The sequence below is a fragment of the Cyprinus carpio genome, unplaced genomic scaffold, assembly GCF_018340385.1.
Source record: "Cyprinus carpio isolate SPL01 unplaced genomic scaffold, ASM1834038v1 S000006809, whole genome shotgun sequence".
Classification (NCBI taxonomy): Eukaryota; Metazoa; Chordata; class Actinopteri; order Cypriniformes; family Cyprinidae; genus Cyprinus; species Cyprinus carpio.
In genome coordinates, this window is record NW_024879395.1 from 578,450 (window position 1) to 650,538 (window position 72,089).

Consider the following 72,089-nt stretch of genomic DNA (forward strand, 5'->3'; position numbering starts at 1 on the left):
CAGGAGTGGCTTGGTTCTAGGAATGTGACAGCTGTAGCTCTTTTCCTGAAGACGTCTGAGCGTGGTGACTCTTGATGCACTGACTCTGGCTTCAGTCCACTCCTTGTGAAGCTCTCCCAAGGCTTTTCCTGACAGTTTACCCAAGACTGTGGTCATCCCTGTTGCTTGTGCACCTTTTCTTACAACACTTTTTCCTTCCAGTCAACTTTCTATGAATATATTTTGATACAGCACTCTGTGAACAGCCACCCTTGTGGAGGGTGTCAAGTCTGTAGTCTTTCCCATAATTGTGGTTGCATGTTCTAAACTAGCCCAGGAGGTACCCAGTATTTATACTGAAAATTAATCAAACTAATCAAGCTCAAAATGGAATATTATTTTTTTTTTTTTTGAGATACTGAATTATTTATTTTTTTCCTAAGCTGTAAGTCCATCAGAATTACAACAAAAAAACTCTTGAAATATTTCAGTTTGTGTGCAATGAATCTAGAATATAAGAAAACTTACTTTTTAAAATAAATTACAAAAAATAAAGACCTTTTCTATCATATTCTAATTTTTTTTAAATGTACCTGTATATGTACAAACATGGTAAATGAGGGAGCTAAACAGGGACAGCTGGACAAGAATTAACTAATCATAAACCATGGAAACAAATGAGAGCTATAACAGACATGACAGGAACTGAACTAAACTGAACATAATCATGACAAATAGTCTGCCTGTATTACAAGAAATATAAAGGTTTTTATTGTCATTTTGTATTCAGAGTTTTATTTATTTATTTTTTTTTTTTTTTTTTGAGCTGTTCATGTCAGCTGAGCAATAATGTATTGCAGCAACTGTCTGATCTCACCAGTCTCCAGAGTTTTTTTTTACTGTCCTTTGAGGGCCTGGGAATAGTTTTTAATGTGATGTCAGCAGTGGGTGGATTGATTTCTGAGTGCTGTGGACATGGATTGACTGCAGTGCGACAGGCTTGACTGCAGTGCGACAGGCTTGACTGCAGTCTATAATAAGCTTAATGGATCATTGATCACACAAGACTTACAGTAAGTTGCTAACGAAGTTGGTCTCTTCTTACTTGAAAACCCGGGGATTTCCAGATGCAGTTTATAAAAGCAGCTAAGACTCCATCCCACACAGACTTCTTCCCCATGAATGAAGAAGCATACATTTAGAAAGAAAGATACTGCAAGATAAACCTGCATCACCTTCAGGTATGTTTTCAAAAGGTTAAATTTTCTTTCGGCAGTCCAATGCAATTGTTTAATGCAACTGTCAAGTCTTGTCATATTACATCTGTATGTTTGTGGTTAACTTGCAACAAATTTATTCATGCTATTTACTTAATTTTATATATATAACACACACACATATATATATATATATAATTTCTAATCTTCCTAAGCTGTAAGTCGTAACCATCAGAATTAAAACAAAAAAACTCTTGAAATATTTCAGTTTGTGTGCAATGAATCTAGAATATAAGAAAACTTACTTTTTTAAATAAATTACAAAAAATAAAGACCTTTTCTATCATATTCTATTTTTTTTAAATGTACCTGTATATGTACAAACATGGTAAATGAGGGAGCTAAACAGGAACAGCTGGACAAGAATTAACTAATCAAACCATGGAAACAAATGAGAGTTATAACAGACATGACAGGAACTGAACTAAACTGAACATAATCATGACAAATAGTCTGCCTGTATTACAAGAAATATAAAGGTTTTTATATTGTCATTTTTGTATTCAGAATTGGTTTTTTTTTTTTTTTTTTTTTTTTTTTTTACTGCAGTCTATAATAAGCTTAATGGATCATTGATCACACAAGACTTACAGTAAGTTGCTAACGAAGTTGGTCCCTTCTTGAAAACCTGGGGATTTCCAGATGCAGTTTATAAAAGCAGCTAAGACTCCATCCCACACAGACTTCTTCCCCATGAATGAAGAAGCATACCTTTAGAAAGAAAGATACTGCAAGATAAACCTGCATTACCTTCAGGTATGTTTTCAAAAGGTTACATTTTCTTTCGGCAGTCCAATATTTAATGCAACTGTCAAGTATTGTCATATTACATCTGTATGTTTGTGGTTAACTTGCAACAAATTTATTCGTGCTATTTACTTATTTGTGCTATTTATATATATATATATATATATATATATATATATATAACACACACACTATATATATATATATATATATATATATATATATATATATATATATATATATATATTTGTGCGGGGTGAAGTAGGTCACAACACGAGGATGAGGGTAAGTTCCCCGAAGGGTGGATTTTATTAACTGAAAAGGCAGTGCGGTGAGGTGGTTTGGGTGTTCGGTGCTCGGCGTCTTGTCTAGGAAGTGCTTCTAGTGCAGTGTGGGTCCATGCTCTCCCATGGCGTTGGGGCTGGCGGTCACACGCTGCTTTCTAGGGGCAGAGGAAAAGACAATGTTAGCCGGCTCTCGTGGAGACATTTCTCCCCTCTGTGCCTGCTTGCAGGGTTTAAATAAGCAGCGGCTGAAGGCACGCAGGTGTGGCCGCTCAGCCCGTGATGAGTAGGCGCAGGTGTGCCTGCGCTGTTGCCAGGGCAACGCTGATGAGTGCTCGGGACACGCGTCACACCCCCCCCCCCCAAGCGTCGTCCTAGTCCTCTGGAGCAGTGGGGAGATCGGGGGAGGACGGGGAGTGGTGCCTGACAGACCTGCAAAAGCTGACCACAGACGGGAGAGTCCATCGGCGTTGGCCGTCCCCGCCCGATGTCGTAGGGTGAAGTGGAAGTCCTGGAGCGCCAGGAACACCATGACGATGGGGCCGTTGGGAAACGGCGGTGCTCTCTCCCCTAACTCCTGGTGTTGGGTGGCCTCCGCCAGCTCGATGGCCTCGACCAGCTCGTCTACGTTGGCCGGGTTCCGCATCCCGGCGGCCTGCCGTAGTGGCGAGGAAGGGCACGTAGGAGGCGGTCGACCACAACGCGCTCCGCTACCTGGTGTGTGTGTGGGGACCCCCCTGGCCAGCAACCAGTGTTGAGCCAGACGGGAGAGGGTAGCGGCTTTGGCCTGGGCTGGCTGCCGCGGGTCGAAGGTCCACTCGTCGTTGAACAACTGGGCCGCGCTGATTGGTGACAACCCCCATTCGTCCCAGGATCTCCTTTCGTAGGTCCTCGTAGGAGGTGTTTAGCTCCGGGGGAAGCGCAAAGTAGGCACACTGAGCCTCTCCCGTGAGCAAGGGTGCAATGAAGCGTGCCCAATCTTCTTTGGGCCACGCTTCCCTCACAGCTACGGTCTCGAACATCTGGAGGTACATCGTTATATCGTCATGGCCAGTCATCCTGGGCAGCAGCTGGGTTGCTTGGACACGGGGGTCCGGTAGCGTATTCCATGTGCCCCATAATATGCTCATCGCGGACCATCACCTCGGTGAGATGTTTTAGCAGCTCTTCCATGTGCTCCATAATCTGTTGCTGGCGGATGCTCACCTCGGTGAGATGTTTTAGCAGCTCTTCCATCGTTGGGGGCAGAGTATGTGAGCGGAGCGGAGTGGAAGTGGAGCGCGGAGTGGATCGGTGTGATTTTGACTGGAGCGAGGAGCGGATTTTTTAAAAGTCGGAGCGTCGTGGTTTTCACTCGCTCCAAGAGCGCTCCACCACCGCTCTATCACAAGTACAATTCATGCCAGCGGCCCGTAATATTAGTGTATATTTAGCACAAATTCACATGTTGAACATATTTAGCTATAGCTTGATACATGGATCTCTCAAATCAGAAGGTTGGAATAGTTGAGCGGGGGAAGTTATAGGCCATATCTCAAGGAGTTTGTCTGCTCCTTTTACTGAATATTTTCATGTTAAAGCATGATTTAAACAGGTACAGTGCATTCACATGCAAACGCTTACGCAATAATGCATTCAAACAAATGTAATCTTGGCTACGTTATGAACATAACAGTGCGAAACATACTGAAATATTTTAGCCATGGAGCGAAGGCGGAGCGGTGTTTCTGATCTCAGTGAGCGCGGAGTGGAGCGGGAGCGGGAAATTGTGAACCTGGAGCGGAGCTGGAGCGGAGTGATTATTAAATGCTTGGAGCGCAGAGGGGAAATTGTTGCCACTCTACTCCACTCACATACTCTGGTTGGGGGGGGAAAGCCACCTGGGGAACCAGAGAAGACGTGTGAGGCAAAGACCGTGAGGGAAAAAAATCAAAACAAAGAAATCCAAACCAGTCCACTCGTAGCCGCGGTGAGGGGTGGGGTCGTCGGTGTCCACTTCAGTTGTTATGCCCGCATTCTCCACCAGTGTGGCGGGGTGAAGTAAGACATGACACGAGGATGAGGGAAGTTCCCCGAAGGGTGGATTTTATTAACTGAAAAAAGGCAGTGCAGTGAGGTGGTTTGGGTGTTCGGTGCTCGGCGTCTTGTCTAGGAAGTGCGTCTAGTGCAGTGTGGGTCCGTGCTCTCCCGTGGCGTTGGGGCTGGCGGTCACACGCTGCTTTCTAGGGGCAGAGGAAAAGACAATGTTAGCCGGCTCTCGTGGAGACATTTCTCCCCTCTGTGCCCGCTTGCGGGGTTTAAATAAGAAGCTGATGGCACGCAGGTGTGGCCGCTCAGCCCGTGATGAGTAGGCGCAGGTGTGCCTGCGCTGTTGCCAGGGCGACGCTGATGAGTGCTCGGGACACGCGTCACAATATGTATATACACACACACACACCACACACACACACACACAAATATATATATATATACATATACAATATATATATATATATAATATATATATATATATATATTTAACTGATATAATATTAATATACCAACTTATTGAAGTACTGAAATCTGTTTTGGTCATCTCCCTAATTTATAACTGAGCTATTTTGAATGATTGATCAACTGATTTATCTGGTGCACTCTGAGATTGTATGCCAATTACAATTACAACATTATGTTCCACACTTGCATCTTGTATGAAAGGCTTTCTTGTGAAAAAATAAATAAATAACGTTTGAATAAGTGTTCAGATTAATTATATTCCATTGTATCAGTAAGAAGGTAAACAGATTAATCAAATAGAATATTAGCTCAAATGTATTGTTGCTCTATATGGAAACAGTAATAGCCTATGCCCTGAGTTTGGACGTCAGCACGGACAGATTACACTAATTTGCATAGGAAAAATTAAGCTGCAAAAACTCTGACATAAGACAAAAACAAAGGAACAATTGTAAGATGAATACAAAAATAATAGAACATTAACTGAAGTGAGAGAATCATTTTACTATGCTGCAGTTTAGCAAGAAATTTGTCCCTTTTTGCTTTCCTTAAATACAGTTGTGTTTGGTTAATTTGCATGCTGCAGTGTTACCAAATCCACATATTTTTTTCCCCGCGGAATTAGGCTACTTTGGGGCAATGTTTGATTAACTATTTGGTCGGGTTTATTCCACAGACCTGGTAACCCGAGGGGAAACAGGAATTCCAGAGGGGACCAGAATCGACTGCTACACCAGTCTGACTCGCGGAGAAATCAAAACTATAAGCGCAACAGTACACACAAAGAAACAAATGTGAACAAACATAGGCTAGAAAAAATATAAATATTCTATATAATATATGCAACATCACACGACCAGGAGGGATGATTTCTCGACCTTCAGCTTGATTGCAAATGTGATATTGATTTTAGACAATTTTAGTCAAATAAACAAATAATATGACTTACATTTTAGACAGATTAGTATCGTTTTTGCTCCATTTCGCTAATGAAAATAGTTCTAAACAAAGCCACAGCAGAACAGTCACGCATCTTCGAGCAACACACAACAACTATCTCGTTACTAAATGATTCATTTTTGAACGAGTCAATGATTCAGTGAGCCATTTATACTTACTTGTTTCATTTATTGAATGAATCAGCCGTTTGAACTAATCGATAGAACTAATTGAATATGATTCACTCATTAAGACACTGACTTGCCACCACCTACTGGTGGTTTATTTTCATATTTAAAAGTATCATTGCATTTTTCCAACATTTCAAATATGTATGTCAAAAATGTAAAACATTATTTATGCATTTGGACACTTAATGTACTGATCACATGTAAGAATTCGACGTAAATGGAGACATGTACATTTAATCAGGTTAGGAAAATATTGTCCTTCATAAATGTAAAAAGTGTAACAGCAATCAATTTAAGGCAAATATCACAAATATGCTGATTAAGGTTATACCTGATAGAGCACTGACGGGACTGCTTCAGAATAAATTACATTTGTGCCAAAAAAAAAAAAAATAAATAAATACTTTTTTAACTTTTTTACTCGGACAAGTGAATGATTGATTTACTTGTCCGAAGGACAAGCTCATGTCAAAGCTTAATGTCGAGCCCTGTTTTACTTCTTTTAGAAATGATTGTACTGTGAGAGAAAATAAATGTATAAATTACCTGGCTGGTACCTCTTTATGAAGGGTCTTTCTATAATTCCATTAGCAAAGGGAAGGGTACATGTGGTGGTCTCTGAACTAATTTTATCTTTTATGGTCATGTGACCAAGGGTGTCAATTCATTTTAGATCTAGATGGTGTGAGAGTTCGAGTTTGCATATTTTGAATCATGTTGCCTTTATTCAAATAGTACACTTGAAGAGAGTATAGGAAGAAAAATGGAAGAGAGAAGGGGGCAGGACCAGGAAACGACCACAAGGTGAGACTCATACTCAGCTCACACAAAATGTAATTGTGCTACATGTCAGAGCCCCACCCACAGCTACTGGCTCTGACTTTCGTGTTGCATTTAATATGAAGTTTAAATAAGTTCAATAGGTAAGAAATGGATTTAATTGGGGCTCTGCCCCCTCGGAGTGAGTAGGGCATAGGGATGGAGTTTGCCCACAGTAAATACACAAAGAATAATAAGTGTAACAAGAAACAGGTGAGAGCAATCAGACAGGGGAAACAGAAAACAGGAGCACTAGACAGAACTTATTGGAATTTATTGTTTTTGTTGTAATTTTGTTACACAAGTCAACAACAAAACACAATATTATTAACACACAATATCAATCATATATATATATATATATATATATATATATATATATATATACATGTTGTTGTTGTTGTTGTTTTGTTTCCGTACGACAGATGAAATTAGGCAGTGCAACTTATTTGAGTACGTTTTTTTTTAACCTGTGTATATTTACAAAGTATTGCTGTTATTCAATGTGAGTGTTGATTTAGTATTATTATGACTGTGTGAAATACAAATGAAATATTTTTCTCTTTCCTTTTCTTTTAAATTTGCAGTGTTATGGATTTGCCGTCTATGGAGACAATTGTTTCGCATCTAAATAAGGGAATTGTCTCCATCTGTAACACCTGCAAGTCTATCTTGGATGCACAAGTTCATCCAACAGCTAGGCCCAATTATGAACAAATGAAGAGGCATATTAAGCATGCTGAGCAGTGCCTGGAAAAATCAAAGAAAATGATTGAAGAAAAACGAAAATATTTAGAACAATGCATAGAGCAGCAGAACGAAGAAAAAGGCAACGCCTCGGATAAATCTAAAGAAATAGAAAGTTATAGAGCTAGACAGAACACGGGTACAGGTGTAACAATTGGAGGGGCGGTACTGGCTGCAATACCAATCCTCGGATGGATTCCTGGTGAGAAATCCTCCCTGATCCACTACTACTTTTCTTTTTATCATCAGCTTAACAAGTACAACTGACCAATATTTTTGGCTGATATGATTCTTGCTTTCCACTAGGTATAATAATGCTGGCTGTGGGAACCAGCGAAATTGTTAAAGCTTCAAATGCAATAAGTAATGCTGAAAGTGAGAGAAAAAAGGAGATTGTAGAATTGCAGCAGAATCTACAGTTCACAGCTGATATTCAGGAAATGGTCAGGAGAGCTGTGTACCTTCTGACTGTTCTTAGTGGAAGAGTCACTGAAATGGAGAGACAAGCTCAAAGCTTCATCCACTGGGCACCTGTGATAGAGGCCATGGAAGATGTGATGAAGGCAGCAGAAAAAGTTGCAGAGAATCGACTCGTCTACAGTCAGAATGTATCAGGTCTCATAACAACTTTGAGGGAGAATGTTGGGGAAATACTGGCTTTATTGCGCTATCAAAATAATTCTGACCATGACTGCCATCACTGATCATCATCTAATTAATGCCTAGAACAACCTAACATAACCAAGAGGGGCAGGAAACAATTAATGACAATGAGACATTGAAAATACAAAACATAAGATATTTCATATAAAAGCATGACATTACAAAAGTGTCATAGTCAATCAACAGTGCATGTTTAATATTAAAATGTAATCAGTAAAGAGTAAGTAAGTAAGTAATCAGAACTTTTAATAAATAACAAAGTAAGGGCTTGACAACATCATTGCAAAGCTGTGCAATTTTTCCATGATTACAAATATGTGAATTACAGTTTAAGTTTTCTTTGATTAATCTACTTTTATGATGTTTTCTTGTTCGTATTTACAAAAATAGTGTTACTAGTAAATAACACAAATGTATAACAATAATAATTCATTACCTCTACTACTACTAATAAATAGCATCACCACCACCAGATTTAACAAGAACAATGAATGAATAAGTTGATGAATATTTCAAGTAAATATTCATTTTCAACATGCATTCAAAGGTGATGCTTTAACATGCAATCACTCTACAAGTTTGTCAATTACTACAAATTTACCTCCCTATATTTATTCTTTAGAGTTTAGAACATTAAAGTGTTTTTTTTGTTTTTTGTTTAAATGCTGTTCACCCATGCCATTGTTACAATTAATTAATTTCAAAACTGTACAAGGTATAAAATAAAGCTATTGGTAGTAAGAATAACAATGCTGTCACTTAACAACAGACTTGGAAAAGACAATGCCACTTTAGGTTTGGATCATCATATAGAAACTTTGAAAAACTCTGATAAATGGCCTAGATAACATTCAGTATGTTTGCAAAGCAATGTACACATATAGAAATGCAGTGAGTTTGCTTAATAACACAATATTTGAACAGTTGTATATACCATATACTTGTATACCTATAATATATTTGCTAAACTATACAGAAACATTTTGAAAAAAAGGGGGGAAAAAATGCTAAAATTCATCAGTGTAAACAGTTCTCCAAGCGCAAGTTTTCTGTCAAGCAAAACCAACAACACCACCATATTGTATTTGTTGCATGTTCAGTGTGCAGAAAGGTGAACGGGAGTTTGTCATAGCACTCTGTCAAATAAACAGTAATAAACAGTGTTAATGTTAAACAACTTCAATTTCTACTTCAATAGTGTCATTATTCAGCACATTTTAGTTCAATGTGGATTCAATTCAACGATAAAGCATGTGCACAGATGCTGATATAAAGTTTGTACAGTATGCATATTAAGTACATATTTATTCTATTAACAAAAATGCTAGGAGGGATTATTTCTTTCTCTGAGTTTTATTTCACATACACTACTGACTCCACATACACTATTGTTAATATCAAGGACAGGTTTTACAGGATGTTGATTGTGATGTAAGTGAGATATGGGGAAGAGCATTACACATGGAAAAGTTTAACATCATAACCTATTTGATTGATTGATTTACTTTATTATCCCCTTGTCACTTGCGTTTCACATGCACACGTACAGCACCAACAATACACATAATACAAACATAATAGAGAATAAAATAAAAAATAAAAAAATAAAACTAAGAATAAAATACAATCAACCCTGAGACCAGCTCAGTAAGCACCTACAACATGACCTTCAACAGTTTAACTGCCTGTGGCAGGAAGGAGTTTTTCCCCCTGTTTTTAAAAATCGCTGGCATCCTGAATCTTCGCCCCGAAGGTAATTTCTCAAAGTTAACAAACAGGGGATGCCTGCTGTCTGCTGTGATTTTTGTTGCTTTACCAAGGCATCTGTTTTGGTAAATTTGTTCAAGACCTCTCAAAGGGATACCAATTATTTTGCTCGCTGTACTCAAAACTTTCCTAATCGAACTCTTTTGTTTCATTGTGGCATTTCCAAACCAACAGGTGATACAAAATGTAAAAACACTTTCAATAAAAGAGTTATAAAAAACTCTAAGGATTGAGATGCTTGCATTAAATGACATCATCTTCCTAAGGAAGTAGAGTCTTTGCTGTCCTTTTTTGTTCACAGTCTCAGTCCATTTATCCCACATCTGTTTATGATCAAAGACAACCCCAAGATACTCATCAACACTCTGGATTGACTCCCCTTTGATATTGGTTACACTCACTGAAGAAATCAATACACATCCCCTTTTTTAAAAAAAATATTTAACTTAAGATTTGACATGTCACACCAAGAGATAAAATCATCTAAAACAGGTCCGTGACTGTCCTCGTCCCCCTTTAGTAGACTAACTAGTGCAGTATCATCTGCAAATTTGATAAGAAATCTACCGGAGTGGGCACTTATACACTTATGTGTGTATAATATAAACAGTAGGGGTGAGAGGACACAGCCTTGTGGGGATCCGACATTAGTAATTTGTTTCTCCGATATTGATCCACCCACACTCACTTGCTGTACTCTGTTCCTTAAAAAGTCCCGCAACCACATAATCAGTCCCCCATCCAGGTTAAACTCTGTGGTTAATCTTTCGACAAACACAGTTGGCAATATAATATTAAAAGCCGATGAAAAATCAGCAAATAAGGTTTTCACATGGTTTTTAGAATCTTCAAGATGCGAATATACAATGTGCAACAATGTTAAAATTGCATCATCCACTCCCTTATTTGGCTGGTAGGCAAACTGCAAAGGGTCCAGTATATGTTGGGGTTTTGACACTGCATATCTTTTAACAAGCCTTTCAATGCTTTTAAACACCAAAGAGGTCAGTGCAATTGGTCGAAAGTCACTAAGCTCTAATGGTTTATTGATTTTAGGAAAAGGTATGATAGTTGAAGTTTTCCAGATAGTTGGTACTATGCATTGATCTAAAGATCTTTGGAATAGTGAAGTAAAAACCATGGATAATTGCTCAGCACAGTTTTTTAATACTCGTCCACAGATGCTGTCAATACTGCTAATCACATTCATTCAGCAACTCTGAAATATTTTCTTTAAATCTTTACTGTTTATTCTTTACATCTTTACATTTTCAGTGCTTGTTTTACAACGAACATTCACCCTTTTTCTAGGTAGATTAGCAATTAAGGACAATCAGCTGAATTCAGTTATAACAAGCAGACCTCAATTATCACAAGTAGAACTCCAAGATATTCTGGTCATTGACATATAAAGCATAGAATATTAAAAGTATGTAACTACAACAGATGAAGTTGCTGCCGTGTCAGCAGGGGTGCTGTAACCGGGTGGAAGGTTGACCCTGTTACAGGTTAATGAAATTTATTCATGAATAGATTGTGCAATCAGTTAATCACTCAAATAAAAACACACTTAAATTTTAACATATTTTTCTTGACATGTTGAATCAAACAGAACTGATCTAATATATGCATAAAAATTTTATAATTTATTTTTTATATATATATTTAACATATCTATCTATACATTTCTTTTTCTTAACATGTGCATAAAGAAATATAATTTTGTTATTTGTTTATAAATTTTACTTGGAGAATAAACCACATATTGTACACTGAGCTAAGAGAGCAAGTCCAAAAGCAATTAAAAACGTATTCATGATGTTAAGGTTACAATGTAAAATTTTCGCACATGTAATGCTCTTACAAATAAATTCACATTCTGTGAAACCATAGGCTTTAGCTTCAAGCATACTGTCAATAATGTGACAGACAAACAACAGAATCCAATCTTATGACTGAAAACAACATCTGATCCTGGGATTCAGAAAAACAGAATTAAAAATGTGCATCAGTTTTCCATGAATACGTCAGGGCTTTACTGTGGCATAAAGAGACAAAAAATAATCAGTGCAGAGAAAATGTTTAATAATGCTTGTTCAGTTATACACAAGTCACTTCAACAGCCCTTCAAACATTCAAATAAAAAAACCTACAAGAAAAAAAAAAAACAACAAGCATCAATAAAAAATAAAAAACATTCAATGAAATTAAATTAAATAAAAATTCCATGAATAATCAGTCACATTAAATCACATGAACTGTGTTTGTCAGGTTAGATTGACTCTAAAACTGGAGATATTCATTCAGATGTTACTGATATTATATGTTAGCTTCATTCAGTGTCCATAAATGAAGCACATTACACAGACATAGTTAATACTGATAACTACTGCAGAACATTTTGTTAAATAGCACATTATTTACTGTGTTTTGCATTACGACACCTTTCTTCAGAAAATAAAATGTCATATGAGTAAATGCATCACATGTAGGTTAGGTACCTGGACTGAAGCATTCACTACCTACCGAATGCACATAGAAAATGATTGCTTGCTGATTACATCAAATTAAAATATTTAACAAACAAAACAAAAAACACACCACACCACAATGACATAAATAATTAAAAGAACCTGAGATTATATTCTTGAACTGATATTTTAGAAATATCGGAAGGCAGCAATAAATTAAAAATGTTTAAAAATAATTTTTTTTTAAATTAAAATTTTGAAAATTCATTTTCCATCATTTTGAAAATTTAGCTTTTTGACCCACATATGGTTATCTACCAGCAGAGAGTCAAACCCATTTAAGCATCCTGTAAGTCTCACAGAGAGTCTGCAGAGGGAGCCATGAGCACAGCAATTATACAAGCATCCTACAGTACTGAACAGATTTGACCTGTTTGTATTTGTGTATATGAAAATCCCTGAAATGTGACATGTGGTCTTTCTTAATAAAGATAAATATATATATTTTTTAGAAATTACTTAAAAATATATCCTGAAATTCAGTCATTTGTAGCTACAACCACTGCATTTGCAGTTTAACTGGGGTTTTGAACTTTGCTACACACTGACATACACCTCAACACGCTCTGTCCTGTAATAAACAGAGCTGTATGATAATACAGTCTACATGATCATCTTCTTAAAACAACTTCTGAATACACCGTCCGATCGTGTCCATTAGCCCCCTGTAAGAAACACACATGGAGAAGTCAAGAGAGAGATGAGAGCACAATAATGATTCTACACATGCTTAAAGCACAGTCAGAAAATGAAAATGACAATTAATACACAAATAATAACAATCAATTAAAAAAAAAAAAAAAAACACTATGTGAGATGGGGTTATTTTTATTCCTACAAAGACAGTTTAAATAGGAAAAGAAGTGTCCCATTGGATTCAGAATCTATTCATAGGAGACATGCAAAGAAAAAACAAAAATAACAGAAAAAACAAAAAAAAATCAACAGTCAATTCCAAGGATTCCAATAGATTCATTACTCGATCCACAAAAGAAAACAAGCAAGCATAAGCACATTAAGAACCATTAAATAGGCCTACAGATTTTTTAAAACTGTGTATGATGTCTGAGTGTTAAGGGATATAACTACAGCAGCTTAGCAAGATCTCTATAAGCAAAGAGATTTAGAGCAGAGAATAGCAAACAAATCTTACCATATCCTGATCTCTATGTTTAATGAATGTTGCTTCAGTATAATCAACCTCCTCCTCATTACTCTGAGCTGTTTGATAATAATTTATAAAATAATAAAACAAGTTTAAGAAACTGAAATGTTGTTTCCAATATTTTTTGACACTTTTATATATTTGGTTGTAAGTAATACTGTACTTGCCCTCTTGTTTTGCTTGTGTGTAATTTCTGCGTCGACGGATCATCAACACAACTACAGCTGTGACCACTAACAGCAGCAAGACCAAGAGCAACACAACTAGAAGAAGTGAAGTTTGGTTGGATTCTGAAATAGATAAAACACAAACAGTCATTCGACTACTGTAAGTGACAGAGATGAACAAGATAAAAATAAAAAAAAAACATATAATTCCACATCTTTCTCAGTGTACTCCTCTAAATTGAATAAAGCAATTTCCCTGCTAAGAAATGTATGTTTTAAAAATGTTTTTCATTTAAGAGTATCTATAATAGCATATATAACTTCATATATTTCTTTATATACCAATTTAAACTAATAGGTTATTGATAACATTCATCAAGAATAAAATGGATGTTCCCAAAATGTATTTCTTAGAATGTGTTCACTCAACCATAACCTTCAGTAAAGACATCATGAAGACATTCAAAGAACATTGTTCTAAGAATATTTCTCTCAAGTTCAACATCATAAGAACACTTATCAGATAGTACTAATGTTATATCAATGTTCTAAAAATTTTATTTAAAGAACATTAATCGTAACATTTATCTTAACCTTTACAGAACATTAGTGAAAGTTGTAGGAATGTTCCGTGTTAGCTGGGATGCTTATCATCATACACATTCTGTCTGTGAAGTTTAATTTCTATCATTTATATAGCTAAGAATATAACCTTCACATAATGTGCTGGGAGTGTTTTTGTGAAAAGTGGGGACATACCATCACACACACACACACACACACACACACACTCCTAAAAAGGTGTGATTAGTCAAAATGCTTAATTTGTGTGAGCCGGTGTAAATTCAACAAAAACAAAAATCTCAATAAAACATTTAACTGATAAACCAGCATGACATTATTAAATGCATCAAACAGTCCAATTATGGACTCTAGGGGAGTTTTAACACGGCCAGTAATTAGGTGAAAGTGAAAGCAACTCGGACACAGTAAATGTATCCAGTGTAAAAGTCCAAAATACTGACATACCTGAATTTGACTGACAAAGTTGACTGATGTCCAGATGTGTGGTCTGCTTGCTGATAGGATTATTGATCACACAGCTGTAGGTGTTTTTCTCCTGATATTCCACCTCCAGAGGTAGAGAGAGACTGATGCTGAGATCAGACACACTGATGCTGGACAATAAACTGTTTCCTTTGTACCAGGAGAGAGTCACAGCACCCACATTCAACACTGAACACAGCAGTGAACATCTGGACACTGATGATCCTGATGATGATGAAAACTGTTGTGAAGAGTCTCTGATAATGTCAGGAACAGGCAGAATACCTAAAAAAAACATGAAAGACAAACAGGAACAGTCCATTATTGATAATGATGTCTTTAAAGATTGTCAATCATCACAGATTAATAACAATGTGCTTCCAGATTTTCAGTTTTGCATTTAATTTAAAATGAAAAACTCTTTTGACCATTTTTACATGATTTATTAGTTTACTCACCATATACAGCGATACTGAAACTGATGTGTTTGATCACTCCACTGATGATCTGTAGTTTATAAAGTCCAGAGTGTAATTTGTTGATTTATGTTAAGATAACATATCCTCTCATCTAACCTAACTCTATCCCTTAACCCCTAATTCCAACATTCTCTTTATTATCATATATAGAGACGATCTGTTTATAGATTTCAGCGATACGAGTCTCTGAGCTGTCAAGTCTAAATGACCACAGTATATGATCATCTCTCTGTAGTTCAGTAACATCAGTGTTTAAAGTGACAGAATCTCCCTCCATCACTGATATCACTGTTTCATCTGAATAAACATCACACACACCTGGAAGAAAAGAGTCGGCAAAACAGTCACAGATTATCACCTCAGATATCTTTCAGAGTTTACTTGAAAACAAAAATAAAACTCCATTACAATTTCTTTAACATAAGAATTTATAAGTATGAAAAAAAAGAACAAAAGTATCAAGCTTCATTTTTACACAACTTATACAATAAACAGCATGATAATGAAATGTAGGGATAGGGACAGTTCTCCTAAAATTAAGTTTCTGTCATGATTTACTCACCCTCATGTTATTCCAAACCTGTATGACTGATTTCCATCTGTGGAGCACAAGAGAAGATATTCTGTGTTTTCTTTGTCAAACAGTGAAAGTCAATTGTTGTTTGGATTCCACTGTTCTTCAGAATATCTTCTCTGTGTTCCGCAGATAAAGAACATGAAAGACATACAGGTGAAGAAATTATGACTCTTTTCACTAGTCGTCAAATATGGGTTTATTCTCTTTGGTGCTATACTGTATTTCCCACTTTTGTGAATGTTTAAAAAAGAGAAATCAGCAAAATACCTTGTTTTGCAGGCTATTCCACATACAGGTCTTACAGGTTTGGAAACACATGATGGAGAGCAAATGACAATTTTGGGCTAAATCTAAAGTGATTAAATGGCATGTAGGCTGTAGATTAAGTTAAATATATTTTGGCAAACTGTACATCTTTTAAAATTCTGTAAACTGCACATTCGATTTATTATTTTAACATTCCTGGGTCTAAGTTTTCAATCACTATAGGCGAAAATTCATCGAAGATGATGTTTTAGTTTAACAAGCATTTCTGTTTCTATTCAAACTGTTAGAACATACTGGAATTTGATTGTATAGCCTATAGGAAATAACTGAAGCAATTAAAACATTACTTACCTCCCAAAAGCCACAGACATAAACAGAAAAATGCACGAAACACCATATTCGTTAAAAGCCAAAACAGTCTGAAAGCATAAACCGAGACATTTCTGAGAATAATATTCAGAGGTCTGTTCAACTATAGACGCACCTATGCTACTGGAAAAAGGCGGCGTCATTGCTGATGCAGCTCTGTTGATTGAGGGATGGCAGTTTTAGTCCGATAAATAATTAAATAGGTACCACATAGCCAGACTACTTGCGTCTGTTTTTTTATTTAATACGTTTAATGGAAGCCCGGAAAATTTGCTTATAGCCTACACAATCATCATATCATAGCGTTTGCTGTGATTGTTTGTTTGTTTTTCGAAGTCCTGCGTTTTATTCCAAGGTTTTTGAGGAAATTAAGGCGCGCTGACACATCTTGTAAACGCAAAAGCCGTTTTTATTACGCGATTAAAGCGAACAAGCGTTTTTGCGCATGTGTTTGAAGAAACTATAGTTAGAAAACAACATTGCTGCTAGGGTTTTTGGTGTGCATGTAAATGTTAAGATGAAACATTAGACAGTGTGGTGTGCAAAAAAAACGTAATATCACTATTTTAATAAAATGATGAGTAGAATATCAAAATGAACAGAATAGCCTATTTAATGACGTTGTGTGCCCAATTTTGCACAATTAAAAATAAGAATAAAATGTGTGTGTGTGTGTGTGTGTGTGTGTGTGTGTGTGTGTGTGTGTGTGTGTGTGTGTGTGTGTCTGTGTACGATGCATGCTACTATAGTTGTGAATACCAGCCACCACAAATGCTATTAAACACAATAAATAATTTTAGATATAAATGACACAGTGTTGGATATGGAGTGAAAAGTTGCTTAACGAGTTTATTTTCCAAGGGAAAGGGTTTATATGCAAAACATTCTCTGTGAACTAAGCTCCTTGTCTTTGCATAAAGGAACATAGTCTATGCAGATATGTTGGATATTGTGAATCGCACGTTTAGCCACAAACACACTTCACACTTTCAGGCATTTTTTCACATACGAGTGGTAATTGATTTACCACTGAGATATTTTCGGCAGCTTTACTCCTCTTTGCTATAATCATGACGTCTTGAAATCTATAGTGACTCTATTGTTTAAATTCATGAGACTCAGATTAAAGTTAGTCTTAATCACGTACCTCATGATGTGTCTGTTTCTCCTTAATCATTTAGAGATATAGAAGATAACCAGATATAAATCAGTTAGTTAATATATATATATATATATATATATATATATATATATATATATATATATATATATATATATATATATATGTGTGTGTGTGTGTGTGTGTGTGTGTGTGTGTGTGTGTGTGTGCGTGTGTGCTGAAATGAAAAAATATAGATATAAATTTCCTTAAGCTTTTGCAGAGAGCTTTTGTTACACATAAATCTACACCCACTTACCATAATTACAGCCTCAGGTCTTTTTGGGTATGATGCAAAAAGCTTTGCACATCTGAATTTTTTTTTTCTTTTTTTTTTTTTTTTGGCCATTCTTCTCTTTAGATCATCTCAAGCTCTGTCAGGTTGCCTGGGGATCATTGGTGGACAGCCATTTATAGGTTTATCCAAAGATGTCTGATCCGTTCCAAGTCCCAGCTCTGGCTGGGTCACTCGAGGACATTCATAGAGTCGTCCCTAAGCTACTGCTGTATTGTCTTGGCTGTGCGCCTAGGGTGATTGAGGTTTTGAGCGCTCTGAACCAGGTTTTCATTAAGAAAATCTCTGTATTTTGCTACATTCAGCTTTCCGTCTTCTCTGATCACTTCCCCAGTCCCTACCACTAAAAAACACCCCCACTGCATGATGCTGCCACCTCCATGCTTCAGCGTTGGAATGGTATTATGCAGGTGATAAGCAGTGCTTGGTTTCCCTCAGACATAAATAAGGAATTGAGGTTCATCATACCATAGAATCTTTTTTCTTTTCTTTTTTATTGTCTGAGAGTTATTTAGGTGTATTTTTGTAAATTCCAATCAGGGTTTCAGGTATCTTTACTGAGGAGAAGCTTGTGTTTGGTCACGTTGCCATCAAGCCCAGATTGTTGGAGTGTCCTAGTGATGTTTGTCCTTCTGTAAGTTTCTATAAATGCCCCTGTGAACCTTCAACACAGCAGAACTTTTTTTTTGTAGTCTTCACCAGATCTCAACATAATCCTGTCTCTCAGCTCTGCAGGCCATTCCTTTGACCTCATGGCTTAATTATTTGCTCTGACCTCCATTTCAGCTCTTAAACTTTATATAGACAGGGATGTGTGTGCCTTTCCAAATCATGTCCAATCAACTGAATTTGCCACAGGTTAACTCCAGTCGGAGTATAGAAAAATTTCAAAGACGATCCAGTGAAACTGGAATGCTCCTGATCTAACTTTCATGCGTCAAAGCAAAGGGTATGAAGACTTGTGCAATGTCAGTTTTTTCAGTGTTTCCTTTTTATTAAATTTGCAAAGTTGTAATAAATCCGGTTCTTGCTTTGTCATTATGGTGAATCAGATGTAGATTTATGTGGAAAAAAAGTAATTTAAAGCAGTTTAACATTACAATGCAACATAACAAAATGTGAAAAAGGCACTGTAACTGGTATTTGGCACTTTAATGAGGGTTTGAACAAAATGAAACCATTTTAATTAATTCTGCACGAAGGATGAACATCATGACCTACAAAACTGATTTGGCCTCAGATGATGAACTTAAAACGTTAGTTTGCTGTAAGGTGTGAAGTTAAGGGACAAGATGCCCTTCACCTAAACCACCAACCCACCCACACACACGTAAGCGCTCGCAACACACCTACCACACGCAATCAACAGACTTCAGCCAGTAGCCTTCATACACCACAATGCATCTTGCTTTTGCTCATAAACGGAGCTGGAAAGTGTGTCACAGTGCATGAATAACCTCATGTGCTTTCCAAAACAAAACAACTCTTAGAACTCAGGTTCTGCGAAGAATTGCACAAATGCAACGCATTACATAAATGCAATGAAAACTGTCCAACTTTCCAAATGGTACTTTCCATAAAAGATATGAGACGATTTGCATTTCCAAAGCTTTGCATAACATCTACTACTTGGTTTATTTGCATACAGGTCTGTGTGTTGGAAGAAAAGAAACTCAATATAAATTAGAAGGCCTATTACTCCTGCTGGTGTCTTTAAAAAATATAAATCTACAGCAATAACTGGCTTCATGCTGATATAAACAGATAAAGTATTTTGTCCACATGACTATAAATTCTTAACTGTTTACAGTAAATAGTGCAGTGTCTAATTCTGATGCAGCATTTTTTCCATGAAGCAGAGGGTTTACTGCATATAAATCTTTTGTTCTGACACACACTTTGATAAAGCATCATAAAACTAAGTTCATCTATAGGCCATGACAGTCTGGTTCTGATGAAACATGACAACATACTCCATAATCCAGAATAACAAATTTCCCTCAAGTCATGCTGAAATTTTAATATAGTCTGACACATCAACAGTGATGTTAGTTACTGTATAGCTGAAAGTCTTTCTCACTACCATCTCTGTATATTTGTATTTTTGTCTTCTGCCTGTATACTCATTCTTAGGTCTATAATTTTTAAGATAATAAATCTTAGGTACTTTCTGAGGTATATTTGTATACAAAATAACAAAGGTGTCTTAATGATGATACCTTATTATTAGTGAATGTGAATAAGTGTTGCTTTTCTTTGTGAGAATGGAAAACCCATGTCTGTGGGTTGTGAGACTGTTTGCATTCACTTGTTTACACCACATCCGCTGAAACAAACTCTGGTCAAGCCATCTCACATCTATCAATAAAAAAAGAACAATAGCATCACATAATTGATTCTTAAATGTACATTTCACAATTTCAACTCTTAACTTTAACACTGCTGACACCAATGACATAAAATCAAGGGGGAATGTTGGTTTTAAATTTAAAAGATAAATAATTTATATTTTACACACGTTTAGATCTTGTACTAAAGCATAAACTCTGAAATCAAAATGAGTAAAAATAAATAAATAATAAATGTCTTTGAAGTGGCATTTTATTATTCACATTTTATTCAAACTCCATTTGGCATTGCACAAGCCATCTCTTTTTCCTCTTTCTTTCTTTCACACTTCATTTTTTTTTTAATAAAATCAAACACAATACAAATGGCCCACCTGCTGTTTGTGTACAGTGCAAACAGATGGTCTGTGGGGGCAGGGTATTTCCCAGAACGTCTAAAATTACAGATCAAATAAGCATCATGCACAAGAGACCAAAGTACTCTCCATATTAATGTCAGATAGGTGCCTAGGGAAGTATTACAGTCCTTGTTAAGGGAGGAAACCATATTTAAATTTAAACAAAATAAAACAAATCTGTGAGGGTCAGATAGGGCTCCTACAGTCTAGTTTTCATAAGACTGAGCATTACAGTCAGGAGGAAAAATAAAAGTGAAGGTATAGCGAAAATATCTGTGACATGTTTGAATATTTTATTCACTTTGAGGAGATGTTTTTTATTCATTTATTTATTGTTTAATTATTATGTATTGTTTATGATTTTTTATTATTTAGTCATAAGAAATTCTTTACAATATACAAAATATAAAAAGTACAGTAAGCATCCCAACCACTCACTCTCTCTAATACAAACTCGTAAAAATACTTTCATAAAAATAAAGCGATTAATTCATGATCATGTGACCAGTGACCAATGTTATTGCTCCTATGGTCCATAGAGGGCAGAAAAGCTTAATTTATAATTCACATCTTCACGTTGCCATTTTAAATGGGTGGTATATTTGCATGGACAAAATGTAATATATTAAGTTTATTTTAATCATTAATTCAGTAAAATAAAGGGAAATAGTCTAATTAACTTCAAATTCCCACCTGGACTAAATAAATGAATTAGGCTAGTCATAAAATATAGCTTACAATGTTGAGATAAGCAGCAGATAAGCAGCTCTTTATAATGATTGGCATGATTATATGATTATGCATCTTCCAAACGTTAGTTTCGATCGTCCACCTCGTACAGCGTAATACAACACAGGTATAAATTAATTGTATATTGATGATAATTAAATTGTTTAACTAGGGTTTATACATAATTTACATGATCAAACACAATCATTTACTCTTATGACTGGAGCTACCCGTTTGGCAGTTTCAGATGATTATTAAACAGCAAGCTCAAACTAAGCAAAAGCAGCAGTCTGCAGTCATTCAGTGTCTGAATTTTCATTCACTCCTTCAAGTGAACTGTATCAGGCCTAATACAGGGTAATAGTAAATAAGGATATAGTGGGGCGAAAAAAAACACAGAAACATTAGTGAGGAGTTTTCTTGGGGCTGCTGCTGACGTAGGCTTCCTGAAACATGAGAAAATTTATGTTGTTTGAAAAGTTTTTGCCCCTCACACTCAATAGAAATCAATATAAAAGGAAAAATTTAGCTATTTCAAATACTAACACATACATAAATATCCTACTTCACATGACATCATAATGTTCTTCTCTTTAAATAACTACAAATAAATGCAGTTACTAATTAAATACATCATAACATTCAGGACAAACAGGAACAGACAAAGATGAGAGAAACTTCAGAAAGCCACATTAATTCTCATTATAACATTCAGCTGTGCATACAGCACACAATTTATTGTGTGTGTTAACCAAGAAGAATAAACCACACGCATTGAGCTCAGAGCTCTAATTTAGACTGCAAACTGTCCAAGCTTGATAATGACTTCAGTAAAATTTTCCACCGATGCATTTCACCTGCACTTCTTAAACACACACACACTAATATACACTGCAGTTCAGTTAAATATTGTAAAATAAAGCTGCATCAAAGAGACCATTAGGAGACAAAGACTTACAAAGAAACTATATGAAATTAGTTATTTTGTGGCTCCCTCTGGTGCTGTCCAAGCTTGAAATTAGTTATTTTGTGGCTCCCTCTGGTGTCTGTAACACCAACCCACCACATTACCTACTAGATGAGCGAACACAAGCCTAAAACAAACCTACAATTGTATTTCACAGGTGAAATAATGCAGGGTCAAGCTCATTTGTGTATCAGTCAAATTACTACTATGCATGATACGTAATGGCATCTTTAGAATATGGCAAATATGACACTGGAACATTCAGTAAACTTTAAAATATTATTTTTTAGAAACGCTCTCATGACAAAATGTTTTTTTATTTGAGCAACACTGCATTAAACAACAACATAACAGCAGTTCACCAGTAAATGCTGGAATAGTCCCATCAGCCTACAAGTGAAGAAGAAAGAGTTTATGCAAGAACAGTGAAGAACATGAGTGATCCAGAACCCTGCAGAATAAAACATGAAGATACTGAAGAACAAAGAGGATGGTGTTTATTATTGATTCTTCATTACAGATGCTGAAGAACATTAACATAGTGGTTGTATGTAGAAAAGCCTATAAAGAGCTGTGAAATAAGATGGTTAAAGTAGCAAATAAATGAGATGCTGAGAAACTACTGATAGTCAACATCAGGAGGTCAAACTAAATATTATCTGAGATGTTTTTTTTTTTTTTTTTTTTTTTTTTTTTTTTTTTTGCATTAGTTTTATACCTGGTTCACAATTTTTACTTTATTACACATTATTATTATCTGCTGTTAGTAAATGACTAAATTTTTTAATAGGTTTTGCTCCACCTGTTTCCCACAAATCTAATTTATCTTGTTTATTCTCTTTAATTTTGGAATTCTGTCAGTTGATTTAAAAAAATAGTCTTTATCTAACCCTTCCCAAGGACCTGCAGAGGCAAGAAGCCCCAAGAGACATATCACTCACCCTGACATTGCCATGTATTGTTTGAAGGAAATCCCCTGACTTCACCGTCACTGTTCCGTGGGACAGTTGCTGTATTTAGCTTTTAACTTAAACTGACTTGGATATTTCTGGTGATTTTGGCTGATGGCATAGTGGTTATAAATCAGGAATTTTATGGAAGCAGTGTTCATTTTGACAGCAAATTTTGATTTAGCTTTTACAGTCTTTTAACTAAAATGCCATTTAGTTTTAGTCTCTTCCCAAATCTCTTCCCAAATTGTCCCTCTGTGACATTTTCATCTCGTTTTTATTTGTTGCTGAAACAGTAGATTGTATTTTGTGTCATTCAGATGTTTTCATAACAAAATGTCATTGACTAAAATTATGACCAAATTATTCATCAACAAAATTAATTAAGGTTGAACTACTTGTAGCCCCTTGAAAATGTAGGATTATCCTCTTAAGACCCGAGAAAAAAGTTTTAGGGGGAAAAAAATAGTTTTTTCCATGTATTTACATTGCTTAGAGCATTAAAAAATAATGTAAAAAATAATAATAATAATAATTTTAAAGATATTTCATTTATAAGTTATGCTATGTCCTCCGTGGAGGAAATCGGGACTCAATTTCTTTAAAAAAAAAAAACAGGCGGGGCTGCACCTGGGGCGGGATTGCACGTGCAGCCATGCCCCATGCCTACTCTGATTGGCCTAACGCCTAACAGATAATTAAACGCATTGTTTTCATATTCTGGACTTATCTGCTTGTCTGTGAATAGAATGCTTTATTATTAATGTGTTTACTGAGTTTGGTCTTTTAAAAACACAGTTTTACAGCATTAAGCCACGTACTTTCACGTTAAGCGCTTTACAATGTTCCAATGATTAATTTGAATTCGACTGATCCAGAAGATTAAATTTGCAGCAGCTAACATCTCGTGATTCAATAAATCAGACATAGTGAGTCATCAGACATGCAACTCGATCCGAGTTGTTTGTTAGATCTTTAATGTTGTCAACCTGTTTTCTATTACTCTCAAACCCGTGGGAGAATAGGTTTTATAAATGGAGGCACCGCGCTTAATAACAAATTATTCTTGAAGTATCTACCTGTCTAATTTTCAGGGAAAGGACCAGTCATTACGGTTTAGCACTGCTGGGATACCAGGGCTCCTGTCAAGGCATTATATGAGTGTACCCAGCTGGGGAGGGTTACATACTGATGTCTCATGGACTATTTTAACAATGTCCTTACTAACTTTCTGGGCCTTGAACGTGGCAATTATATTGCTGTCCATGCATTTAAAATTAAAAATAATAAAATAAACACCAATGTTGCTATCTAGGATCCTTCAAAACACAGCTTTGACTCTTGTGGCCCAATATCCAATCCCAATACTACACAGAAAGGACACCTTAAGTACTACCCCCCCCACCACCCCCCAATGCACTGGTGTCCTGCCACCACACTAATCCAGTTGTCACACTCAGTACAGGCCCACTTCCCACCAAATGTAGAAATGGTCCAAATTATGTCACTTCATTTTGAATTTGAAGAAAAGAAATTCTGATTATATCATATCATAACAGAACAATGCTAATGCAGAAGCTTTTTGCTTTCATTTTAGACTTGACGGAAGAGAACGAAGAGAGTGAAGAACTGAATGAAGCAGAAGAAAAAACATGTCCGAAACCCAAGAGAAATCTTTCAAAAGTTTCACACAGAAAGGCATGTGCTCAGCGTGGAAAGAGTTTCAGATGAAGCACTACACTTAATAATCACATGAACATAAACACTAAAAAAAACAAGAACACCCACACTGAGGGAAAGAAGTGTCTCACACACCTGTGATCAGTGCAGGAAGAGTTTCGCACACAGTGGAAACCTTAAGATACACATGAACATCCACACTGGAGAGAAGCCGTTTCACTGCCCTGCCTGTGGGAGAAGTTTGACTCATTTCTCTTCTCTGCTCAGTCATTCAAAAAATAGTTGTCTGAAATCACAGTATCACAGTATGAAATCACATTCAGATCCAGCCCCTTCAAGTGCGACGCTGCATTCTCAGCAAACCTGACCCAATAACGTGCCATATGATAACCCAACCTGTTTCAATGTAAATCACAAAGAAAAATCATCCAAAGTTGTCACATTGAATTTTCTATACCAGAAGTTTCAAATCATCTCAAACTAATATAATTTTGCTTTACAATATTAAATAATATATTTTTTTTATTATTTGTATATTGTTCAATTTGTTTAATTTTTGTATAATGCATATGTATCATTCTTAGTTAATTCACTCTCCTTTATGAAGAAATGTAGTTTTTTTAACATGTACAAAATGGTCTTTTTGTGTGTATTGGCAGAAACGGAGCAGCTGCAATAATGATAATCACAGCTCAATTCAGCCTGAAACCTGTTCACGTTTTAATAATTTAATAATAGTTTTAATTATTTGAGATTAGAGGAGCATCACACCTCAAAAGATAAAAAGATAACCAACACAAAAAACAAACAATATCATTGGAAGCAATTTCAGAATCATGGTGAATAAAAAAGCCAGCCAATCAAAATCTATATGACATTAAAAAGCGTAAGTGGCAGATGACATAACTGCAGTGCATAAATATGGATTAATGTATTCATTATTGTGGACACTAGTTATTGTTATAGTTATCGTCTTTAGTATGAACAGGCCTTTGTTTTTACTTGATATGTTTTGTGGAAGCTTGTTTTTCATTGGGAAGCAAATTTGATGCGTTTTTCATAATCTCCTGTTGATTTCATCTCACGTGGTGACGCAGGGTTCCAAGAATCACTGCGAATGAAACACTGTTGCAATAGAAATAAGTATCCTGCCGCTTATAGAAAACATGGAAAAGAGAGAATCAAATCATTTAAGCCTTAAATGGAATCTTGTTTCAAAAAAAAAAAAAAATGTAAAAGGTAATTGCGACTATCTCACAATTCTGTGAGAAAGAAAAGTCAGATTGGCGAGATGTAGACTCACATTTGAGAGTTATTTGCAAGAAATAAATTCAAAATTATGAGTTATAAAGTCCTAATTTCAAGATACTTTCTTGCAATTGCGAGAAAGTCGTGGTAGCGTCTTATGAAGTCAGAATTCAAAGATAACTAAAATAAACCTTTTCTCAGATTTGTTCGTTTTTTTTTTATCTCACAGTTCTTTTTGCAAGATATAAACTCACACAATTTTGTCATAAGTTTAGAATTGTGAGATATAAAGTAACAAATCTGAGGGCAAAAAAATCAAGTTGCCTTTTTACCTTTTTATTTGAATTCATTTTTTATTCAGTAGCAGAAAACAAGCTTCCATAGTCTTCACAAAGAAATTTCTAGTTTAATTTGACCTCACGTGTTAAAAACAGTGATTTTCTGTGTATGTTCATGGTTCTCTATTGTTGTTTTCAGGGTCACGACATTAAACTAAGCAAATAAAAATTTAACATATTTGCTGCCAAGTGTTTTATTTTGTTTTTAATTTTAAATTGTTTATCAATTCTACATATATGAGATTTAATTACTGATACAAGGGGTCACACTTTACTGTCAACATACAGTAGCATGCATCAAACACCTAGCATCTTTTCAAATTTATTATATCCTTACATGGACAAAATCAAGCAGAACGTTAAAAAATATGTCAGAAAATAATGAGCATTTTGTCACTCTAATATTACTCAACGTTGGTCACAAAACGTTGCTATGGGTTCCAAGCTGTCATTCATCGCAGTTTTTCGAGTGTGAATCTCGTTCTGTACACACCTGGAATGATCATTTACGGGACTCACTCCCCAATGCGAGTGTTAATCCTGCAACTTTGCAGTGTTTACATGGCCACTGATTTACGGACATGTAAAATAATAGCTGCGCAGGAAAAATATACTTACACATTTTACATACCTCAGGTCTCTAGAAACCAATACACTTACCACAAAATTATCGAAAACAGCCTATTCTTATATATATATATCGATTTTAGTGAATGATGTTCCCATGTCTCTAAAGACCAGAGGTATGCATTTAAGGGTAAGCAATGGATGGATTGAACAAACCACATGTGACAAAGTTTTGTAGTGATTCCTGTCCTGTGCCTTAAGAATACAAAGTCTATAGAAATAAAATTCAAATTTGATTTACAAACTCAAGATTAATCACAAAATAAAGAATAATCACACAAAACAAAAGCAATAAAAAAATACACAGACTGGCAAAAGATGCAACAAAAAAAGAGCATTTTGATGTCAAAATTTAATTATCAAATGTCAAAATATAATATCACAGTTAATTCACATATAGGCTAGGTATGGAAAAGTAAGAAGGGAAATAAAAGGAGAGAACAAGGCATAATAAGTAGGTTGACAGAATTGGACATTGCAAATAAACAAGACTCTTCAAAGTGCTAGGGAAAACATCCACAGGATTGCATGATGCTGCCAGGAGTAAGAACACAATAAAACACATGTTTAGTTTTATATTCATGTGAGAAATTTTCTACAAGAGGGCAAGAGTCGAAGGATCAGCTATGGCAGATGTGATATAATCTAAAAAGTAGTAGAATGTGTAAGTGGCGACAAAGGAAGGACATTTGTGACCCTGCACCACGAAAACCAGTCTTAAGTAGCACAGGTATATTTCTAAACAATAGCCAACAATGGGTCAAAATTATTGATTTTTCTTTTATGCCAAAAATCATTAGGATATTAAGGTAAAGATCATGTTCCATGAAGATACGTCAATGGAAAGCTTATTTATCCAATCCAGCTTTCTTTTTTCTTTTTTTTTTTTAAATGGACCTTTATGACTGGTTTTGTGGTCCAGGGTCACGGTTGTGTTTAATTTCTTAAGGAGGACTGGGACTGGAAAGACGAATATATTTATGAGTATGGCACTAAGGTCAAGTGAAAACAGCAGGTGGCAGTAATGCAACGTTATGGATGACAGCTGCAGTAAAACACCGAAGAAGAAAAAGAAGACGTCTTCTGTTTACAAAATTAACGTTTTTATTATTTTCAAGGAAATGATAACGGCGCATTTTACTTGCCCGTTTACAAAAGCTTGAAAAAAAGCTCCCGAAACGCCGACCGCCGGTTGTCATGTAAAAAAAAAACCACAGGGACGCGCAGTTTCTGCTTCTAGACAGTTTCGTGGACTCGGCCCCTCAGTGAAGTGAGTCCACAGTGTTTGAATATTCACTGATTTATAACAGAATTTAAGTAACATTTCGCTCCTGTATTGGTGTCATTGTCGTGATTTGAGTGTATTTTCTGTGAGCTGAAAGTAACATTAGTTTAGCGGAAGAAGCTAATGTGAAAAAATCACTGAAAAACCTGAGCGGAATTTAGTGTTTTTTCTAGGTTGGTGTGGATCGTTTCGATGTTTTGATGCGATCTATGTCAAAGGAAGAAAAAACGATATCCAGCAGCGATGCGGGGGGGGGCAGAATCAGAAAAAATCAGCAGTGCTTTTCTTCTTCTCCTGATGACAAATAATCGGTCTCTACATCAAACAGTCAGGACCTTCTTCATTTTGATCATGTAAGGCTTGATATAGGAATTTGGTATTTCAAGGCCGTAGTTTCCCCTTATGCGGATTGTCTTACAGATCACCTGTGAACTGCCACTTTCAGGCACAATATATAAGATTTTTCAAATAAAATACCACTAAAATCACTAGAACAGTGTTATGTAATAAGAAATAGTGCTTTGTTGTGCTCTTTCTTTAAAGAAAGAGCAGTTTCTGTCCCGAGGGTGAAAAAAAGTATAGTCTCTTTTTTTTTTTTTTCGTTCTTTTTTTTAATGCATGACTGTAGTTGTAAATTGAACTAGGCACTTTCATATGGACTATGCTGCTGGTGGTAGTTTATTTAATTGTGGTAATGAAACAGACTGAACCCCTGATAAGACTTATTCAAAGGGAGGGTCACAAAAGCCTCTTCATGTCAAAAATATAATATAAGATAATACCTAAAATATTTAAATTTGTTTTAAAACTAATTAATGCCGAACTTACATTTTGAAGCTCCTCCCACAGCAATCCACCTTTAGTAAAGCTCCTCCCACAGCGATTCACCTTTAGTGAAGCTCCTCCCACAGCAATCCACCTTTAGTGACGCTCCTCCTCCCACAGCAATCCACCTTAGTGAAGCTCCTCCCACAGCGATTCACCTTTAGTGAAGCTCCTCCCACAGCAATCCACCTTTAGTGAAGCTCCTCCCACAGTGATTCACCTTTAGTGAAGCTCCTCCCACAGCAATCCACCTTTAGTGACGCTCCTCCCACAGCGATTCACCTTTAGTGAAGCTCCTCCCACAGCGATTCACCTTTAGTGAAGCTCCTCCCACAGCTTGATTCACCTTTAGTGAAGCTCCTCCACAGCAATCCACCTTTAGTGAAGCTCCTCCCACAGCGACCACCTTTAGTGAAGCTCCTCCCACATCGATTCACCAGTAAATGCTGGAATATTTTCATCAGCCTACAAGTGAAGACAGAGTTTATTAAAGAAAGTCGAAAAACATGGTTGATCCAGATCCCTGCGAATAAAACAGGAAGACACTGAAGAAAAAAATAGGTTGGTGTATATTTTTGCTTCTTCACTAAGGTCATAAAACTTAAAGCAGTTCATCAGATTCAGTGGTTGAGGTTAGGAAAATCATAAAGCTGTGAAATAACATCTATAGCTGCAGTACAGGAAATACATGAATTTACAAGTTACAGTGGTACATTGTTTCGTTGATTACATAGAGTTGAGGCTGAGCTATTCAGCATAGATGAATATGATGGACTGAGACGACAGGTGCCTGTGGTTAAAGCTCAAATGGGTCATTTCATGAAAGAATTGTCAAACAACCTCTGAGTGTAAAATTTAGATCTTTCACCATCTACCATAAATAATATTGTGAAAAGATTCAGGGAAAGAGAAATCTCAGAGAAATCTTCTCAGGCCTATGTGTAGGTCAAGCAGGAAACCTCAGTTGAATGTGCCTGACCTTTGAGCTAACATAGGCTTTGCATGAGAAACTGTCATGCTGCTTTGTTAGTTATAGCTACATGGGCTCAGGAGTAATGTGGAAAACCAGTGTCACTTAACATACTCTACCACTGCATGCAAGAAGTGCAATCTCTGCTACACAAGAAGAAATCTATACATCGCTTCTATGCAGGGCAGTCTATGGGACAGTCACAAGCCTCCGGTTTTCTTCCAAAATATCTTATATTGTGTCTCAAGATCGAACAAAGCTTTTTAAGGGTTTGCAACGACATGGGGCTTAGTGATTAATGACAAAATTTTCATTTTGGGGTGGAGTAACCCTTTAATACAGTCAGTTAAATGGTTTAAAAAGACTTCTTTTTTTTTCAGTTATTAATTAAAATATTTTAAAACGTTTGCTTATTGGTTAAAATACCATGCATAGACCTATAAAAGAAAACTGCATATTTGAGAGATTAAAAAAACAGGTCGTGATAGCCTATAATTCTGTGCATTTTATTATTTCATTCAGAAATAGGCCTGATGCCGATGCAAAATGTTTACAAACATTATATAGGCTATACTATTTTAGTTCCCCTCATTCCTCAGCATATCTTTTCAATTTAACAGTAGGCTGTTCAGAAAAGAACAAGAATTAAAATGTAAGAAGCTATAGTTATGACAAGCCAAAACAAATTAATTTAGGCTAAAACGAAACCGAAACCAATGTTGGGTCACGCATTCAACACAAATTCAAATGTTTCCATATCCACAATGTAGCTATTTGAATGCCAACATATTTGTAGGGAAGTTTGAACTATATGTGCTGATCAGGAGTTTGTGGTTTCCCCGGTGTCAGTAAAAACACGACACAGGATTCAGAACATTCTGACATTACTGTTGTAAGTGTATGGTCTGAAATAAACAAATAACATATTACAATATAATTACAACATACAGTACATACATGATATTTTACATCTGATACAATTCTTAATTAACTGCAATACTTAAATTGCCCTTTAGATGTATAACATAGTGATTTGCAAATTCTCTGTGTCTGTTATAAAATGCTGAGTCATCATCGAATATGAGCGGGATTACAGAGAATATGATAAAATCAATATCTAAACACTTATTGGTGGCACTTTATTTTACAGTCCTGTTCCTCATGTACATACTTTGTACTTATTATAGTAATTGCAATAACTATGTAATAACTAGGTACTAACCCTGAACCTACCCCTAAACCTAACCTTACCCCATGTAGTTACCTTGTATTACCAGAACTTTCTTAGATAAATACACTGTAAGTACACTATAAGTACATGTAAGTACACGTACTGTAAAATGAAGTGTAACCCACTTATTAACTGAATCATGTTGCACCAAAGCAATGAAACATAAGGAATAAAGCAAATAAATAACTTTATATGCACAATCTATTATATTTATGGTAACTACATCAGCGTGAATTCTGAACTCTGAAGAGACAAACAACTCGCTAATTTCTGTAAAATAAAGCTGTAACATGGCAGGGTAACTATATTAAATATCACAAATAAGTATAGACTTGATGCATGAATGCACACAAATTATGCAAACTTCAAAGATTTATGCTGCCTTCATGTGCTATAGGAAATTTCCTGTTTCTCACTTATGAAGTCGTGGGTTACGAGCTTGTCGTATTCAAGTGCTTTAATGTTGGAAAGAATAAATGTAACATCCCATTGGTTGACCATCATAAACATTCATCATGCTATACATAGGGGTGTGACGATAACCGCATCACCGCGAAAAACCGCAAGATTAATGAGATGCCTACCGCGGTGTGAGGTCATCAACCGCATTATGATTTTTATTTATTTATTTATTATTATTTTATTTTTTTTTTGCTGAAAGTTACAGGACTGCATATGGTGTGTGATTTGAACTATAAACCCATTCATCTTTGCTAATAATTAACTTGAGTCCTTGAAGTCCTATGTTCAAGGGCTTCTGGGGAAAAGCCTCGCGATCCCGCGCAAGGGGAGGGACAGTCCATTAAACATATTGGGGGATTTTTTTTGTGTGTGTCTGATTTTTAATTAACTGCTAGTCATGTTTCAGTACTTGTAATGTTTACAGATAATGTTAAATTAAATACATACAAACACGGCAGGGGGCACTAAGCAGAAAATGGTTATGCAGCCGTTCTTGAGCAAGTCCCAGCCATTAGGCGGGTTTTGATGGATGACCGGGCAGCCAACATTTGATACCGACGCGGCAGGACATCATCAAGTCCTCGAATCCATTAATGCAGCTTGAAGAAGGTTATGGATTTTACAGATGCGCTTGTCTTCCCGAGAAGACCGCCGTTACGGCCCCCCTGTTAAACCAGTCCTACAGTTATTAACTGAGGATCTTTTGCTCCCAACCGATGAAGATACGGGAGTTGACGCGAAGAACCTGGAAAAAAAAATTGTTGGAGTCTTGAAAGACAAATATAGTGCACCTAGGGTTGCCACCGATCCCTTAAAAACACGGAATCGCCCCGCATTTAAAGGTAAAGTGATGCGCCCCCTATCAAATCAATACGGACGCGATTTGTCCCAGATAAATGCCACCACATAGTTGAATTAACAAATACGATTCTGCACTGTTTATAATACTAATAGCAATTATAATGAAATCAATTTCATACACGAGGTATTAGAGAAGCTCATTTTGCTGATTGCATTTTGGCGCCTTTGTTTTCCATAGCTGGCAGGGGTCTCCAGAACGCCACTTAAAAGCCCCTTTCACATGAGCGCAGCATGCGGTAAATAAACCTGCGCGGTTTAAAAAAAATCAGGCTCGATTCCCTCTTCTGTCAAAAGTGGCAAGAAAATATATGTCTATATGCGCTACGAGCACTCCATCGGAGCGTGTATTCAGTGCGGCTGGCAACATCGTCACCACCCGTTAAAGATCCTCGCTGAAACCTGACAAGGTTAACATGTTGGTTTTCCTGTCACGCAACATGAAGTCGGAAAAAATAAGCAGCAGCACGATTCACTTAAGCGGCCCAACAGACAAACACTTGTTCACTTTTTGTTTTGTTATTTTGCACTATATAGTTAACTATTAATATTTAGCTACAATTTAATATAAATCTTAATTTGTTTATTAGTTTATAATAGAATACTGCTTTATAATTATAAAGAAGAAAGTTTAACTTTAGCCTAATCATTAGTTAATTATTAATATTTACCATTTAGTATAACTGTTACTGTTATTTGTTTATTTGTTAATAAAGAATACCGCGTTATAATTATTAATTTCCATTGTATTCATTTCCATTACAAGCTGCATGGCGTTTCTTGAGTATGTGACGCGGCCGCCGGGGGAATTTGTGTGTGTGTGTGTGTGTGGGTGTGGGGGTATCGGTTAACCGCCAAATCGCGATTCTTGTTGCTTCATCACCGCGGGTAAGAAAAATCCCATACCGCCACAGCCCTAGCTATACATGCAGTTTGCTGACAATTCTGCTTAATTTCACTGCTTATAAAAACATACAATATGCTTCGAATGTGTTCATATCTAGCCTATAAAAAGCACTACAGACAAAGTGATGTAATTGTTGTGAGGAACTCAATAGGGGCTTTCGCACTGATTAGTTCCAGAACTAATGTACAGTAATAACAGTCAACTGGGATGATTTGATTGTTTCCCAGTTACCATTAAGGGTTGCAGTGTCGCACTGGACAGTGGTACTAGGAAGTGACGTAAGCTGGTTGACAGTGACGTCATTTGTGCGCGGGCGTTCAACAAAACAAAAACAAAGAAGAACGACATTAACAACAGGAGGATGGAGGACGCTGTGATCGGAGCTATGTTATTGTTGTGTCTCACTGGTTTCACAATAATGGACATGGAATGTCGACGTATACGTAAAGCGATTGAAAGAATGGAAAGGTGGACTAAGAATCTCCAATAACAATTGCCTGCAAATTCAGCGTCCGTCATCTATCGCTGTTTCTCCATACTTGCGAAATAAGTTGACACAATGTTTACAGTTATGTTTTACACACCGTTTTAAATCAGGGTGGGGTGAGGGCGTTTTGCATACACGTTTGGCCAATCAATGTCTATTACATCACGGGTAGTACCAGTTTGTGCTGGTTAGACCCTGCTCTGGAGTAGGAGCTAATTTGGGTCTCGAAAAAGGCAGTCTGGTACTAAGTCGCACCTAGTTCCGGTGATGTGATAACGCCTAAAAGTTGGTAGTTCCACAATTAGTTCTGGTACTATGAAAAGGTTCCTGCGGTGTGAAAGGCCCTATTGACAGCAGCTATGTTTGTCCCCTCCACCATTTTTTGTGATTAGGACCCTGCCCAACTCTGGTAATAAAAAAATTATTTCAGAATTTCCCAGTAGTAAATACGACTTGAGAGGCATCCCAATTGAGAGGCATTCGTGTCTAATTTCTGAATAGGAAGCTTGTATTTACGATAATTCCTATAGCACGTGAACGGCAGCATAGATCAGGAACTCAGGAACACACATTCATTCTCCTACTCCAACTCACTGACAGGAGAGGTCGGGAAGTTTCTAGCTCGCCACCCATCGTCCAAAATTTATTAATGTATTATTTAAGTAAAATATATTTCTCAAAGGCCTATTTATTTGTGTATATAGCCTGCTTTATTATGTTTTTCTCCGCTCGCAGAAGAGCTGCAGGTGCGTGATGTGAGCATGTGAATCTTCATTTTCTTTTGTTTGGTGCTTTTTGTGCATGTAAAATTAATCCCTGGAAAACATATGTGTATTTTTAACGGGTCACAGACACTTATCCTTTCTAATTTAATCCAATTCTTATTTAAAATAATCTCGTCAGTTAACGGTTAATAATCAGTTAATGAGCGTCAGTTGTCGGTTAGGGGAAAGTTAATCAGCAAAATCATTGAAAACTTTTTCTTTGTACTTCAGTTAATTAAATAAAGGTTAAATAAAATGAACAAATCACATATTTTTTATTTAAATGCACTTTACAAAATGTCCTAAATTTTCTGGATAATGGTGTAACAGAGATTGCATTTCTTGCATGCAGTGATTGACTGTTAAGTGACACTGGTTTTCCATAGTACTCCCAAGCCCATGTGGCTATATTTAACACTGCAGCATGACGGTTTCTCATGCTATGCCATCTGAGGGCTCATAAGGTCACACACACATTCAAAGAGAGGTGTCTTCCCTTTCCCGATACAGACTGAGATTTCTCTAGATTCCCTGAATCTTTTCACAATATTATTATTCATGGCAGATGGTGAAAAACTGAATTATTTGAAACCTAATTTAGATTTTTGATTTGTTTGACCATTCACTCATGAAATTTGGCACAAATTAATGAGCCATGACCCATCTTTGCTGGCAAAGACTGAGATCCCCCTTTACACTCAATCACGATCCCCTGACTTATTATCAGTTCACCTGCTTGGAAATTCTACAATTTTTTCACTTTTAGTATGCCTCGTCCCAACTTTTTTGTGTGTGTTGCAGCCATCAAAACTTTTTTGTTTATAAAATACATTTAAGTTGGTCAGTGTAAACATTGGTACATATGTTCTTAGTACTTTTTAATTAAAGAGAATAACATATCACACATTTATGGTTTTACTGCATTGTACAAAACATGCCATCTTTTTATGATTTGGGGTTGTATCTGGTTCATAATTTTTGCAATCATATTACAAAAATTTTGAACATGTTGCAATCCTGACTGGTAAAATGTAGCTAATCAACTTACTGCAATTTGTGCCTGAATATTTAAAAAGAATAATTGGATGGTAAATGTTACACAATTTCAAATGAAGTTAATTCAATTCAATTTTCATACTTTCGGGGGAAAACTATTATGTCAGGGTTTACATGTCCTTTTCCTTTCCACATTTACTCTTTCAATGGTTTTCTTTTTACTGCTCTCGCTGGAAACATTTTGAAGTTTTTTTGACATTGATTTTAGATCTGATAGAAGCGAACAAGGAGATTGAAGAACTGTCTGAAGTGGAAGAGAAACTCATGTAAAAACTGAAGAGACAAACCTCAAGTCCCTCATTGAAAAGAAGGATTGAAATATGTTTCCCTTGCCCTCAGTGTGAAAAGATTTTCTCATGCAAGCAAAATCTTGATATTCACATAAAATTTCATTTTGAAGGGTTTTTCAGAAGACCTGAAGGACCACCTGAAAAGTTTATACAAAGGAAGAAGCCTTATGTATGTAATTTATGTGGAAGAGTTTAGTAGATCTGTTGAATGCATTTAAACTGCACCAGATCAGACACAGCGGTGTAAAGGATCATGCTTGCTCTGAATGTGGGAAGACTTTTTTTACAAAACCAGAAATTAAACAACACATAAAAACCCAAAAAACATAAACACCTTAAAAAAAATAACAAAACGACAAAAGATTCAAGACGGTCAATCATATATGAAAAGGCATGAGAGAATCCCACACTGAGAGAAGCCGTACACATGTGCTCAATGTGGGAAGAGTTTTCAGACTAAAAGGAATCCTTAATGATCACATGAAAAATCCATACTGGAGAGAAGTCTCACACATGTGATCAATGTGGAAAAAGTTTTGCACAGAAAGGAAATCTTAATTAACACATGAAAATCCACACCGGACTGAAGCCACACGCATGTGATCAGTGGGGAAGAGTTTCAGACTAAAGGACTTCTTAATGACACATGAATATCCACACTGGAGGAAAAGCCGCATACATGTGATCAGTGTGGAAAGAAGTTTCGCACAAAAAGCAAACATTAGCAAACACATGAAATGAAAAGTGCACACTGGAGAAAAGTGCACACATGTGATCAATGTGGGAAAGAGTTTTTCACAAAAAGGAAACCTTAAAGAGCACATTAAAATCCACACTGGAGAGAAGTTGCACACAATGTGATCAGTGTGGGAAGAGTTTCAGACATAAAGGAAACCTTAAAAAACACATTGAAAAGCCATATTGGGGAGAAGCCATGAAAGTTGATCAGCATGGGAAGAGTTTGAAAAATAAAACAAACCACCCAACCCAAACAAAAAAAATACAACACAAACCAGACCAGTACAAAAAAAAAAAAGTCAGATCACATTAACTAAAACACCAAATTAAAGAAGCCTTACATATGTGATTTATGTAGAAAGAGAAAAAGTTTTAGTCAGATGGGTTGCATTAAAAAGACACCAGAAAAGGCACAGCGGTGTGAAGGATCATGGGCTTGCTCTAAGTGTGGGGGAAGACTTTTCTTACAGATAGTGACCTGAAAGTGCACAAGACAGTTTCACACTACAGAAACACCTTACAAGTGTTCACACTGTGACAAGAGATTCAAACGGAAAGAAAATCTAAAAATACATGAGATGATCCACACTGGAGAGAAGCCTCACGCATGTGATCAGTGTGGGAAGAGCTTCAGACTAAAGGGAAATCTTAACAAACACATAAAAATCCATATCGGAGAGAAGCCATACACATGTGATCAGTGTGGGAAAAGTTTTGCACGAAATGGAAATCTTCACAAACACATGAAAATCCACACCGGAGAGAAGCCGCACACTTGTGATCAATGTGGGAAGAGTTTCACACAAAAAGCACTCCTTAATGTTCACATGACCATCCACACTGGAGTGAAGCCGTACACATGTGATCAATGTGGAAAGAGTTTCAGAATATCAAGTGTTTTTAAAATGCATCTGCGTACTCATTCTAATGAAAGACTCTATAACTGTGACCAGTGTGGTAAACATTTCTTTAGGACAAGTGCCCTTAAACAGGCAAGCATCTAAAAGTTTGCATACAAAGGAGAAGCCTGCGACGAGTGTTCTGTGTGTGGAAAGAGTTTTAGTGAGCGGGATGCTTTTAAAAATACATCAGAAAAGACACAGCGGTGTGAAGGATCATATTTTTTTTTTTCCAGAGAGTGAGTGTGGGAAGGCTTTTTTTACAGATGCTGAAGTGAAAATGCACCAGAGAATTCACACTACAGAAACACCTTACAAGTGTTCACACTGTGATAAGACATTTAAACGGTTAGTATATCTTAAAGTACACAAGAGGATCCACACTGGAGAGAAGCCGTATCACTGCCATTCATGTGCCAAGAGTTTCACTTCAGTTATCTTCTCTAAATCTGTCAAATAAGAAAAAAGATGCACATCTGAAATTACAGTAAGTAGTTTGTGTCTTTTTAATAAACTTTGAATAAACTGAATTGATCCAGAAAAATTTTCTGTCTTCCTCAAAAGTTATCAATACACCAGTTTTGCTTAGGACTGAAACAGAAAAACACAAAAGGGCATCTATTTCAGAACACATAGGAGACAAAAATATTCATATACAAACTAGCATTAATTGTATAGAATTACAAATACTATTCAGTTATTTATTGCAATACAAATAAATATTTTTATATGTTCTTCAATAAAATGGATTTCTTAGGGCCCTAGCAATCTTGTCTGCCACATCATGAAGCTGTAACAGGAATGGAGACAGCAAGCTGAGGCAAGGATCTAAATGTAGGAGAATTTTAATAAAGAGACAGAAAAACAATAGAGACAGCTGGGAGAACTCCTAACACCAAACAGTGACTGACAAAACACAAGGGCTAAATACACAGAGGGGAAATAAGCATTCTAACAACCTAATTCCCTAAAAGAGGTGTCAGTTGATCCAATTTCATTACAAAATGCGAGACACAACTCCTAAAAACTGCCCATGATGTAAACCAACATTTACTATACTGTGGTAATAGAAAGTCAGACTATATAAAGATTTTTAACCATTTTTCTAAATTTTATTTTTAACAGCATTTTCATGTTGTGATTTTCATTTTTTTGTGAATATAACATACTGTATAATAATAATCATTACATTAAAAACCATAAAAATAAAAATAAAAAACAATAAAAACATTTTTGAAATGTTTATGTTTGTTTTACTTTTGGAAATGTATTTTATCTGCAGTGCAAATTAGGCTAATTATGTTACATTTTAAGCTAATTTTGAGCACAAAATATGTGCTTTCTGTAAATGTATTTTAGGGGTGCACGATAAATATCGGCCGATAATTAATGCGCATCTCGTCAATAAAGCCGGTTATCTACCATCAGGTGCGTGATTTCAAGCAGAGCAGCTGTTACTACACAGAGCCGTTGTTTTACTGACAAGCTGTGCAAATCCATGTTCTTTATCATCTTTATTACGAGATGCGCATTGATTATCGGCCGATATTTATCGTGCACCCCTAATGTATCTAAGCAACTGTATGCAAAGAAACATTATGAAAAGTAGAGGCATTGTTAAGGCTGATTGGCCAACGCAAGTTGTCAGCAAAATACTCCTTTCACCAATGAGAAACCTTTCAGCACATCCATTTCTATGACCTGCAGCCACTGTCTCTAAGACAAGAAGTTATACTTGCATTGCATACAAGAAAAAAATGGTCCAGAAAGAAGGTGGTTTGGAAACAGAAAAGAGGATGTATTAATCTCCAGAATGCGTATCCGACATTGTTCATTAAATCAGTCTCTGCATATAATAGGGAAACATGAAACCTGGAAATTGTAACAAATGTGTTCAAGCAGAAATATAAACTTAATGTGATGCATATAAACGGGTAAGATTTCAATTTAGCTCTTTTGGGAATAAATAATTTGGTCACTCTAGGTTCTTGTTAGGAGATGGGCCAAAACAATCTATAATTCATAATGAATTATTATTATTTATTTGAAAGAAACAGTACTGATTAATAGAATTGAGTAATTCTTTACCATTACGCGCTCCACACTCCTTTTCCAGTAGGTGGAGGGAATGCATCTTTTGAGTTGGTCTGCCAACCGCCGTTAAACTCCAGAAGAAGAAGAAGAACGGGGAGTAGTAGTTTTCATCACAGCTCTGAGTCTTCTGAGGTGAGGTGATTCGTATATTTATACAAATATATAAATACAGCTTGGCTCGTTCCTGTGTTGTTTCAATCAGGTACAGTTATATTTGTGCGTCTTTTCTGGCGTTTCTTAACTGAAACAAACATTTAGCCTAGCAGTAACGTTAGGGTTGCTAACCATTCTGAATAATACGGGATTGTCCCATATTTAAGACATAGGTTTGTCCCTTACACGCAGGCAAGCGCCGTATGACCACTCAGACCACACGAATAGCAAACTAAACTGAAAATAATTCATTTTTGAACAAATCATTGTTTGTTTTGGGAACGTTTGCTAAAGGCTTTAAGACCCAGCAGCATCCTCAGCCGGCTGTATTTATTATGCGTTAGTATAGCTATATTGTGATAAATAAAAAAAAAAAAAAAAAAAAAAAAAAAAATATATATATATATATATATATATATATATATATATATATATATATATTTTCAATAACTATAGTAAATTGTACATAAATACACATGTGATTGTGTCTAAAAACCAATCTGTACACATGCAGACAATGAAATGACATACACTGTGAGGTACAGTACAAATATTTGTCCCTTATTTTCAATGATGTGAGGAGCTATTGTTAAATTAATAAAATCCTGAGCGACTTTCTATGCTGTGATTGTTTAACAGGGTTTTGCATGGCCCTAAATAAGGTGGAGGTGGTAAAATCCTCCTCATGTGCACACACGCAAGGTACTGCATTTCTACTGGCTGAAGAAAACTCATTTTACAAGCACGTATTTGAGGTATTTCAACAATAAGATTTTTATTATTTTGAAAACAGTGTCATATACAGTTTTGTGAGATTATTATGTGTGGACCGAAGTCTCTTTAGGGGGTCGGTCAAGGGGCATGTCCCCCTAAAAGAATATTTTGTAAATTTTAAAGATAAATTCATTAATCTGGTGCACGTTTACAGTTCTAAATTAAGAGCTATAACCCATGTTCAGTGTGCAAATTGAATTTGGAAAAAGTCTGTGCATTGACTTGTCCCTGAGCCTCTCACAGCAGGCATGCATCTTTTATTTCTGAGATGGGCAGATTGAGAGATCACTGATCAAGTCATTAGAAGCAATTATTGGCTGATAGCGATTGGTAGATGATCTGCTGTGGGAAAGGTATATGTTCAAGTTGTCCTAAACACATTTGTTATTTATTTAAGAAAATGTGTTTGCCACATCTTGCTCTGTTGTTCTTTGGCAGATGCATGTGCTGTTTAATGCCTCTTACAAGTGTTTTCCTCAGCGTGTTACTTGCGTTTTATGGTTATATATTTATCTGTAAAATGTAAGAAAGTCTAGAAAGAAAAAATGAAAAAAATGTAAATTAGATTTAAAAAAAAAATGACAAATAACTTCACATTTCGATAGATGGATGAACATATACAAAATTATTTAAGTGTGTGATTTTCTGAAAGCATCAATTTGATAACTGATTTATTTTTGATTTTGGCAGATCTGCTCGAACCAACCACACAGGAGTTCAGCTCCTCCCACAATAGTTTATGAAAGAAAATCAAAAACATGACTGATCCAGAACCCTGCGGAATAAAACAGGAAGACACTGAACAACAAATAGGTTGGTGTATGTTCTTCATTCTTCACTAAGTTTATAAAAGTTCAAGTGGTTCACAAACGCTGTAAAAATAAGTTAAAACTGCAGTACAGAAAAGACATGAAGTTACAGTGGTTACTTTTTTGGGGATTTTTACATTGAGTTGAGGCTCATCTATTCAGTGTGGATAAATATGTTGGTTTGTGATGTACTGGCACCTGCAGTTGAAGGCATTTACAGTGCATAAGTCACTAATGTCACTTACTTGTCCCTCCAAAATTAAAAGAATATTATGGGCCAGTATTGTCTTCTATTGTTGTTTAAAAAGAAAAAAGAAAGCCAGAGGCAGAACCTGAAGTTGGCTAAGAAGCTATAGCTGGACCCTGAGCAGCCCAAGCAGCTTTGATGCTCCAAGAACCGAGGAGGTTAATTTCCGCCCAAGGCTGGATCACCCTCAAACCCCTCGCTTTGGGGCATGGTTTACAGTTGGGCCAAGATTTTTTATATTGCCTAAAATATCCAAGTTTAGGCTTTATTTTTGTTTGGTAATGGTCTAAAAGTAGTTTGACCAATAACATAACAGGCATTGTACATAATCGACCAATCGTGACGTGATAGAAGGTGGGATCTATAGAGAACAGTCACGTGTATTTCAGGTGTGTTTGACTTGAAGCGGTGTTGCGCGTGAGTGATTCATAAGTTTAAAGCAGCCGTCTGCTCTGCTCTCTATAGCTCTCATGGTACTTGGATGTTATACAACGATCGCACAGCACAGAAAGCCAAAATCTGGGCCTGTATTCATGAAAAATCTTAGTGAGTTGCTCCTAGTAGCAAAATTCTTAGAAAAGTGGGAGTTTACTCCTAAAATTAAAGATCCTAGTAAAGAAAAAGTCATTCAGAAAGCATCTTAACCTTTAAAAGAGGTCTTAAGACCAAAATTGTTAGGAGTACGGACAAGGACTTTTAAGAGGCTTAAGAGTTTCTTTAGCAGTGGAGAAAATGAAGAGGGAGAAGAAATGCGTTGCACACAATGCATGATAGTGAGTTAATAAGACGCTACACATTAGATCGTGCAGGGATTAATCTTATTAGAGACACGCTAACATCTCAGACACCGCCCAGAAATGCCATAGAGCCAGAAATGCATTAAAATATTTGGCAACTGGAAAAATGCAACTATGCAGCAGTGATGATTTTGGTATGTCACAACCTTCTTTAAGCAAAGTGATCACACAAACAATTACAGCACTTTTGGAACCTTACTGAGCATGATAAATAAATAATAAAGAATCTCTCTCTCTCTTTCTCTCTCTCTCTGCCTATATATATGTGTGTGTGTGTGTATGTATATGTATATATTATATATATATACACACATATATAATATATATATATATATTATATATATATATATAATATATTATATATGTGTGTGTGTGTGTGTGTATGTATATGTATATATTATATATATATACACACACACACACAAACACAAACAGAAAAATTACACTTGTAATTTCAAAGTAAAGGCACGTCTGGTCACCTTAACCTAAGCAAAAGTTCTTTGAACCCCTATATCATGGGGGTGTTTTATTTTTATTTTTTAATACTTTCTACTGTTACCTGAGGGTTTAAATGTCTTTTTTCCTTTCACATCTATATTTATTTTCTATACTGAAAACTTATTTTAACTTAACTTTTTTTACTTTAATTTTAGACCTGAAAGAAGAGAACAAGGAGATTGAAGGACTGACTGAAGTGGAAGAGAAACATCATGTAAAAACTGAAGAAGCATGCTGGAGTCCCTCATTGAAAATAAGAGACGAAATGTTTCACTTGCCCCGTCAGTGTGGAAAGAGTTTCTCATGCAAGCAAAATCTTGATGTTCACATAAAATGTCATCTTGAAGGGTTTTCAGAAGACCTGAAGGACCACCTGAAAGTTTATACAAAGGAGAAGCCTTATGTATGTAATTTATGTGGAAAGAGTTTTATTCAGAGGGGTACATTAAAAAGACACCAGAAGAGACACAGCGGTGTGAAGAATCATGCTTGCTCAGAATGTGGGAAGACTTTTTTTACAGATGGAGCACTGAAAGTACACTTGATAGTTCACACTACAGAAACACCTTACAAGTGCTCACACTGTGACAAGAGATTCAAACGGTCAATATATGTGAAAAGGCATGAGAGAATCCACACTGGAGAGAAGCCGTACACATGTGCTCAATGTGGGAAGAGTTTTGGACGAAAAGTACATCTTAACAAACACTTGACAATCCACACAGGAGATAAGCCGCACAAATGTGATCAGTGTGGGAGGGGTTTTACACAAAAAGACCTCCTTAATGTTCACATGACAATCCACACTGGAGTGAAGCCGTACACATGTGATCAGTGTGGGAAGAGTTTCAGAATATCAAGTGTTTTTAGAGGTCATCTGCTTATTCATTCTAATGAAAGACTCTATAACTGTGAACATTATGTTAAACACATCATTATAACATAAAACATAAACAGAAAACAAAAAGTTCATACAAAGAACAAATGTGCTTTGATTGTGGAAAAACTTTTGAGTTTTTAGTGAGCGGGATGCTTTAAAAATACATCAGAAAAGACACAGCGGTGTGAAGGATCATATTTGCTGTGAGTGTGGGAAGGCTTTTTTTACAGATGCTGAAGTGAAAAAACACAAGGAAACTCACACTACAGAAACACCTTACAAGTGCTCACACTGTGACAAGACATTTAAACGGTTAGTATATCTTAAAGTACACGAGAGGATCCACACTGGAGAGAAGCCATATCACTGCCATTCATGTGGCAAGAGTTTCACTCAATTATATTCTCTAACCTATCACAAAAAAAAAGATGCATGTCTGAAGTTACAGTAAGTCATTTAAATATTGATCTGTACTTCCAGGTGTGATGCTGTGTAGAGCCATATCAAGCTATTCTTTTGGTAATCAGTTAATCAGAGAGAAAATGATTGACTTATTGCTGATCATTTCAGATTTATCAGTAGCTTTTATTGATTATTTGGCTTTTGTAAATTCAAATGTAATATCTATTCTAACTAATAAAACAAAAAAATGCCTTTTTAATAAACTTTTAGTAAACTGAATTGATCTCCTTCAGGTTTTCTGTCCTCCTTAGAAGTCTTCAATACACCAACTTTGCTTATAACTGATACAAAGCAAAAACAAAAGTGTATTTATTTCAGAGCACATAGGAGACTAAAATATTTATCTACAAACTATCATTACTTAAATAGAATAAACTATTACAGTAAAAATATTTTTTTATATATATATATTTTTTTAAATATTGGCACTACTAGGTAGAACAAAGGGAAGTTAATTTAGATTTAAAAGATCTAATTGGTTGATGATCATTTGTGTATACCTGTAATAATTCCACATGGATCTCCAGAAATAAATACATTTAAAAAATGTAAGCTTTTTCTTGCTGCTCTAACTGTACGGCCGGCCTAGTTTGCCTATAGGCACACATTGGCCATGCCCTGCCTCTGAAGGCTGTCTCAATTTGAAGGATCCTTGGGAAAACAGCCTTAGTTTTGTGTCTTTCATTTAGTTCTTGTTGAACTGAAGAAGCTGAAAGAAACAGAGTCGGCACTGAGCATTTAATTAGTTAAATATAAAATGTAAGACCAAAATGTTTTCGGAGGTGAAGGCACACATGCTTTGTTTTGGTGTAAGACTAAATATCACTAGATGCCAATAATATGGTCGCTGGGAGACCACATTAAGTTGTCATACATTATACTGCATTAATAGAAAGCCAGTTAATGTAAAGATTTTTACATAAGTGTTTTTCCAAAATTAAATTATAATAGAATTAATGGTATTTTTGTGCCATGACCATGGGGGTGAGAATTCATGTGCTAGACCAGTGATTCCCAAACCTATCCTGGAGGATCCCTTTAGTTAATGTTGCCATCAACGGCAACCAGGTGAGACACAGGGCCCATGACTGATCTAAAGTATCCAGAAAGAAATTTGTTACCCATTCTCAGTGGGAAAGTGCCCAAGGAACATTGCTCAAAAAAAAACTTGCATCATCAGCCTAACACACCTGATTGAACTCAATAACTCGTTAGCAGAGAGACTACAAGACATTAATTGGGTGTCTGGTAAGGGGCCCTCCAGGACAGGTTTGAGAACCCCTGTACTAGTCTATCTCTTAAAGGCCAAAACACACCACACGATTTTAGCAATTCTATAAGATCACTACATGTCACACTGTACAACATCTAATAAACTTGTACACGACCTGTGTGTAGACTGCATGATGAGGACACCTATGACTTGTACGCTACAAGTCCACGACGCACATTACTGTAGTATAATAAAACGTCATCAGCATGTGCTAGTGGTAAACAAAAAGAGCACGACGAATCACACTTTAGCAGTTTAATTATTTATTTATTTTTTTCAAAGACAACCAGCGATTATGAGTCACGATAAAGAAACTGCCACGATTCTTTTACGATGCCAATATTTTGTCTGGGACCGACAGCCGAAACTCGTGTAGTGTTTAGGGCTTTACAGGAGGACTCTAGCGTCCAGATTTCTGCAGTGGAAACCATTGATATTTTCTAATTCAGTGGTCCAAATATCATTGAAATCTCACTTATCTATGAATTTAAAAAAAATGGGGAACTTTTTGTATGTTTTTGTTTTAAAATTATTGTGGCGTAATGTAATGTCTTATATATTTGGTTAAGAATGATTGGCCATTGACCAACGAGAAAGCTTTCGGCACGCCCATTTCTCCGACGTGCAGTAGCTGTCTCTAAAACGTGAAGAAATGTAGTCACAGCTAGCGCCATCACACAGCTTTGAATCTTCTGAGGTGAGATTTTCGTACATTTTCATACAATTATATACATACAGCTTGTTAAAGCAAGATTTTACAGGGTCATTCTGGTTTGTTTTTAATCCGGTGCAGTTCTATTTTATGCGTCTTTTCTGGCGTCTGCTGACTGAAACAAATATTTAGCCTAGCAGCAGGGTTGCAGCCTTTCCAAATAATGAGGAATCGTCACGTATACAATGCAATGCAAGCAAATCTCATTTGGTCAGTACTTGTCTTTTGAATATCTAGGGATTGTGCTGAAAGGTGCTCCACGCATTCTGTTTATCATTATTTACAGGTCTCCAAAATACTCTCCAGCCTTGTTGAAGAGGTCACAGAAATGCTATCAATGATTTCCTCAGAGTTTGACTGTTTTGCTATTGCAGGGGATTTTAATATTCACATAGGTAATGCAGAAAACAAAACTACAAAAGAAATGATAACGGTTCTAAACACTTTTAACCGATTCAGCATGTGCATGGACCCACACACAAAGGTGGACACACTCTAGATTTAATCATCAGTAGGGGTCTAAACATTTTATCCATTGTTATTAAGGACGTAGCACTATCTGATCACTTCTGAATTTCCTTGATATATTGATCTCTGCTACCATTGAATCTAGATCTGTCTCTGTCAGAAGGAGATGCATTAACGAGAACACTAGTGTGCGGTTTATGGAGGCTATATCTCTAACACCAAGCATTTCTGCAGACTCTGTTGATATTCTCCTTGATTCCTTTAACTCAAAAGTTAAGAATGTTATTGATGATATTGCTCCAATTATAGTCAGTGAGAAAACAAACAGACAGAAATCAGTTTGGAGAAGATCAACAGCAGTTCAGACTATGAAAAGACAATGCAGAAAAGCCGAGCTCGGATGTGGCGGAAGACAAAACTTGAAATTCACTATAGCATCTATAAAGACAGCCTTCATGCTTTTAATGTGAAACTAGCCACAGCTAGACAGAATTTCTTCTCAAACCTTATAAACAGTAACTTAAACAACACTCGTACTCTTTTTGCCACTGTTGAGAGACTGACAAAACCCCAAGTCAGATTCCCAGTGAAATGCTCTCAGTTAGCAAATGCAATGAGTTTGCTTCCTTCTTTTCTGAAAAGATCAATAATATCAGGAAGGTGATTAGCACATCCTCAAGCAATGCAGAGGTCAGACAGATCTGGACGCAATATCAAAAAGATACTATGTCTATTTTTGAAGCAATTGATAGCAAAATTTGGGAAGAAATAGTGCAGCACCTAAAATCGTCAACCTGCTATCTTGACACACTTCCCACATCTTTTTTGTGTGTTTAACTGTTTAGAAGCAGATCTCTTAGAAGTGGTGAACGCCTCACTTCTGTCTGGGAATTTTCCAAACTCCCTGAAAACTGCAGTTGTAAAGCCCCTCCTGAAAAAGAGCAATCTTGATAACACCATTTTGAGCAATTACAGACCAATATCTAATCTTCCTTTTATTGGCAAAATTATAGAAAAGGTAGTTTTAAATCAGCTGAACAAATACTTAAACTCAAATGGATACCTAGACAATTTTCAATCTGGTTTCCGACTGCATCACAGCACAGAGACAGCACTCATTAAGATAATAAATGATATTCGCTTAAATTCTAACTCTGGCAAAATATCAGTGCTGGTATTGCTAGATCTCAGTGCTGCGTTTGACACTGTCGATCATAACATACTTCTACAGAGACTGGAAACCTCGGTTGGGCTTTCTGGGATGGTACTCAAGTGGTTCAGGTCATACTTAGAAGGGAGAGGCTATTATGTGAGTATAGGAGAGCATAAGTCTAAGTGGACGTCCATGACATGCGGAAACCCACAAGGCTCAATTCTGGCACCGCTCTTGTTTAGCCTGTATATGCTCCCACTAAGTCAGATTATGAGAAAGAACCAAGTTGCCTATCACAGCTATGCTGATGATACACAGATTTACCTAGCCTTATCGCCAAAAGACTACAGCCCCATTGACTCCCTCTGCCAATGTATTGATGAAATTAATAGTTGGATGTGCACAGAACTTTCTTCAGTTAAACAAGGAAAAAAACTGAAGTTATTGCATTTGGAAAAAAAGATGAAGTTTTCAAGGTGAATAAACAAACTAAAAATCAAGTCAGGATTCTTGGTGTGATTCTGGAGACAAACCTTAGTTACAGTAGTCATGTCAAAGCAGTAACTAAAATCAGCATACTATCATCTAAAAAACATTGCAAGAATTAGATCTTTTGTTTTTCCAGTCAAGACTTAGAGAAACTTGTTCATGCCTTTATCACCAGCAGGGTGGACTACTGTAATGGTCTCCTCACCGGCCTTCACAAGAAGACCATTAGATAGCTGCAGCTCATACAGAACGCTGCTGCCAGAATTCTGACTAGAACCAGAAAATCTGAACATATCACACCAGTCCTCAGGTCCTTACACTAGCTTCCAGTTACATTTAGGATTGATTTTAAAGTACTTTTACTCGTTTATAAATCACTCAATGACCTAGGACCAAAATATATTGCAGTTATGTTCACTAAATATAAACCTAACAGACCACTCAGATTATTAGGAATGAGTCAGTTAGAAATACTAAGGGTTCACACAAAACAAGGGGAGTCCGCCTTTAGTTACTATGCCGCCCGCAGTTGGAATCCGCTTCCAGAAGAGATCAGATGTGCTAAAACATTAGTCACATTTAAATCTAGACTCAAAACTCATCTGTTTAGCTGTGCATTTGTTGAATGAGCACTGTGCGATGTCCGAACTGATTGCACTGTATTTTACGTATTCACTGTGTTTTAAATTCATTTTAAATAAGTCAATTTTTAAATAATTTCCAATGTTTTAAAATTGCTTGTTTTATTTTTATTATTTTTCTTCATGATTATTTTACTTTCTTTTATGTAAAGCACTTTGAATTACCATTGTGTACGAAATGTGCTATATAACTTGCCTTGCCTTGCCTATACCCAGGCATACGCCGTATGACCACCCAAACGATACGAATAACAGTCTCTTAATTGAAATTCATCTTTGGATATATATATCTCGAGTGAACGCACACATTATTGTTTTAATTGTTATATATATAACAATTGCTAAAAAGACATAACAATAATACTGATTATAATGATACGAATTCTACTAATAAGAACTATAAAACGCACTAAGGACTAGACTTGTGCCGATATTCGATAATGCGATATATCGCGGTAATGAATATGCACGATATTGTTATCGTGGGCACTTCCAAATACCGAGAATAATTATATATTACAAATTATTCAGAATTTGAAATGCATTTTAAGAATACTTTTCCCATCAACTGGTCAAAATGCACAACACCATTGTATGCTGCTTTAAAGACACATGTGAACCCTGATGTAAACAAGCACGCACGAGAAGCACATGGAGGAACACGTGAGAGATGCGCTGAATGAAAGCACATTCAGTCTCTGACAGCAGATGGCGCTAAACTGCAGAAAATGCAGCCCTTACCCTGGAAACCCCATAAATAAAAACAGCTGCTACTTTCTAAACATTTAAATAATATAAAATAATATTTATATATTTCCATAATTTTTTTTTCCATTTTAATCTGGACTACAACATGTCCTAGATATTGTTTGAAAGTGTTTTGATTCTTTATTGTTCATTAACACTTTACATTAGGGTTCATTAGTTACAAACTGCCAATGAAAAATTCTTCTGAACATTAATTAATCTTAGGTATTCCAATTTTTAATAACACATTGTTAAAATCGAAAGTTGCAACTTTGTTATTTAATGAGCTAACATGAGCTAAGACTTGAATTTTTTAACAAAGATTAGTAACTTCTGTAGCAAATGTAGCTATTGCTCATTGTGAATGTTAATGCATTAACTAAGGTTAACTAATGATGTCTTATTGTAAAGTGATACCTATTGGTCTTTAAAGTTCTTTAGCACTTTAATGTGTAAAACTTTTAACTTTAAATATATTTTTGTATTGCTTTATTGTATTTAAATGTTCAGTTATAATTTTGTTATAAGAAAAAAGTTATTTAACCTGTTATACTATATTATGACCACTTTTTTAAAACTTAATTTCAATACCGTGATAATACCGCATACCGTGACAAAACATTATCAATTAATCGCAACAGGAAAATTTGATACCGGCATATCCCTACTAAGGACTAATGAGCTGCTGGATTCTTGAACATTATAATCAGGTTGTGTGCGTTCACTCGAACTGATTTGCTAAAAAAAAAAAAGGTCCTGTGTCCCAATTCGCCTACTTATAACATGCCATAAAAGTATGTACTCTCTTTGTGAAGAAAAAGTACATACTTTTGAGTATGTAGAAGATTAGTAGGCAAGCTTTGGGACATACTACTTCGTCATGGCTGCTGCTTTAACGACTCTCTGTTGCTTAGTTACTATTATGTCACTGCCCTGTCAATCATCTTGTCACAGTTAACATCATCCAGATTTAGTTTAATTTGATTTCCTACCGTATTGGAGAGAAAGATGCATGTTGATCTGCTAGTCGTGGGTCTAGCATGTCGAGAACTCTGCTCATGTGTTTGCATAATGATGCATTTAAAAGTTAATGACCAAAAGTATCATTATAAAAGTTCACAGTGTTGCTGCAGATGAAATGTAACATGGATAACACTAAATTAATATTTTTCATCAGGTTAGACATTATTTATCACTCAAATCCCTTTCTCTACCGGTCAGTCACTTGCGTATATCCGCCATCTGTGTAGTTTTTTTTTTAACACTTTTTATGCATGTATGTAGTTCTAATCGAATCCTCGTCCACTGCAATATTAGCCGTTTGAATGTGCAGCGATCTGCACTTCGAATTCTAACCGGAAGTAGTAGACCATCCAGGAATCTTTGGCATACTTTTTTAAACATACTATTATTAGGGACATCTTAAATTCTATTTTTGAATACTATTTAGTTCAGAAAGTATGCAAAATGGGATGCAGCAAGGGACTATAATAGGTGAGCGCCAGCCAATGAGATTGCTCTTTGCACATTAGTTCTGCCCACTAACGGAAAACCCAGCAGTTCTTAAAGGGTTACTCCACTGCAAAATGAAAATTTTGTCATTATTCACTTACCCCCATGTCGTTCCAAACCCGTAAAAGCTTTGTTCGTCTTCGGAACACAATTTAAAAATCCGTGAACGAAAACCGGTAGGCTTGAGACTGTGCCACAGACTGCCAAATAAATAACAGTGTCAAGGTCCAGGAAAGTATGAAAAGCATTGTCAGAATAGTCCATCTGCCACCAATGATTCAACCGTAATGTTATAAAGCGATGACAATACTTTTTGTACACGAAGAAAACAAAAATAATGACTTTATTCAACAATTCCTCTCCTCTTTGTCTCTCCAAATTAGCATAGTGCCATTTTGACAAATCTGAGCAGTGAGCAGGAGGCGTACGCACTTCTGTTCCAGCAGCGCTGTGCCGATGCACTGTTTTCATTCAAACCAAAGTGTAAATAGACGTAAAAAACATATCCTTGTGGTGTGGCTGACACAGAAGAGCGTACAAGAGTCAGTGGTCCACTGCATGAGGGAAGAGAGTTGCTGGCTAACAAAAGTCAGTGGTCTGCTGGATGAGGAAAGTGAGGAGAGTCAGTGGTTCGCTGTGTGAGGAAAGTGAGTCACTGGCTGAGGAGAGTCAGTGGTCCACTGGGTGAGGAAAGTGAGGAGAGTCAGTGGTCCACTGCGTGAGGAAAGTGAGGAGAGTCAGTGGTCCACTGCGTGAGGAAAGTGAGGAGAGTCAGTGGTCCACTGCGTGAGGAAAGTGAGGAGAGTCAATGGTCCACTGGGTGAGGAAAGTGAGGAGAGTTAGTGGTCCGCTGCATGAGTTGCTGGCTAAAGAGAGTCAGTGGTCCGCTGCATGAGGAAAGTGAGGAGAGTCAGTGGTCCGCTGCATGGGTTGCCGGCTGAGGAGAGTCAGTGGTCCACTGTGTGAGGAAAGTGAGGATAGTCAGTGGTCCGCTGCATGAGGAAAGTGAGTTGCTGGCTGAGAAGAGACAGTGGTCTGCTGCATGAGGAAAGTGACGAGAGTCAATGGTCTGCTGCGTGAGGAAAGTGAGTTGCTGGCTGAGAAGAGGCAGTGGTCTGCTGCGGGAGGAAAGTGAGTCGCCAGCAGAGAAGAGTCAGTGGTCTTCTGCATGAGGAAAGTGAGGAGAGATGGTCCTCCGCATCATGAAAAAAGTGAGGAGAGTCAATGGTCTGCTGCGTGAGGAAAGTGAGTTGCTGACTGAGAAGAGGCAGTGGTCTGCTGTGTGAGGAAAGTGAGTTGCTGGCTGAGAAGAGGCAGTGGTCTGCTGCGGGAGGAAAGTGAGTCGCCAGCAGAGAAGAGTCAGTGGTCTTCTGCATGAGGAAAGTGAGGTGCTGGCTGAGAAGAGTCAGTGGTCTTCTGCATGAGGAAAGTGACGAGAGTCAATGGTCCGCTGCATGAGGAAAGTGAGGAGAGTCAATGGTCCACTGCATAAGAAAAGTGAGGAGAGTCAATGGTCCACTGCATGAGGAAAGTGAGTTGCTGACTGAGGAGAGTCAGTGGTCCACAGCGTGAGGAAAGTGAGGAGAGTCAGTGGTCCACTGCGTGAGGAGAGTCAGTGGTCCACAGCGTGAGGAAAGTGAGTTGCTGACTGAGGAGAGTGAGTGGTCCACAGCGTGAGGAAAGTGAGGAGAGTCAGTGGTCCACTGCATGAGGAAAGTGAGGAGAGTCAGTGGTCCACTGCATGAGGAAAGTGAGGAGAGTCAGTGGTCCACTGCATGAGGAAAGTGAGGAGAGTCAGTGGTCCACAGCGTGAGGAAAGTGAGGAGAGTCAGTGGTCCACTGCATGAGGAAAGTGAGGAGAGTCAGTGGTCCACAGCGTGAGGAAAGTGAGTTGCTGACTGAGGAGAGTCAGTGGTCCACTGCGTGAGGAAAGTGAGGAGAGTCAGTGGTCCACTGGGTGAGGAAAGTGAGGAGAGTCAGTGGTCCACTGCATGAGGAAAGTGAGGAGAGATCAGTGGTCCACTGCATGAGGAAAGTGAGGAGAGTCAGTGGTCCACAGCGTGAGGAAAGTGAGTTGCTGACTGAGGAGAGTCAGTGGTCCACAGCGTGAGGAAGTGATGAGAGTCAAGTGGTCCACGCGTGAGGAGTAGGAGTCAGTGGTCCACTGCATGAGGAAAGTGAGTTGCTGAGGAAGTGAGGGCTGAGAGTCAGTGGTCCACTGCGTGAGGAAAGTGAGGAGAGTCAGTGGGTCCACTGGGTGAGGAAAGTGAGGAGAGTCAGTGGTCCACTGCATGAGGAAAGTGAGGAGAGTTCAGTGGTCCACTTCGTGAGGAAAGTGAGGACAGTCAGTGGCCCACTGCGTGAGGAAACTGAGGAGAGTCAGTGGTCCACTGCGTGAGGAAAGTGAGGAGCGTCCGTGGTCCACTGCGTAAGGAGAGTCAGTGGTCCACAGCGTGAGGAAAGTGAGGAGAGTCAGTGGTCCACTGCATGAGGAAAGTGAGGAGAGTCAGTGGTCTGCTGAGTGAGGAGAGTCAATCGCCTACTGAGAAAGAAAAAGTGATCCGCCACATGAGAAAAGTTGATCCGCTGCTTGAGGAAAGTGAGTCGCCCGTTGATGTCGCTGGCTGAGAAGAGTCAGTGGTCCGCTGCATGAGGAAAGTGAGGAGAGTCAATGGTCTGCTGCGTGAGGAAAGTGAGTCGCCAGCTGAGAGTCGGTGATCCGCTGCTTGAGGAAAGTGAGTCGCCCGCTGAGGAGAGGTGAGGAAAGTGAGTTGGCTGAATTCCTTAAGCGTGTGACAGTAATGTTACGCATCTTACCATACTGTGATGCCGTCTCCCGGCACAATGAGACAAAACCAGTAAAATAAATTACAAACAAGGCATTTGTTGCATCCAGTGGGGACATAATTACTGATTATAATGACTTATACTGTCATTTTACGCATTGCATATCTCGCTGCATTAACATAAAACCATGTCTGCATTTGTGATAGGGCTGAACGATATGGACAAAATTTCATATCTCGATTTTAATGCCAGATATCTCGATATCGATACAATACGGCCGCCCCACTCCCCCTTTCCCCACCCCTCTCGGGGTCAGGCAGCTGGGGGGGGGGGTTTTGTTCGTTGTTTTTTGTTTTCCGTTATATAGTTTATATATAAATACAGAATCTGAATTAAAATGTGTTTGATTTAAGCCTACATTTCAAAATTTTGTGTCAGAAAATGTATTGTTTTTAAGCCTTTCGCACGTACGATCACACAGGTGTAATCAGTCTAGGCAAGTGCATCACATGATCAACTGCTAAATTCAAATGTTGAATTTAGCCAGAGACAGGCGTGCTCAGAAAACTGTCATATATCACAACTTTTCAGTGTTTTCAACCACATACTGTTTATTTTAGGTTTCAAACATATAAATTCACATAAGTACTAAAAAAAAAACAATACATTTAGAGTTTGTAAAATACACACTGATGTCTATGGAAGAGGTAATAATAATCCTTTCCATTATAATTCGACATGTTTATTCATATCAGATACACATTGTGTAAGTAACTTAACTTCAATGTTTACTCTATTCTATTCCCAGTTCACCAGCCACTTACTTTTAAGTATTTCGGGAGAAGTGGATGAATTCACGTGTTGTAAACATAGAGGTTGTAAATCCAACAGATCCGATTCTCTGAACTGCGTCTGCGGCACAAACTAACATGGCGACGCCCATCGCGCATACAGCGCAACTAACGCGATCATTATAAAGGTGTTTAAACAACAATATGCTTCCACTTGCATGTATTTGACAATCGGAATATCAGATATTTCATGCCATAGCTAACACATTTGTGAATATTCTAAATAATAAAGGAAAAATGACATAAAGCAAATCATCATTCATTCAGCGCTGTTGCGGTGTGTCCGTGACAGCAAGCAATGACACGTCCGGGGGCCATGGAAACGCCGCCCCCCCTCTCACAATATAGTTTCCCACGTCCCTGGTAGTGTGTGCGCGCTGGCTTTAGCGGTGCATTAAAGGGCACTCGTAAAACTGATGTTTGTTGTGTGACTGCCAGAGTTTGGTATGCAGGGCGAGCGCGGAGAGGGGAAATCTATATCGTCTATATCGTTGCTTTTTTCGATAGTAATATCTTGAAAGTTCATATCTAGATATAGATGCGATAACGATATATCGTTCAGCCCTAATTTGTGATGAGAAACTGCAAACAACAAGCGCTACTCCACACTGCGCAAAACTCGCGTTTGAATCATCAGTGGCAAATTCTTTAAATATGTAAACATACAGGCTATGAGTCAGAAGCGCCAGATTGTCCTTGCAAAGTTGGAATTCCCCCATTTTATAGAAAGAGCCTTTGTGCACAGAAACATTGTAGGCTACTGGTTCAGGAAATAGTCCTCGTCCTCCGTAAAATGTGCTGCACACATCTGAATTCTTTGGGTTGAACTGTTCCAGAACAGTGTTGTAAATACAACTTCACCACTGATTTCTAGTTGTGTCCTCTTTTGGAAGGCCAAACAAAGTAGCTTCACTTTCACAACGAAACACAGAATCTCCACAACATGGCAGCGGCGGCAACAGCAAGAATAAAAGTTACACCTTCTTTCTTTGCATGAACATTTGGGCGGCATTATGCAAATTTTCCCACACAGTGACATAGACAGGTGGGGGCGTGTTAGAACGAGCCATTTTAGGTAGGTGTGGTTGACTCTTATCTTTTATAAAGAATATCTCTTTGGATTTGAGACTTTAGTCTTTGCAACTTTACAGATCTTCTTTATGCACCAAGAGCTTGTAACACTCCAAAGAGAAACGAAAATCTCATACGTACTGATCCCTTCAAAAACGAGAAGTCAATTTTTTTTTTTTTTTTTTTTTTTTACCCAGCCAGAGCATGTTTTTGTCGTTTTAAGTGGCCTCTGCTGTCACTGTGGGGTGTGATGTTGAACATGAAGGACAGGCAAGTTAAAGTCTAACGCAACCTCTGATACTAGCACACACACGTAATAATATATGTTATATACAAGCACTTCAGATAAAAAAGCCTAAGCATTTTATTTGGCAATTTATAATGCATTGTTTAATCCCTCTGACAAGTGTTTTCTCCAGAAATATATAATACTTAGAATATATAAATGCATTTTAAAACAAATTAACTTCATATTTTGATAGATGGATAAAGACAAACAATATGATTTAAGTGTGTGAATTAATAACTGAATTATTTATTTATTTTGGCAGCTTCTCCTCCAAACGCAGGAATTCACCTACAGTTTCAGCTCCTCCCACAACAGTTTATGAAAGAAAGTCAAAAACATGACTGATCCAGAAGCCTGCAGAATGAAACAGGAAGATACTGAACAACAAATAGGTTGGTGTATATTCTTAATTCTTCAGTAAGGTTATAAAACTTCAAGCAGTTCATCAGATTCAGTGGTTGCAGTTAGAACAAATCCTGAAAGCTGTGAAATAGCAGTTAAAGCTGCAGTACAGAAAAAAACGTGAAGTTACAAGTTTCAGTGGTTCATTGTTTTGATGATTACATTGAGTTGAGGCTCATCTGTTCAGCATGGATGAATATGACAGATTGTGATGTACTGGCACCTGTTATTAAAGGCATTAACAGTGCATAAGGTTCTTATGCTGTAAAAACTTGCCCCTCTAAAAGAAAATACATACATATGAGACATAATATGAGCCGATATTGTCTGTTGTTTTGAAAACAGTTGTTTTAACATGAGTAACATCACAAAAGTTAGGCAGTGCAACCCTCTATACACACCTTGGGGTTGGTCACTGTTGGCTCAGAATCATGATGTCTATCAGCCATTGGTGATGGATGATGGCATTGTCTGTCGGCCCAACCCTACTTAGGGGAACATGAGTTTGAGTCCCATTTTGGGGACCTTTCGTGATCCGATAAATAAATATTTAAATATCTTCTAAATGAAACAGTAAGGGTTCCTATGCAGTTTAGAAATATAGAATTTGATTGATTGAAGTTATTTCCAGGAAATGCATGGAAAAAGGCAAGTGCAACACTGCTATTTTATTTGTGCTTATTTCATTCATAGAGTTTACACTCATTTACTTCACACACTTGTTACTGCATTGTAATTTTAGGGGTTTATGTAAAACAATGTGATTTCCTTTGGCTCACCGGTTCCTGCGCAGTTTAAAAAAGAAGCTATTTCACTTAAGTAATTAGCAGGTCTGGAAATGTATGGAAAAAAAGAGAACAGAGTATGGAAAAATATTTGTGTTTCAACTGTTTGCCCTATTCAGTGTTCTAAAGTATAAAATTAATTTCTAAAATAAATTGATCATTCAAGTAGCGAGCTTTCATGACAAACGTTTAGTAATCATCTGAACACAATTAATTCAAGGCGCGCTTTTTCATTACGCAGAACTTTTTAAAGTCTTTTTTTTTTTTTACTTTTTAAACAAACTTGTGTGTGCCACGCAAACCAGCAAAAGATAAAGAAGCAAACATGTAGGCCTAGTAGAAAATGTATCTGTATCTGTATCTAAGTTGATTATTAGCCTACTCTTGACAGAGAGCTGGTTTGGTTTTTGAGAGATGCGCAGAGATGGCAACTTTTGTTTGTTTTGTTTAATTGGTGATCGCGCTGTGGACAATCAGTCAAAATCAAGCACGTCATCAGAGAGAGTGCAATTTTCAGTAAAAGCTAGATAATGGACTGTAAAAAAGGAAAGATAGTGCAGAAAAACTTGACACTGACACTGCTAAATGTGTAAAATTAACTGAACTCTTTTCAAAGGGTTTAAATTTGGCTGCTGCAGTGGAGGACAGTTATGCCGCAGAGGCAAGAATAAAACAGAAAATAAAGCTAGCACTAAAGCTACACTACTTCTGCCAGTTAGCTGTCAGCTACCAGTGTTGTTGTTTTTTTTTTTTTGACAGTAGCTTACGTTGTATTAAATAGTTGTAAGCTTAGCGTAGAACCCCAGTATACAAACCCGATTCCAAAAAAGTTGGGACACAGTACAAATTGTGAGTAAAAAAGGAATGGAATAATTTACAAATCTCATAAACTTATATTTTATTCACAATAGAATATAGATAACATATCCGATGTTGAAAGTGAGACATTTAGAAATGTAATGCCAAATATTGGCTCATTTTGGATTTCATGAGAGCTACAAATTCCAAAAAAGTTGGGACAGGTAACAGTAAGAGGCCGCAAAAGTTAAATGTACATATAATGAACAGCTGGAGGACCATTTTGCAACTTATTAGGTCAATTGGCAACATGATTGGGTATAAAAAGAGCCTCTCAGAGTGGCAGTGTCCTCTCAGAAGTCAAGATGGGCAGAGGATCACCAATTCCCCCAATGCTGCGGCCAAAAATAGTGGAGCAATATCAGAAAGGAGTTTCCCGAGAAAAAATTGCAAAGAGTTTGAAGTTATCATCATCTACAGTGCATAATATCATCCAAAGATTCAGAGAATCTGGAACAATCTCTGTGTGTAAGGGTCAAGGCCGGAAAACCATACTGGATGCTGGTAATCTTCGGGCCCTTAGACGGCACTGCGTCACATACAGGAATGCTACTGTAATGGAAATCACAACATGGGCTCAGGAATACTTCCAGAAACACTGTCGGTGAACACAATCCACCGTGCCATTCCCCGTTGCCAGCTAAAACTCTATAGGTCAAAAAAGAAGCCATATCTAAACATGATCCAGAAGCACAGGCGTTTTCTCTGGGCCAAGGGTAATTTAAAATGGACTGTGGCAAAGTGGAAAACTGTTCTGTGGTCAGACAAATCAAAATTTAAAGTTGCTTTTTGGAAAACTGGGACACCATGTCATCCGGACTAAAGAGGACAAGGACACCCAAGTTGTTATCAGCACTCAGTTCAGAAGCCTGCATCTCTGATGGTATGGGGTTGCATGAGTGCGTGTGGCATGGGCAGCTTACCAACTGGAAAGGCACCATCAATGCTGAAAGGTATATCCAAGTTCTAGAACAACATATGCTCCCATCCAGACATTGTGTCTTTCAGGGAGACCTGGCCTTTTCCAACATGACAATGCCAGACCACATACTGCATCAATTACAACATCATGGCTGCGTAGAAGAAGGATCCGGGTACTGAACTGGCCAGCCTGCAGTCCAGATCTTTCACCCCATAGAAATCATTTGGCGCATCATAAAGAGGAAGACGCGACAAAGAAGACCTAAGACAGTTGAGCAACTAGAATGGGAGTCATGTGACGTGCTCATGAACCTACCCTATTCCTAAACTTGAGCAACTTGTCGCCTCAGTCCCAGACGTTTGGCAGACTGTTATAAAAAAGAAGAGGGGATGCCACACAGTGGTAAACATGGCCTTGTCCCAAACTTTTCTGAGATGTGTTGATGCCATGAAATTTAAAATCAACTTATTTTTCCCTTAAAATTATACATTTACTCAGTTTAAACATTTGATATGTCATCTATTTTGTATTCTGAATAAAATATTGAAATTTGAAACTTCCACATCATTGCATTCTGTTTTTATTCACAATTTGTACAGTGTCCCAACTTTTTTGGAATCGGGTTTGTATTTTAAAATGTCATTGCTTCGTGATAATTGGTTACATGTGTTAGCTAGCCTGTTACTGAATTGCATGATTGAAATATCAGCAGATAAGGTAGGATTTAGGGGAACCACTGATATAGTCTACTTGCAATATAGTGCAACACATCAAAACCTGTAACAATAGCCCCTAGTACTATAGACATTTGTAGTGAACTTTACTTTGAATATGTAGATAGTCATATCATTAATCCTTAGATAGGGTGGAACATAGGCTTCTAATACAGACACTCATATCAATAGTTAAGATTAGGTATTATAAGTAGAGATGCACTGATTGCAATTTTCTTGGCTGATTCCGATTTCCGATTTTTTTGGAAGGGTCACCTGCTGATACCAATTTTTGCAGATTTCATTTTTTTTTCTAAGAACTATAATTGACAGCATATGCAAACAAAAATCTATAAAAATTTCAATGCAAAAATAATTTACATAATAAAATGAATTATTAAACATTACAATTCCCCCAATCTGGAATAAGTTACAGATTTTCTCTCATTTAATAAACTCTCAAAATAAAGTGTTCTATGACTGGAAAGAGGAAGAAATAGTTAACTTAAAATGAGTTGCTGTATTTAACTATTACGGTCCCTACAAAGGTCTAGGAGTTTAAAGGGACACATAACATAATAGATGGACACGGCTGGAGTATCCCAAATTAATCCTTTATTTTAACACAAAATACTCGAAACAGTAACCAAAATTATGTGATGGGGAGCCCAGCAACACAATAAAGAAATAACTAAACTAACAGAAACAGGCTGGGGCTCCCCACTCCAAAATAACATTACAAGATAAGAGCAGGAGACGATGTGGCAGTGGAGAAGTCTGTGGCTGGCAGAGAGAGAATGAGAGGGTCCGCCTCCCTCCACTTTATAGCCTCGTTTCCCCAGCTCAACCAATTAGAAACTAGAGAAGACAAAAAAGAATTAAAGAATAATGAGCACTACTAGTTATTTGAGGACTCTGGGCCGGGGCGTACGCGAAACGTGCGTAACAGTAATAAAACAGATGTTATTTCCCACTATATAAATGGTCATTTTTTTCCCCCCTAACCTTATTAAATGTCATCTTTCAAATCCAGTTCTTTGTTTCAATTAATTCAGTTAGAATAATAAGAAACTAGAGTTGTTACCATTCAAATTAAATTAGTATTAATAGACTCTATCTTTCCCACTGCTGAGGAAACAGAAGCTCAGGCACGGTTTGCAAGAATTTTTTCTCTACCGGTGCTAGGGGCGGGGCTAGACAATATGTGGGGTGCTGCTTTTAGAAAATAAAGATATTGATGACATCAGAGTTACTTAATAAGAAATGGGGCTAACCGGGGCTATTAAAAATTCTGACGAGGCTATAGCCCTCCCCTAGCCCTGGTGTAGCGCCATCACTGCAGAAGCTGCATCTGAAGTGGCATTAGAGCATTTACCCAGGACAGTTTGAGTTGCCATAAATGCATTTACACTGCAAAATTTCAAATGCAATAAATATCATTTTGTAATATTAACGTTTTACATATTTTTTTTTTAAAACGTACAGATAAATGTTGAAAAAAAAAATGCAATGATAACTTTTAAATTGGACTAAACCACCAGTAGGTGTGGCAAAATGTCTGTTTTAATGACGTGAGTCATTTATTTATTCATTCAACTGATTCATTCAAATGGCTTATTCATTCAGAATGAGGCAAGTGGACTGTCCTTATGAAAACGGCCCCACGGAATCATTGCTCACTCGATTTGTTTGAAAAACGTGGGATTCAGTAACAAAACACTGCTGTGTTGCCAAGAGACACAACAGTTCTGCAGTGGCTTTGATCTGAACTATTTTCGTCAGCAAAATTGAATGAAACATTCAATAAAATTCACTAAATTTTAATTAACGCTTTAGCCAGACCTTCAGACTGAAGGTCTGAAATTCATGGCGGCTTTCATTGGCCAAGGCCCACCCAAGAGGCCCACTCTGTAAAACTCTCTGAAATATTTGAAAGAAACAACCAATCACAGTTCGTTTCGTTCATTGTCACGTTTCGAGGCGTGGAAATGTCAAAAGAGTAAAACTCTTTTTACTCTGCAAAACTATAATAAATAAAAGAAAATATATGCCACAAACTTTAAATATTTCACATACTTATGAAAATCCAAGATGACAACGGCCCGCTCTGCACACTTTTAGCTTCAAAAACGCTCTTCATCAGGAGTATTACGGGTGACATCACGGACACTACATCCATGTTTTTATACAGTCCATGCTACAGTGCCAGGGTGAATTTTTTGTCGCAGTCCGCCCCTGGTTTCTAAGATCTATGAAAGGTTCAGGAAAAGTCCTGTGAGCCGGTGATTTTGAACTTGAGATGCCCGAAGTGCAACAGTGGTCCTATTTTTGTGTGCTACCCATGAGGCTCTCAGCGGTGACACCTTTGGCTTGAATTTAACAAAGCTTAAGGATGACAATTAGTGTGGTCCACCGTGACTGCCTGCCCTGTCTCTCCTTCGGGACCCTATTGGTTCTGCTTTGGATGGCTTTGCTGAATGTGTTCACAACAATAAATCATCACACAATGGTAAATCATTTCATTCGCTTAATGACTAGTTATTTTCCTGCCTCAAGTCCCATCCCAAGCTGTCATTACTCAGCAGCTCTCCAGGCCAGCATCTGTATCTGCTCAGCCCGCTCTAACACCCACTTCATGGCAGCTCAGAAGTCTACCACAAGTAATGTGTCATTCCAAACCAAGTGAGCTAATTTCTTCTGATGCTTCCCAGTCACCGCCAAAGTATCTTGACTCAGCAGCACTCTAAAACCATTGTCACTGCCTGCCTGTGCCCAAGCTAGAGGCAGAACCTGAAGTGAAACCAATGCTTCTCTCTACAGCTAAGTGCTATCCCTTCTTAAAGCCCCACCACAGGCCCCACCCTAAGCCGTAGAGCTGGACCCCCCCCCGGAAGCCACCAGCATCTTTGGATGCTTTGATGCCCCAAAACCAAGGAGGATAAGTTCCATCAAGGCTGGACCACCCTCAAAACCCCTTGCTTTGGGGCATGGTTTTCCCTTTGGTCTCAGACAACGATGCCAACGTCCTCTGAGCCAAAGTCCAAAACTTGCTAGCAAAGGGTGCTGTGGAAAGAGCCCCCACAGGCCGCAGGGAGCTTTTACAGCCACTACTTACTTATTCCAAAGAAGGATGGCAACCTCAGGCCATGCTCGATCTGGTGAAAGACATCTGAACTGCCCCCTAATTAAGCAGCAATTCAGAATTCTACACTTGAAGCAAATCTTTGGCCCAAATCATCGCTAGGGATTGGTTTTATTGGAGGAATCTGAAAGATAAATAATTGTATATTCTAATAGCCCCCGTCACGGACCATTCTTGAGATTATTACGTTTGAAAGGGTGGCTTACCAATATATACAATCTTAACAGTCTGTGTTTCATTCTGGAGATGGTCCATGGGCACTACTAAGGCTCTATGAGGCCCTTATATTTCAGCTGCTAAAATGACGCAACCAACCTTTGGACTCTCTCTGATAAAGACTGCCCTCCTGCTGGGTTTGGCTTTTACTTAATGTGAGGAGCAACTTGCAGACTCTTTCAGTGGACATGACCAATAAAGCCCTTGAGGTTTGGACCTAATAACATGTCAATTTTGTTATTTTGCTGAGAAATAGGTGGCTGAATGGTGCGTTCAGCCCCTTTCAGGGCACAAGTTATAACTCCTCGCTCTTAATCTGTACCCTTCTTTAGTAACTAATGCAAATGCTCATTCTTGTGTATATCTCAGGTAACCAGGGTTTTATTAGTAACAGTATAGTTTTCTTTTACTTGTATTCAACAATTTAATGGTGGATTGATAAACGTTGATATTGATTGCAGACATCAGGAGGTCAGAATAAATATTATCTGAATGGTTTCATTTTTACAGTGTTGTGTGAAAAAACCATATTGTAAAATTTTGAAAATGACGTGTAAAATGTAGTTAATCAAAACTTTTAGTAAATAGTTTTGCACTACAAAGCCGGGTGCCTGTCACAAAGTTATGAACTTCTGCTGCTTGTGCTACTTTTCAGTTCCTGTCTAGTTCCCACAATTTAGTTCAATCAGCTCCTCATTAGTTTCCTTGGTTATGTATTACTCTCAGGTGTTTCTGTTTCATTAACCCCATTATTTATACTCCGTACTTGGTTCAGTTCCTTTGCTGGTTATGTTATTTTTATGTTGGGTTTGTACTACACCTGCCTTTTTTCACTTTTAGATTTATAATTAAAACACGTTTGTGGATTTCTCTTTCGTTGTGCATTCTCACCTGCAATGTTTTTAAAAAATGATTAATTGGATAAATAAATGTACCCAAATGAATGAAACATATTTAATACTTTCTACTGTTTTCTCTCAGGTTTCCACATGTCTTTTTCCTTGCACATTTTTTCCTTTCTAAGTTTAATTAAACTTTTGTTTTTTAATGCCATTTTTATTGAAACTTTTTTACTTTAATTTTAGACCTGTTTGAACGAGAACAAGGAGGTTGAAGATCTGATCTGACAGAGGAGGAGAACCATCATGTCAAAACTGAGGAAACCTCCGGTGGAGTTTGCTCATTTAAAAAAGAGGAGACAAAATATGCGCCTCAGTGTGGTGGAAAGAGTCTTTTCTCTTGCAAGCAAAATTTTTGATATTGACACAAATGTAGTCTTAAAACGGAAGCTGAAACACATAAATATCCATGCTGAGGAGAAGCGGTACACATGCAGTCAATGTGGAAAGAGTTTCAGACTAAAAGGTACCCTTAATGAACACATGACGAGGCACAACTGGAGAAAAGCCGTACACATGTGATCAGTGTGGGAAGAGGTTTCAAAACACAAAAGGATACCTTGATGCACACCTAAAAACCCACACTGGAGAGAATCCATACACCTTGTGGATCAAGGTGTGGGCAAGATAGTGTTTCACACAAAAAGGAGCCCTTACATGTACATATGGAGGATCCACCACTGGAGGAGCCAAAGCCACAACACATGTGGAATCGTTGTGGAAAGAGTTTCAGACTTAGCAAAACCCCTTAAAACGATCACATGAGGATCCACACTGGAGAAGAGAGCCACAAAAATGTATGTCATGTGTGCGGAAGAGCGTCACAACTAAAAGAAATGCTTAATCAACACATGGATATCCACACTGGAGAGAAGCAACACACATGTGATCAATGTGGAAAAGAATGTTCAGACACAAAAGAACCTTTATCAAAAACACATGGAAAAGACACACGGGAGAAGAAGAAACACACATGTGATCAGTGCGGGAGGGTTTTGCTTAGACAAAGGAACCCTTAAAGACCAATGCAATATCCACACTGGGAGAGAAGCCACACAAATGGATCAGTGTGGCAGCAGTTTCGCACATAAGGAAACCTTTTAAAACACATGAAAAAGACACACTGAGAAGAAGCCACACACGTTGTTTCTCAGTGTGGAAGAGTTTTGCCGAAAAGGGGAACCCTTAATGAACACATAGGATCACACTGGGAGAGAAGACCATACCCATGTGATCAGTGTGGGAGAGATTTCACACAAAAGAGGGAAACCCTTAGTGCACACAAGAAAACCCCAACTGGAGAGGACTCATTTATCTGTTATCATCAGTGTGGGAGGAGCTTTTCCCGCAAAGAGGGAACCCTGTCTGAACACATTAAACCCCACAGTGAAGAAAAAGCCATTTACATGTGATCAGTGTGGGAAGAGTTTCAGACTTAAGCCAAACTCTAATGAACCACATGATGAATCCACACTGGAGAGAAGCCGGACACATGTGTCAGTGTGGGAAGAGTTTCACACAAAGAGGAACCACTTTATCAACACAAAGAAAACCCACACTGTAAAATTCAAGTGTTTTTAAAACAAAACATCTGCATACCTCATTCTAGCGAAAAGACAATGTAACTCTGACTCAGTGCAGTGAAAATAAATTTTAGGGCAGATTTCCGGAAAGGCCACCTAAAAGTTAAATGCAAGAGAGGTCTTACGTATGTGATTCATGTGGAAAGAGTTTTAGTCAGATGTTTGCATTAAAAATACACCAGAAGAGACACAGCGGGTGTAAACGATCATGTTTTGCTTTGAGTGTGGCAAGACTTTTATTACTAGATAGTGACCTGAAACTGCCACAACAACAACAAACAGTTCACACTACAGAAACACCTTACAAGTGTTTACACACTGTGACAAGAGATTCAAACGATCAGAATATCTGAAACTACATGAGAGGGCATCCACACTGGAGAGAAGCCTGTATCACTGCCATTCGGTGGGGACCGAAGACTTTTTTTTTACTCAATTATATTCCTCTAATCTGTCATAAATTGCATGTGTGCATGTCTGAAATTTATAGTAAGTAGTTCAAGTTCTTTCAACGATCCTGTTACTTACAGGTATGATAGATGCTATGTAGGGCTCTGCCATTAAGTAATTATTTTGATAAATGATTAATCAGAGATTATTAGAATGATTAATCAACTAATTTTTGATTATTTCACAGATTAATCTGAAGCTTTTATTGATTTTTTCTGCTTTTGGAGTTAAAAATGTTGAGTTATACCCATTCTAACTGATAAATAAGATAAAAGAATCACTTACTATCCGGCTTCATGTATTTTGTCTTCCATCAGAAGCTCATCAATACACTGACTTTTGCTTAGACTGACTGAAACCCAAAACACAGGCATTTCACAACACATAGGAGGCTCTAAAAATTAATCATTTGTTAATTTAGCTCCCTTTGTGAGTGGTTTGGCGCAGCTATGTTGAGAACACTGAGGCCTGTGGGCTTGACAGCATAGGCTGGCAGCTCACGCTGACATCAGCAGAGGATCCTCCACACTTGATATAGTCTTGTCCAACCCAAGATGGATCCAGTGGTGGCTATGACAGCTGGAAGTCCCCAATAGGGTTGGTTACCGGACATGCACTTGCATTTTTCAGACTTGCACTCTCAGACACCTGCCAACTTCCGTTGACGTCACTTTGCAGTCTTTTTATATTTTTATTTCAGTTTGAATCTCTAAAAAAATTTTACAACCGTAGCCAGGTGGGATAAAGACAAGAAAAAATTCCAAGATTCCATTGTAATTTACAGTCGTCACTGGCAATCGACACACAAATCGTGCATGTTACCAATGGAGACATAGACCCTGTGGTAGTTAAACGAACGATTAACATACATAATTTATTTACTATAACATACAGGGTCCTGCAAGTGATCTTTAGGAGAGAAAAAGACCCATCCCGTGGCCACAGAACAGCAGAATCATGAACGTAATGTGCAAAAAAAAGTCTTGTTACGCATTTTCCTACTGTAGAAAACCATAGTGTATTAAGATGTAGTTTATTAATGTAATGTTATATGTATATAGTGTTTTCCTGTAGTATAAAAAGTTGCGCACATCCCGCAAAAAAACCCACACAGGGCCTCAGGTGCAGGACAAAAAAAAAAAGTCAAACTATAGCAAAAAGTACAAACGTATAGTTTTTTTTTTTTGCACACTGCACTTTTATTTAGTAAATACGCCATAAGAAATACGTATTATTGTCAACGCTTGCTTTTCAACCATCAGGTTTTCGTCAGGCAACAAATTACGTGAACTGAGGTAACAACTCTTTATAAGTGACAGGTGTGGGTCGTTCATTAATCAATCAATACAATACAAATCAATACAGGTCAAATACAAATCAATACAGACTCATAATCATCCTAAAAATATTCAAACAATACTGTAGACTGATGAAGAAATACACACAGTCCTATGGAAAAGGCTTCATATCAAATTCTTCATTCAAACCCAAAAAAGTGACTATGTATTTAGACTACATTGACCATTTTGGACCTTCTTTATACCAATATACTTTAAGGCACTAACATTTTGTGTCCCCACTTTGTTAAAAATGAGATTGCTATAGGGCTGCATTCAACTCCCGTCCTGATTATACTCCGATGTTCAGTAATGCAAAAATACATTGGCATCACTTCATTGATGTTTTAAGTGTCCATGCTAACGCACATTTTCTATTAGATTTTATTATTTATTTTATTTTTTGAAAGTAGACATTTCAATCTCTATAGATCTGTTTTCCATACATGAGTTTTCTTTTTTTCTCAAGGTCAGAGACAAGACGGCAGAAAGTGCATCCTGTTTGCTTGAATTATTTAACAGATGTGCAACATTTCCCAACATATTGTTATTTCTAATACACAAATAAACATAGAGTCTTTATAGATTCGAAAGATGTATTACTTATATCTGCATGACCAAAAATTACAGAGTATTTTAAGAGCAAGTGAGCGCACCGGCGCCTTAATCTCCCCTGCAGTGAGCGCGATACTGTTCAGCTTCAACAAAGACACTTGAATAGCGGACATTTCTCTAGGTTAACATTAGATTGAGCGGCCGGGCCATGTAAAGTTGTTTACTACATAAATCTTCAGATGAAAAGCCATATTTGAGGTCGATGAATTGATAGGTGGGCATCTGGATGTCCTACTAAAGATTTATTAATGTTAACTGGTCGTATGAAGCATGGTAGAAGCATGTAGATACTAGATATATTTATGTATGTTTGAAAGGTCTGTTATAAAAAAAAAAAAAACTACTCTGTGGCGTTTGCTCGGCGGGCTGCTATGAGACACTTGTTGCACTCAGAAGTAGATCAGAATATCCTACTAATAAAATGCTAATTAATTTTAAAAATGTACTGTATGGTGGAGAAAAAAATGTATTACTGTTACTGCAAATAAAGTTGCATCTGGTGATGCTATGTTAGCCACTTGACAAAATAGTGTTGTCTCGGAGAGCATGGTAAAACAACATGGGTACTCCCGGTGGTTAAATCAGTAAAACCAAGATTAAACCATGAGAACTAACAGTTGTTAGAGCTATATAACAAAGATTAGTTTTCTGTCAGTGATGTATTCAAACACTTTCTAACCTGTATAATAAACACACATAGTATATAAAGCAATCTTTGGTTGTTTTCATGGACAATTCACTACAAAATAAAACCTGAAATCGAGGGCCTCATTGAATAGGCGACACAATGACAAGGGTCAGGGCACTAGTTAAAATTGCTATTTCTCTGGATTTTAAACATTTTGGATATAATGTAAAGTACACAAGTCAACAAAAAATTTAACATTGTTCTAGTGGTTCTGTTGGAAAACTGGATGCATTTGTGACCAAAAATATTAATTTGCAACTTGACAAAGTAATCATTTTTGCTGATATGGCTAATATATAAATTTACATTATGACATAAATTTGCACATAATGCCTTTTTGCTGCTTGTTTTGCAATCAAATCTTTTGTTATTTGACATTATAAATGAGAACGATCTGCATCAGCTGTTTTAAGTGAAGAAGAAGAAACACAAGCATGGATGGCGAACACATCTGAACACACAAAAAATTGAGGGCATTGATTTGAAAAAAAAAAAGCTAAGTGATTCGAATAAAAACAATGTCACACTCATGGTCTTTAGGTTTTTATTACACCATAGGAAAATAAATTGTAAAATGGGGAAAAAAATTAAAATACAGAATAGGTTTTGTGTGGTACAATCTGCTGATCCCCCACAATGCAGACAAGAAATTGCACAGCAATGACTTGGGTTGAAGTTTAAAACATCTAGAGTGCAAATTCAACACACCACCACCGCACACACACAAAGCAAGGAGGGGTTACACCACTCTAAAACATACCAGAGTGGTAAAACAGATAACCCCACTTACACCCACTCACTTACACACACACGCACACAAACACACTCACAGGCACACATATAGAATTATACATACTCAACTGAATTGGTATGGCTAGACCCTATATAGCCTAAATAGTCAGAAGACTGAAATAAGAGGTTAAAATCAGATCCAACCCAGAGAGGAGAAGCTCTAATAAAGCCATTCCTTGATATGTGTCGTCGTGATATCGACTTGTTAATATAATAGGTGATAGTTTTGAGTGTCGAACCTCTGAGCACCCCATCATGCTTTCTTTTCAGGTTGATGTAATGTAGGGGAGTAATACTCCTGCAAAAAACCCACACTTCAGATCAGCTTTTAACAACACAAAAAATTAAAACCTTGAACCGTCTTTGAGATAGTCCTTTGAGCATGCCAAGAAACATTTAAATCCAAACCTAATAAAAAGTAAAAATTTATGTATCAAAAACCAACTAGGGCAATTCACAAGCCTCTCTTTAAAGTCCATACAGGAATCAGTGGTTACAAACCATGAATTATTTATTTATTTTGCTCTCACCAGGATGTGCTATTCTTCCTTCAGATATAGGATTTTCAAGGTCCTAGTCTCTTTTTAATCTGAAAATACTGCAATAATGGAAATTATGTTTTTTTTTTTAACTAGTTGTTTTTTGTTTTTTTTTTTACTATTTACTTACTGGAAAATGACACTATCTACTTTACTTTAAGGACCTGATGGAAGAGAATGACAAGTAAGACTAGTGATCTACGAGAAGAGCCATGTCAAAACTGGTGAAAGATCGAGAGTCGAAGAAGAGTCCAAAAAGGTTACCCTGCCCTCAGTGTGGAAAGAGTTTTTCTCACACAAACAAAATCAAGTTCCAGAAAATTCCACACTGGAGAGAAAACGCCACATGTTGCTTTCCTATGATGGGAAGAGTTTCAAACAAAAACAACTCTGCCTTAAGGAACACATGAAAGCCAGCACGGAAGAAACCATATACATGTGATCAGTGTGTGGGAAGAATTTCAGTAAAGGCGAACACCTTTAAATTACATCTCTTGGTATCATTCTGGAAAAAGACCATATAACTGTGATCAGTGTGGTAAAGATTTTTTTAGGACAGATGCCCTGAAGAACCACCTGAAAGTTCATACAAAGGAGGAGAAGCCTCACATTTGTTCTTTTGTGTGGAAAGAGTTTTACTGAGCTGGCTGCTTTAAAAAAACACCAGAAAAGACACAGTGGTGTGAAGAATCAAATCCTTATGTGTTTTTGACTGTGGGAATGTCTTTTTGATAGTGCTCAGCTGAGGCGGCACCAAGAGAACCTCACAATCGGAGTAGTAAAAAACCTTACAAGAAGTGTTCACACTGTGACAAGAGTTTCAGTCCAGTCAGGAACATCTGAAAACACCGCGAGAGGGTCACACACTGGAGAGAGACCTCTTCTCATGTGATCCAGTGTGGGAGAAGAGCTTACATACTAAAAAGGACACACCTTAAGAAGGGTCACATGAAAATCCACACTGGAGTAGAAGCCGTATGTGCATGCCCTCCCGTAGGGGAAAAAGTTTCGCTTCGTCATACCGCCTTTGGCTCCAACTCATGGCTATGAAACCAAATACTAAAAATCACAGTAAGCAGTTCATCTTCAGATCCAGCACTTTCAAGTGCAGCAGGTTTCTCACTAAATGTGACATGATGCAACAAACAATTTCTTGAATAAATCTGCCTTAAAGCTGCTGTTTTGAGAGACAGGACAAAAAAAAAATATACAGTGAATAAAGTTCATCTTTGAAGACTAGCATAATCAGGTATGAGATTCAGATCAACTTAAAGATGATGTTCCTCCCAAAGAGCAAAATCTAAAAAGTTTTATTCTTACATACAGAATTTTGTTCTTAGATCTAATTATGCTATGATTTTGTATTGTTAAATTTAATAAAGTGTATTTCCTTATAATGCATATGCATCACTTAAAGTG

General features: G+C 37.2%; 2 protein-coding genes and 1 long non-coding RNA gene across 4 annotated transcripts; 2 read left to right on the forward strand and 1 right to left on the reverse strand.

Annotated features, from left to right (window-relative positions):
* Nucleotides 1–812: 812 nt before the first annotated feature.
* On the forward strand, nt 813–8,429 carry LOC109108613. 2 transcript variants are annotated; one of them, XM_042756156.1, is made up of 5 exons: nt 813–1,220; nt 1,806–2,012; nt 6,649–6,717; nt 7,320–7,681; nt 7,786–8,429. In XM_042756156.1, exons 3-5 carry the CDS (start codon nt 6,677–6,679, stop codon nt 8,181–8,183), a joined length of 801 nt encoding a protein of 266 aa, XP_042612090.1. In that variant the 5' UTR covers nt 813–1,220; nt 1,806–2,012; nt 6,649–6,676; the 3' UTR covers nt 8,184–8,429. The 2 variants fall into 2 exon arrangements, with proteins under 2 accessions (XP_042612090.1, XP_018977268.1); XM_019121723.2 differs by lacking the exon at nt 1,806–2,012.
* A 4,091-nt stretch (nt 8,430–12,520) lies between these two features.
* On the reverse strand, nt 12,521–15,141 carry LOC122144955 (natural killer cell receptor 2B4-like). The gene is made up of 4 exons (XM_042756180.1): nt 14,802–15,141; nt 13,773–13,895; nt 13,594–13,661; nt 12,521–13,105 (listed from the first exon to the last, which is right to left on the reverse strand). The coding sequence occupies exons 1-4, from the start codon at nt 15,139–15,141 to the stop codon at nt 13,052–13,054; spliced, it is 585 nt and encodes a 194-aa protein (XP_042612114.1). The 3' UTR covers nt 12,521–13,051.
* Nucleotides 15,142–40,132: 24,991 nt separating this feature from the next.
* Nucleotides 40,133–43,663, forward strand: LOC109094286. The gene is made up of 4 exons (XR_006159964.1): nt 40,133–40,248; nt 40,909–41,024; nt 41,734–41,856; nt 43,550–43,663. It is a non-coding gene; the product is annotated as an uncharacterized LOC109094286 (long non-coding RNA).
* Nucleotides 43,664–72,089: the final 28,426 nt, after the last annotated feature.

Excerpts from the sequence above, each read along its gene's own strand:
- LOC109108613 (XM_042756156.1), top strand. The coding sequence starts at position 6,677 with ATGGAAGAGAGAAGGGGGCAGGACCAGGAAACGACCACAAG. Across the intron at positions 6,718-7,319 it reads GACCAGGAAACGACCACAAG|TGTTATGGATTTGCCGTCTA; the intron begins GTGAGACTCATA and ends TTAAATTTGCAG. Across the intron at positions 7,682-7,785 it reads AATCCTCGGATGGATTCCTG|GTATAATAATGCTGGCTGTG; the intron begins GTGAGAAATCCT and ends GCTTTCCACTAG.
- LOC122144955 (XM_042756180.1), bottom strand. The coding sequence starts at position 15,141 with ATGGACTGTTCCTGTTTGTCTTTCATGTTTTTTTTAGGTATTCTGCCT. Across the intron at positions 13,662-13,772 it reads CACACAAGCAAAACAAGAGG|CTCAGAGTAATGAGGAGGAG; the intron begins GCAAGTACAGTA and ends ATTATCAAACAG. Across the intron at positions 13,106-13,593 it reads AACATAGAGATCAGGATATG|GGGGCTAATGGACACGATCG; the intron begins GTAAGATTTGTT and ends TGTTTCTTACAG.